The 70,949-nt window shown below is 37.3% G+C and overlaps 7 protein-coding genes across 11 annotated transcripts in view; 3 read left to right on the forward strand and 4 right to left on the reverse strand.

Annotated features, from left to right (window-relative positions):
* The first annotated feature begins 636 nt into the window (after positions 1-636).
* On the forward strand, positions 637-2,681 carry LOC117792647 (esterase-5B-like). Its single transcript, XM_034632862.1, has 2 exons — positions 637-2,017; positions 2,075-2,681. Exons 1-2 carry the CDS (start codon positions 637-639, stop codon positions 2,317-2,319), a joined length of 1,626 nt encoding a protein of 541 aa, XP_034488753.1. The 3' UTR covers positions 2,320-2,681.
* An 11,352-nt stretch (positions 2,682-14,033) lies between these two features.
* On the reverse strand, positions 14,034-29,697 carry LOC117791811 (proteoglycan 4). Of its 2 annotated transcripts, XM_034631700.1 has the most exons (8): positions 29,191-29,697; positions 23,950-23,986; positions 19,319-19,407; positions 18,660-18,868; positions 17,524-17,950; positions 16,360-17,465; positions 15,179-15,874; positions 14,034-15,112 (listed from the first exon to the last, which is right to left on the reverse strand). In XM_034631700.1, exons 1-8 carry the CDS (start codon positions 29,315-29,317, stop codon positions 14,426-14,428), a joined length of 3,378 nt encoding a protein of 1,125 aa, XP_034487591.1. In that variant the 5' UTR covers positions 29,318-29,697; the 3' UTR covers positions 14,034-14,425. The 2 variants fall into 2 exon arrangements, with proteins under 2 accessions (XP_034487591.1, XP_034487592.1); XM_034631701.1 differs by lacking the exon at positions 23,950-23,986 and having other exon boundaries at positions 14,036-15,112; positions 16,942-17,465; positions 29,191-29,290.
* A 9,722-nt stretch (positions 29,698-39,419) lies between these two features.
* LOC117791312 (neurochondrin homolog) lies at positions 39,420-42,146 on the reverse strand. Its single transcript, XM_034631027.1, has one exon. It carries the CDS (start codon positions 41,834-41,836, stop codon positions 39,665-39,667), a length of 2,172 nt encoding a protein of 723 aa, XP_034486918.1. The 5' UTR covers positions 41,837-42,146; the 3' UTR covers positions 39,420-39,664.
* A 15,974-nt stretch (positions 42,147-58,120) lies between these two features.
* On the reverse strand, positions 58,121-59,981 carry LOC117790948. The gene is made up of 2 exons (XM_034630567.1): positions 59,118-59,981; positions 58,121-59,059 (listed from the first exon to the last, which is right to left on the reverse strand). The coding sequence occupies exons 1-2, from the start codon at positions 59,967-59,969 to the stop codon at positions 59,036-59,038; spliced, it is 876 nt and encodes a 291-aa protein (XP_034486458.1). The 5' UTR covers positions 59,970-59,981; the 3' UTR covers positions 58,121-59,035.
* A 3,085-nt stretch (positions 59,982-63,066) lies between these two features.
* On the reverse strand, positions 63,067-66,528 carry LOC117792056 (dynein regulatory complex protein 10). Of its 3 annotated transcripts, none has more exons than XM_034632011.1 (4): positions 66,414-66,528; positions 65,753-66,350; positions 65,549-65,698; positions 63,067-63,622 (listed from the first exon to the last, which is right to left on the reverse strand). In XM_034632011.1, the coding sequence occupies exons 1-4, from the start codon at positions 66,469-66,471 to the stop codon at positions 63,289-63,291; spliced, it is 1,140 nt and encodes a 379-aa protein (XP_034487902.1). In that variant the 5' UTR covers positions 66,472-66,528; the 3' UTR covers positions 63,067-63,288. The 3 variants fall into 3 exon arrangements, with proteins under 3 accessions (XP_034487902.1, XP_034487901.1, XP_034487903.1); XM_034632010.1 differs by lacking the exons at positions 65,549-65,698; positions 65,753-66,350; positions 66,414-66,528 and adding exons at positions 63,955-64,104; positions 64,172-64,877; positions 64,993-65,122; XM_034632012.1 differs by lacking the exon at positions 63,067-63,622 and adding an exon at positions 65,024-65,481 and having other exon boundaries at positions 66,414-66,502.
* Positions 66,529-67,910: 1,382 nt separating this feature from the next.
* On the forward strand, positions 67,911-69,556 carry LOC117792291 (band 7 protein AGAP004871-like). Its single transcript, XM_034632356.1, has 5 exons — positions 67,911-68,143; positions 68,205-68,355; positions 68,413-68,775; positions 68,885-69,050; positions 69,123-69,556. Exons 1-5 carry the CDS (start codon positions 67,999-68,001, stop codon positions 69,363-69,365), a joined length of 1,068 nt encoding a protein of 355 aa, XP_034488247.1. The 5' UTR covers positions 67,911-67,998; the 3' UTR covers positions 69,366-69,556.
* Positions 69,557-69,620: 64 nt separating this feature from the next.
* Positions 69,621-70,949, forward strand: part of LOC117792290 (band 7 protein AGAP004871-like) — a 1,490-nt gene continuing 161 nt past the window's right edge. The window contains exons 1-5 of one of the 2 annotated variants that reach the window (XM_034632354.1): positions 69,621-69,735; positions 69,796-69,946; positions 70,012-70,374; positions 70,428-70,593; positions 70,660-70,930. In XM_034632354.1, coding sequence (XP_034488245.1) covers positions 69,648-69,735; positions 69,796-69,946; positions 70,012-70,374; positions 70,428-70,593; positions 70,660-70,930 — 1,039 coding nt within the window. In that variant the 5' untranslated portion in view covers positions 69,621-69,647. The remainder of the gene's footprint in view (positions 69,736-69,795; positions 69,947-70,011; positions 70,375-70,427; positions 70,594-70,659; positions 70,931-70,949) is intronic. The other variant, XM_034632355.1, reaches the window with a different exon arrangement.

Consider the following 70,949-nt stretch of genomic DNA (forward strand, 5'->3'; position numbering starts at 1 on the left):
ATGAAGCTGTTATTTAAATATACATTAGTAACAATGGTAATAGTATCTTTACAAGTACCGTACAGAATCCATATTTATATTTTCAAAGTTATATTTTACAAACGCCCTTTTGCTGCAGCAACTGCAGATCACGCAATCACGAAGCTGATATTATTTTAATTGGTAGTGATTCACCAACCTTTGATGCGACCTCTAATGCGAAAATGCTAGTAATTGACACATCATTATTGAGTTAAACAGACAAGCAATGTATTTATGTAGAGCAAGCTCGACTGTGAGCCACCCTAACTCACAGCTTAATAAACTATTTTTATACCCGTTACTAAATAATTATTTAAATCAGTACTAAAAAAGGAAATATATTTATACCCGTTACTTATAGGGTACATGGTAATAAAATTAAAATTCATGAATTTCTATTAAGTAACGGGTATCTTATAGTCGGCATCTTGACTGCTGTGCTCTAATTTGTTTATAATATCAACGTGATGACACGAGGTAGTCGACAATTACATGTTATTTTTAAAATTGTAATATTATTATAGGTGATATTTGTATAGTCACGATAGCTATAAAATGGGATTTATATATGATCACTTGGCATAGTTTAAATTTAGGCATCTTTGAGAGTGTATCATGAGACATTGTATAAAATTGTGGCTTAGTTTATTTGTCCTGAATGTTGCTGGGACAGAGTCAGATCCGCTGTTGGTTGAGATAGCTAATGGAAAAGTGCAGGGACGCGACAATGGAGGGTATTACAGCTATGAATCTATACCCTATGCGGAACCTCCTGTAGGAGAACTGCGATTTGAGGCACCTCGACCATATCTTCGTCAGTGGAGGGATATTTTTGATGCCACTCAACCGCCAAAGTACTGCTTGCAGTGGTCCATGGTAATATATGAGTCCAATAAACTGATGGGTCATGAGGATTGCCTCACCGTGAGTGTGTACAAGCCAAAAAATGACAGTCGCACCAGCTTCCCAGTCCTGGCAGTCATACATGGCGGGGCATTTATGTTCGGTGGACCAGTCGATGTCGGCCATGAATATATCCTTGCGAGCGGCAACATGATTGTGGTCAAGATGTCTTATCGACTAGGTCCCCTGGGATTTCTAAGCGCTGGCGATGTCGATTTGCCAGGAAATATGGGACTGAAAGATCAGCGTCTAGCGTTAAATTGGATTAAGAAGAACATTGCCAGCTTTGGCGGAGAGCCAGAGAATATACTGTTATTTGGGGCATCAGCTGGCGGTGCTTCGGTGCATTTGCAGCTTTTGCAAGAGGATATAGCGCAGTTGGTAAAGGGAGCTATCTCACTGAGTGGAAATGCGTTGGATCCCTGGGTTGTGCAGCAAGGTGGACGTGCAAAGGCTTTTGAGCTAGCCCGTCTTGTCGGCTGCAGAGACATGAGTAGCTCCGCAGAAGTCAAGAAGTGCTTGAAATCAAAGGATGCAAATGACATTGTCAGTGCTGTCCGTCACTTTTTTGTCATTGGCTATGTGCCCTTCGCTGTATTTGGTCCAGTGATAGAGCCCGACGATGCGACTGAATCTTTTCTCATCCAACATCCCGAGGACATCATCAGAAGTGGCAAACTTGCTGAGGTTCCCTGGTTGATTAGCTATGCGACTGAGGATGGAGGATTTAATGCCGCCGTGTTGCTGGAGAAACAATCCGATGGCAAGGAGTTAATTGAAGAACTTAACACCCGTTGGAACGAGCTGGCACCTGACTTTCTATATTATCGACAATCCATGAGCAGCATCGAGCAAATGGATAATTATTCGGATTATCTCAAACGAGAATATCTGGGAGATCGCAGTTTCAACTTAGACAGCTATTGGGATGTGCAGCGCATGTTTACTGACATTTTATTTAAGAACAGTGTCAAGAAAGTAATTGATTTGTACAAAGAGTATGGACAGAGTCCTATCTACGCTTACGTTTACGACAATCCACCAGAAGCAGGACTCGCCCAATGGCTCGCCAGGCGATCAGATATTCACTTTGGTAGTATAATTATTTTACGCTTTCTGTTAAAGTAACTGAAGTCTATTGCACTTGCAGGAACTGTACATGGCGACGATTTCTTTTTAATGTTTGGAAAGCAATTACAAGACACGTTGCCTTCTGACAAGAAAATCATATCACAGAACTTCATTCAAATGATGGAAGATTTTGCACAATGTCCTGATGGAGCTCTGAACTATGCCAACTGCAAGTTTAACGACAACAGGAAGCAGGAACAAATGCAACTACTTTCGATTACTCGGAGTGGCTGTGAGAATCTTGAGGTGAAGGCGCTTATCTGAGTTTCTTTTGGTTATGGTTCTGTATTAGGATTGGGTTTACTAGGCTGTTATTAATAAATTTATCAATCTTCTTAATCTAATCACTTATCACTGTTAACAACCTTTAACTAGAAAAATCCGAATTCCTTCTTTGAGTTTAAGTTTCCCTATCAGATAGCTATGAAATGAGGCTGAAAATGTGAAAGTTGCAGGTCTGATTTATTGCTTATAAGTTGTGTTGTTTTATCACTCTTAAGTGTAACGAAGAAATCTCCAAAGTGCAATTCCAGTTCTCGGAAAAAAAACCATCTTCATAAAAACTATGTATGTATCTACCCATACAATAAAAGCAATTACTCGGCGAGGCTTTTTACGATATCTTACTTATTTGCTGAAGCAAGCCAACATTGCGGCTACTCAATCAATATTGGACTTTACCGCAATCACATACACACAAACCAACACACACTCGAAGACACATTCATATGAAGAATTTATTGTAGTTGTTGGCGGTTTGTTTGCTGGCCAAACATACATAAGGCTAGGGACAGCAGCAGCAACAACAATAGAATCTCGAAAAAACAAATAGTCTGGTTGTACAAATAAATTAAATTAAAATGTATACAAACATAAATTATTTAGAGATAATGTACTGGACACAAACGAGAGAGAGCCACATCAGAGGCTACTAAACAATAAGCAGCCGGCCAGAACCCGCAATAAATGCAATAAAAGCAAATTCAATTGGCGGCCATAACGAGAACGGCAAACGAAAATAAAAGTAAAAGTAACCGAATGAAGGAAAGAAAAAGAGACCGAAACCAGAACCAGAACCAGAACCAAAAGTCAGCCACATACAAAGACAAATCAACGAGCAAAACGAGGCCCAGAACCGAATTCCGTATAAATCACCAAAAATGAGAACTCGACTCAAACCCCGAACTTGCCTCCAAATTGAGGCAAAACGAAAGAAATATGTTTTGTCCGTTATTTGTATGCCGTATTTTCATTTTGTTTATTTTCTGCTTTAGCGAATTCAATTCCCCAATTGGGCAACTGGGAACCACTTCGTCCAGGTAGAATGCGCCGAATTAACCTGAACAACTAATCCTGGCAACAGTCGACGTTCTCGCAACCAACAACAACAGTACAAATTGTCCGCAGGCGTTAACATAATTAAAAGCTCTGAATCCCATAAGGTTCCAGAATGAATTTAATGAATTTAAATTATAACGAAATACTAACTAATCAAACTCCCAAGTTTATTTTAAACTGGGTTATTGACCCAGAATCAACGTCAAATGGTCAGCAGGCTCTCCAAAATGCATCTCAGCTGCAACTTACCAACAACAGCAGAAAAGGCACATAAATCATATTTTCTTTTCAAATAAAAAGGAAACCATAAATATGTTTGTGCATATTTTATTGAAGGTAAAAACAAAATTGGCTTATTTCTTTACATACTTCACTCGGTGAAACTAACTTAAATGCAAAATACTGGAACTGAGTGCTTGCTCAATCAGTGTTATACGAATTTGCATATATTTGCCGGCTAACGAAATGCAGTTATATTATTGAATTATATATTTAACACAACTTTTTGAAGAAATTCGTTTGCAAGTGCAGAAATAGAGTGAGAATATATGAATTGAAAGTTCGGCCTGGGGTAAAATTCGTACTGAGTAGAATTGAAAACTAAGTCGGTTTTAAATAAGGCTGCGAACCGGCTCTGAGCCGAACCTCGCTGAACCGTTTCGGTTCGGGTTTTTAAGCAACCCGAACCGGATAAGAAAACGAACCTTTGATTTTATATACTCCGTGTACACGAACCCGAACCGAACCAATTTCTTATTATTACTTTTTATTAGTGATGTAAAAATATATCAAAATATCAAAAACTTGATTTTTGCGAAAGCGATTATCAAGTACTTCAACTTGACGATCTATCGAGTTGATTAAATCGATTTCTATGAAAACATTGACTACTCACTGTAGCTTGTTCATCGTAGTTCATTTGCAGAGCTAAATGATCTACAATCGGAACTTCTCTTGGAATTTAGTGCTTTTCGAAAAGTGAAGTGAGAATTAAAACAAAAACAAAACGCTCGAAAACAAAATAAGACCACTTGAACTATATTAGCTTAAATTAAATTGACTTCCTTATATCAATCAAGAAAAATGAACAATAAAAAAATGTTTTTTTCCATAAAATTGAACCAATTTGCGAAACGAACATGAGTCTTGCTCTATGGTTCTGGTTCTGGTTTTGGTGGCTTGCAGCCTTGGTTTTAATATATAAACACATTCGATAAATATAAAAAACTCTGCGCTAGCTACATGAAACAAATTTAGAGAATATCTAATAATATATAATGCTGTCAATTCTACTTTTCTATTGTATTCTAAATTGTTTGTTACTTATTTAAATAACATATAATTAATATAAATATGTTAACAAACTGTAATGAAATACAAAGCAAACTCCTAGTATTATTATTAAGTTTGACAAAAGTTTAACTTATTCCATAAATATTATAAGAGATCTGCTTGAGATGATGGCTAATAGTCTTGAATAACTGCAGGCCTTAAAGCAATTACGCTTTGGATGGTTAACTCGAATATAATTTTTATTTATTTAGTTGAAATAACATATGTATGTTATTTATAAATGCTTGACGACAACCTTCCGGCTCGTTCAGGCTGAAATTTGTTTCAGTTTTTTAGTTGTTTTCTACCATGTTAGTTAGTTTGACAGCCTTGTGCTGTGGTTTCCGGCATGTCCAAGTCTAAGACGAAGTACTTGCCAACTTCATAAAATATTCAGCTGCACTTAAGCCTGGCAAACTGGCGCTAAGAAGTTGCCTGCCGGCCTGCAATCATGTTGCGAGTGTTTTCCCGCCAGCACCTTGACTTCAAGTGGAGTCCATCGCAAAGTGAAGATGGTGTCCTGTCGTGGGCAGCAGGGAAGTTGAGTAGCTCACGAAGATTGCACACAGGAAGTGAAAATCGTTGCATTGCCAAATGGCAGATTAAAGCGGTGTTAAGTTGTGGCGGCCGCAAATGCCACTTGCGGCAAGCAGCGAACCTATCGACAAGTACTTAAGATTATGTCAAGTGAACGCATAAGCTGTTCACGCAGAATAAGCGAGGGGCCATCCAAAGGTTTCATTTGAGAGGTAAAAAACAAGTGACATTTCATTTATGTACTGCATATAACTCGAATATGACTTGGAATGCAGATTCCCAACGCTTTGAGTTGAATAGAACTGAGGCAGGATAGAAAGAGACGTTGAGGGGTAACGAGGAGGAATCCAGCAGGAATGTTGACATCAACACCTTCAGCAGCTGCAGCCTGCCATATGCAGTAAAATGTTGTTGAAGGACATGCACTGGATAACATGAAACAGCCACAACAACAACACCACCAGTAACAAGAACACCAACAACAAATGAATTCAAAACGTCGTCCGCATTCGAGCATTCGGTTGTGTAAACATTTTAATTTCTGCTGCAAGCAAATGCGCAGCAGCCACAGCCTCAACCTCAGTCTTAGTCGCAATCTCCTATCTCTCCTCCTCCTCCCCTCCTTCTCCAACATTTTGCTTTCTAATGCTAGCTAGTACAAGCAGGACTCAAAACAACATTCATTCCATGTGGACCATGGTCGTCCAATCCCACTGCAATGTCGGATGCCATTTCTGTGTAGGAGCAGGAGGAGGCATTCGGACCGGACGGCATTCAAGACGATGATTGTTGCTCTGTGGGTAACCGTGTTTGAGTTTCCAGATTCCATTTCAATGCTTTCGACAATCTAATGCAAACTGCAGCCCCAACCCTTGGGCAGAGATGTGTCCAAAGGCAGGGCAAGAGATCACAAGGAAAGGCATTCATTAAGAGTTATTTCAGCAAGAAACAAATACCTGTTAAATTGTTAGTAATAAAAGTGTTGCGATATTTATATATTTAGTTATTCAAAGTCGACTCACGATTTCATCGCTAGCAGGAGGTACAGTTTATCAAATCTTGGTTTTTGTACATTTTAGCTGCAGTCCCCAAATGCCGTTTGGTTTGGACTCACTCACAAACACAACACACACACACACACACACTCTGACAGAAGAATATGCTTTTTGTTCAGTTTATGGTCTTTTCTTCTGCCATAAACACCAACACGCCCGCCATCCCACTGCAAAAATGCTGCTCAGCTCAAGTTCCCATTCCAGCGGCATGTCCCATTACTGCATACAGCACTTGCAAAAAAAAATACAAAAAATAAAAGTAAGTATGCTCGAAGCAATAATGATCAACCACGAGGTACCCTATGTTCCGACAAACGGACTTGCATTGCTATAATTATTACACTATGCAATCAATACAAAATATGTTTCAAACAAAAAGGGTGAGTCCTTTTCCTTTAAGGAAGTTCGAGGGTAAAATTATTCATTTCATTGTTAATTTTGAGATCTTAACTGAATTTCTAAGCTAAAATTGAAGGACACTTGAACTTAAAGTTTCCGAGATCTCACAGCTTGTATGTTTATACGGAATTACAAAATACTTATACGCTTTATTTTATCCGAGATGTCTTCTTGTGCGATTTACTCAAAATTGACGATTCTTATACCCTATTTTACATATTTTAAGAATATATTATGTGCTATCTAAAGTTGAAAACTTGATCTGTTATAATCGACACACTGGCGATTGGACAAAGCCGTTACTGTTTTAAATACTGATCAATATATTTACTTTATAAAGTCGTTAATATCTGCATCTGTCACTTACTTACATTACATTTGCATAAAATTGGTATACACTTTTTTAATACCAAGGGTATATAGCATATAAAAAGAAAGCAAAAGGCAACTCAGAAACCACATTTAGCAGCACCACACACAATAATGTTTATTTGTATAAAATACACATATACATATAGTATTTCTGTATATATTCATATAACATAAGTATTCATAACATTGGGAGAAATGCAGCAATGCTTTTTGTGTGCAAAAATGGCAGATATGAGCTTGCATTTCAAGGATACGGTTACAAAGCGAAGCTTGGTTGCCTGGTGATTCAGCGAGAGGGAAAGAGATATATATAGACTCCGGTTTCAGCTGCTCAACAAAAAGATGAAAGTTTATTTTACATTTCCACATGCACTTCGCGCAATTAATTTTTGCAAAATTTCAAATTTAGTAAACCAACAAGAACACACAAAAATATGAAGGGGAATATGAAAAAAGAAAAACATTTTCATTTAGCCGACAGTTTATTATTTTTAATGAGGCATATTATAAGTGTAATCAACCACAGCATATGCACCCCTTTGTTGGCCAGCTGCAGAGTTGATTTTGATAGCCACAATAAAAACAATGACACTTTCATTAAAACATTTATACATTCACTCGTACATTATGCATCTCTATCCGTTATCTATCTCTTATTCGTTGTGTTCGGTTTTAATGTAGTTCATGGCTTTTAATTTTTGTGAAAAATATGTTAAGGTTGTGATTTGTTATGCTGTTTGATTACACAGCTGATTTGGCTTTAAATTCAATTGTTTCCCCAGTGAGAACATAAAATTTTTTAACTCTAGGCTTTATAAGGAAATAATTATCTATATCTTTCAGTTGTGCATTAATGGCTTATAATGTAATTTAAATGTTATTTTTACATAATAATTTTGCTTAAGTTCTAAGTAATATCTTTCTCTGTCTCCTGATTTTACTCGACGTTAAATATATACAAAATTAAATAATATATATTTATGTTTATATATTTTAAAATGTTGTCACACGTATACTTGATACAAATGGGGCTATAACACTTAATACTTTATTAATCGTTATCTGTATGGCTGGTCGTCCACGTTTATTAAGTCATATTTCTTAATGCTTCGACGCTAGCTGAAGAAGTGTTTTTGAAAAGTCGATAATTTATATGGCAAATACTCGTATACTCGTAGTGTGATATTAAAGATTATTTACCTTGGTTGTGCCTAGCTCTGTGGGGTTGCAAAATATACTTGTAAGCACGGAGAAAACTTTAACACCACAAATAAATGCTCAATGTGGCATTAGGTCTTTTTGGAAAAGTACAAAGACATTTATTATAATTTAGCATGTACGAAAAATGCGACAGAATAAAAGCACAAATAAAAATTACATATATATGCGCACATATTCATAATTTATTGGAATACCTATACTTCATACACGGTAAAAAATTTCAGCTAAGTTAAGAAAATGCAAAAGGAAATGCATAGATTAAAATCTACACACATTTTAGTAATATACTTTATTATCTTTTTCTTGTACACTGGAAAACATATTGGAATACATCTATGTTAAATAAAGAAAAAAATATCCCAGCTCCAAATCAATTTCGACTAATATAATTATAGTAATTTGTACACCGATATCTTGCAGTGTAGCTGCTGCTCTGCGTTGATAACTCATGTAGGTATATAAACGGAATATAATATGCCAGTTAACATGGCCAACGTAAGCACACACACTATAGAAGGGAGAGAGATTCAGAATTGGGCAAGTGCAATTTGATCTTGTGCAAACAATTTGAACGGGTCAAAGACAAAACCAACTCGAAAGCACGCCCAATCCTAGGGGCTATGTGGTCCTAATAGTCTCATAGTCTAGCGGTCGCATTGTCTCGAGTCGTGTGCAGGAACTGTTTGACTATTATCCTTTGACCGTTGCTGGACTGCTAACCTTAACCATAAATTGGCTAAATAGCCACGCAACATGCCAGGAGTTGACAGCGGGGTAAACTACGACTGACCGTCGATATGTATGTTGGCTCTGCCATACACATACATACAGACATCCATACACTCATATCCTCTGTGCATACACATATGTATGTGCGTGTGGTCCAATCAATTTATCACTTGAAAAGCGACAAGCTCGTCGCTTGCAGTGCGTCCACTGTCCCATGTCCTCTGTGGCTGTGGCTGTGGTTGTTTTGGCAGAAGTTCATAGAGCAGTGGGTGGGAAATGGGTTGAGTGGGTAGTAGAAAAAAAGGTATAATTTTGCCCTCCATTAGAACATTTATAAACAAAGGGATATTAGTGCCAAGCGCTTGTTTGCGCCACATGACGACAGCAGCCGCTGGTCGAGCGATTATTGCAGTGTGGCAACAAGACTTTGGAGTGTCAAGCGGGGGACGCAGAATTGGGAATACTGGTCAACTGGGGGCACAAACACACACACACACACACTGAAACTGAAAGGTATTAGGGCGCACGTTATGGGGCTCATTGAATGTGTCGCAAAAGATTTAATGGAGCATGATCCTAGCATAGGTGAAATATGCAATATAAACGTATTTAAGCAGGCAGGAAAAGAGCCAGGACATGGTCAGGACATCGACTCTCTGTATGACCGCTGACCAAATAACAATAAATCATCAATGTGCCAGCAGCGAGGCTGGCATTTGGTTTATTGATATTGTAGTCATAGTATTACATGGCATTGTTTATCCATGTCCTGTGTCCAATGTCCTCCCACATTAATATTAATCAAATTTATACTTTGACTCTCTCATATTTCGTGTATAAATTTCGTATGGGGGAAATTGATCATGTTGGCAGAAAGTTTTCTACAGCTTATTGACTTGCAGCTGCGCTACATGCAAAAGTTTAACAATTTCCTTTGGATCAAGTCCTGCTTTTGGGCTAAATTATGTTAATTTGTTTATGAGATGAGACCGAGAGATGAAGATGAAGATGAAGATGTTCACGGAGTTTGTTCAATAAACTTCCAAGTTTCTGCGCATACTTAACTCATAACTAATGCAAAGAAAGTTATTAGAGCTAAGGCATTAGGTCGGTAGGGCGAGATTACGTATACGTCATGGCAACCAAGCGGAAATGGACGCTTTTAGGCGCTGCATACCACATGGGCCACATATCAAATCGCATTTGAGGCATTTAGCCAGACGAAAAACGACTGCAACAAATCAACTAAGTGAAAGCCGAGTGGTTGGCCATGCCAGTTAGCAGTTTGACAAATTGCCACTCAGCTTTATGGCCAGCAGGGGAACGGCGGCAGTAATGGAAAGGCTGACAGAAAGGAGAGCCAAGGCAAGACGTTGTTTATTTGCTTTTCATGTCGCGCATGTTAAATGCAAATTATTCAAAATACCCTTACTCACACTCGTACCTTTTTCCTCACCTGCTGAGGCACAACACACATTCGCACCTTTGCACATACTCACATCCTGCACATTGACCTTTTCGCAATCCGCAATGCCGCCTCGTCATTCGACCGTGTAATTTGTGACATTTTGTTTTGCTCAGCTTCGTTTTAACAAATAAGCTTTACGCGATTATGCAAATTTTTAGTGTAGTGCTCACTCGGTTTTGCTTTTATGTTAACTACAATGCAGCAAAGGCTCTTTGGCCCAGATCCTCCTTCGGCTGGGCCTGCTGCCGCCACGAAAGGTCACCAAACCGAAGCACTTTCCTCATTTTTTAAGGGCCAGCACTGCCGTCACAGAGATTTGCATGAATAAATTAGATTTCGTTTATTGTATGAGTAGAGCATGGAATAAAACTTTAGTTTATTTATGTTAACTTTGAGTTGATAAATGCAATTGAAGAGCGTGAAATTCGCCGACAGAGGAATTTAAATTTTAGCATTAACTTATTCAGTGAAATAAAAAGAATGGTGCTGACTATTATGATCATCAACTTAACACAGAAAAATTCACACCTTGATAGAATATGCAATGTTTTAGGAACATATTATGCCTGAAGTTAAATTGAAAGAATTTGGACCCTTTTCACTCAAGTTAATGAGAATAAAATACTTATAATATAAAATTTGGCAAATTCATTCCAACGCGTTGAGAGCAGGAGTATGTATTCTTTTTTTCTGGGGAACGTCGGTTAAGTACATCAGTTTACATATATTTGCACAAATTAAATTACACGCCATTTATTGTAAGTTATGATAATACAAGCATATCATTTAGTCATCATCCTCTCCGAGCCGTATACGTGTCTATGTTCATATGATGTGTATTATGTGCATTTGATATATTTCTTAATAAAAATATCACGCAAGTCCAACAATGCCACATGGTAGCAGCTGCTGCCGAGCAGCTAAGAGAGCAGGGCGCCACAAGAGATGGAAGACAAAGAGGAAGCTCATGTGTCACTGGGAAAATGAGAAATGATCAAAGTGAGTGTTTGGCTCTGGAAAACTGCAGATGCAGCAGCTGCTGCCCACACATCTACTGAACGACTGAGTGTGTGTGTGTGTGTGTGATGTGTGTGATGTGTGTGTGTGTGTATGCCAACTGGGACATCATCAGCTGCTACTTGCAATATTCAGCAGATCCAAGCAGATGTGTGTCCTGTCCACTGAGTTAATACGGACCAAAAATGCAACTGCAGCAGCAACTGCTAAGTGCAGAGAGAGAGAGAGAGAGTTCATCTGTTGTTGCAAAGTAATCAGCAAGTCAGTCAAGCTGCTTGAGGCAAAAACGACAACAAGGGAATGAGTAGAAAAGGGGCGTGGCAGCATTAAGCGCCTGTGTGTCTGCCATGTGCTTAGACCAAGTAATTAGTTGCTCTGCATTGATTTTTACGCCACAACGCCGGCTGCTGTCTAATTTGGCATGACAAATTATTAATTCGTCAAAGCACTGACACTCCACAGTCAGCCAGAGCAGAAACAAACAACAACAACTTCAATTGTTATAACAACAAAAATAAACTGCAAAAAAAATAAAGCTATACATATAAGTAATTGATGGCAACGTTGTTGATGTCGCCGCCGACTGCCTAAAGTCGACAGAATTTATGGTAATAAAAGCCGCAGACATGGCTTAGGGTGTATTTGAATATGTGTGTGTCGTAATGATTAAGATGGTGGGTGGGCAGACACAGCACGCTGACATGAGGCGCCATGGCATGCCTCATCACATTTGGTGAATTCATAAAAAAAGTATACGCCGTGTGTGCGTTGGGCATAAATCATTTTAACGCAAAAGCCACAACCCAAGACGCACAAATGATACTGTGTAACATTCCATAGTAGCCACCAGCAAGAGTATTTACATTTAATGGAGACCCCTGCTTCTTTTCTGCTGCATCCTCTCATTCAAACCATGTGTGCAAGAGCAATTACTTAAACGCGAGTGATATGAGCACTCGAATTGGACTATTAAATGACGCCAGTTGATTCAAAAAATATATATTTAGTTTCTTTTACTTGCCCATATTCGAGCTGAGAATTTAAGAACTGGTGAGATCGCTGCAGTTGAAACACGCTTGATACATACCTGCAGTTCATATTTTTATATTTCTATGTAAATAGGATTCAATTCAGAATTTATAATTGAATAGAATGATTATAAATAATTTAATAATTTCAAAGATATTTTCATTATAATTTATGGACCAAATGTAATCTTATCCGTATTTGCTTTTATTCGCTACCAGACAGAAAACATTTGGCAGCAAATTGAAATTAAGAATGAATGAAGAATTGATGGGGTCATGAATTGAATTTCATTGCCAAATGACAATGCTCGGCTTGATGCTCCCTTGCTTGATGTAAACAATAGATAATGATTACAAATTTATTACTGTCTCTTCTTGTTTAGCGCTAACATTGATGGGTTTTGTGCATCTGGAATCGTTCAAGAGCAGAACAAAAGAAGTGCTCAAAATAAAATAGGGAATAAAATCTAGCTCATGGCAATCTGCTAACATGGGAAGCCATTCATTAAATGCAGATGCCACAAATTAAACTCATTAATATTTTACTAATCAATTGTTCAAGACTGCGAATGTCTACTGTAGTTCACTATACTCTAACAAAAATTAATGCTTAAATATCGTAGCCAATATCGTAGGGTATTATTACCCTTAACCCGCAAACAGTTTCCATGCTGACCTCTGTCTCTTGGGCACCATTTTTGAGACTTTTCGCCATTTTCTCGCTTGCATTTTATAAATGAATTTTAATTTTTTTACAGTCTGTTTTATGCAACGGCAATTTGCGCACTTCCGCGGCGAAATTTAATTTGTTTTGTGCATTTGCCAGAGGCGTTTGTGTGTCATGCATTTTTGCACCTTAATTTGCGGCTAATTTGCATATTGTATACGATTTTGTACGCTTGTTGCCCAATTTCAGTTGCGTATCCAATTTCCAACAGTCTTTTTTATTCCTCTCAGTATTGCATGCGCTCTTTTGTGCATTTCTTTGTTGTTGTTTTTTAAATATATTTCAAGTGTAGAAGTTGCTTATCCATTATTTGTAGTAATTTTGGGAAAAGAAAATCATTGTTATAAATTAACAAAGTTTTGGATCTGCCCTATTAATGTGATATATATCTAATATCTTCTTCATTTCGACCTATATTTATTAGAGTTCGTTAGAAAAGTTTTATATTTGTCTGACCTTAAGAACAGTCTTATTATATGAAAATAAATCGATGCAAGGATATATATTAAATTATAAAATATATAATGTTAGTGATGAAAGTCATAGTTATTTAAGGAAACCTAAAGTTAGAAACTCATAAATAGAATTAATACATAGACTATAGCTTTAGACTTGTCCTAAGATTATCCTTGTTTTGATGTCGAACAAATAAATTCGACATTTATGATATTTAGAATTATCCAAGTTGAACAATAATTGTTTATTTCTCTTTTTACAATTAAATATATATTTCTTTTTATGTACTACATATAATTGAAATACTCATATGTCAGTATATGTACAATCAAATAAACGTATAGGTGATAAATTGCAAACAATTTCGTACGGAATTTATAAATTAAACTAAATTACGCAATAAACAATAAAGTTAATTAAAAATTAAACCGCATCAAATTGTGAACTTTGGTTTGTACTAGGCGATTTCTGAAAATGCGTTTTCAAAATGAGTTAATCAATTGATTTCATTAAAATCAACACTAGCTAATTCATAAGGAGTATCTAAAAATATGTATCTATATTGTTGCAGGACGGCAGCCAAGCTTCCATTCCACTCCATCTCCATTCGACAAAACATAATCTAGGTTACTTTTAATAATCGGATTATGGTGAGTCCATCAGACACCACCTCACTGTAGGTACACACGCCTCAGAGACAACCATTGCCCCAGCAACCGCACCAGGGTATCTTGCCGCCAGTGTGGGAACTGATCGAGATCTTGCGTCGATTGGACCGCATGCTGAAGCTCGTCGAGGATTCGCGGGATGAGCCAAAGCTATTGGAATTGCGATCGGATAGGGAAGTGACCGTCTCGTGGTTGCTGTCCTGGTGGGAATGGTGGCTGTGGTGCGGGTTGCTGCTGATCAAACTGTTGTGCGGATGGTGGTGCGCATGGTGATGGTGATGCCCACCACCTGCCCCACCACTCGAATTGCTGATCCGATGCACATTGTGTACGGTGCCCTCCGAGTGACGTCGAGAACATTTTGTCCGACTCACGGTCGCTGTCATCGGTGCCGGATCGCTGCTCTCCTTTCGATGGTGATGGTGGTGCGTGGTGCTGGGCGGCGCCGAGTTCGTGGCTGCCACCTCGGCATGAGCCGCTGTCATTGTGTTGCTGTTGGTGCGACGGCGCGAGGAATGTGGGGAACTTGGCGTGCTGTGGCTCATCTGCTTGAAGGCCTTAATGCTCGGATGAGTCAATACGCTCGCCGCTGCGATGGTCAAGTCACCACAGCTGGATGTTGTTGTGGGGGCAGTGGTCACTGCCACCGGCTGCTCCTCTCCGCAGACAATAGAGACCCGTCGGGCCTTTCGCTTCGCCGCCTCGTCATCCTGGCAAAAGGGAACAACACGTATGATTCCGGAATACAATAACCAACGGTTAGGGATAAGTCCTACCTCATTTGTTGCCGTGGAATCGCTGGCTTCCAGGACAGCGTCATTTGCCGTGCACTCCACGTCCAGTGAGCGGGTCAACTGCGATGGGGAGGAACGAAAGATGGCTCTTTGGGCCGCAGCCGAGGCCAGAGATTTGTACAGATGACTCTTGTTCGGCGACAGTCCGACTGGCGGCGAGGGCGGTGGCTCTGTGGGCATGGTCGGACGGCGGGCAGGTGGTAGCGGTGGTGGTGGCTTTGCTGGTACATTGGGCTTGACAGGCAGTGGTGGTTTCTGCCCAGTTGGTGACTGCCCCGACACTCCAGCCGCCTGATTAAGCTGCTCGAATCCCAGATAGCTGCACTTCTCGGGAAATGGCGCCATCGGATCGGGCATATGAGGTGCCGGACTGTCTGTGTGCTCTCTCTCAAGGGAACGCGTGCGACTGGACAGCTTACGCCCACTGCTCGTGTCAGAGGCGTGGCTAGCCGTTGTTGTTCCAGTCGTGCACGTTCCATTCGAAATTGTCGGATTTGTGCCATCATATTGTAGATACAAGTTCATCTCGGAGCGGTAGGGTTTCTTAGTGTTGTCCTTGTCGTTGTTAGTGGACATTAGATTGTCCCGCGATTTACTCTTTTCCAACTGAATGGCCAATATATCCTCGGAAATTGTCTCAATGTCGTTGAGTATCGATTCCAGATTCACCGAGTCCGTCTGAGAAGAGATTGCATTCGATTAAGTAACAAGAAATGAAAAGACTAACATGACATTTAGTTATATGGCAATTAAAAGCAGGTATATGGTATTCCAATAGGAGAGATTTAAGATCATTGAAATGAGAGGAGGAAAAAAGGAGAATATAGGACTTACAGTAAGTGAAATAACATGAATTTTGACAATTTTGTAATCCATTTACAAACAAGACGCTACAAATTATGGGCACATATAGTACTATGAAATAAAGGTCCTAAGTAATCGAAAAACATTTTGGATTGTTTTTGGGTGGAATGTTAAAGGATTTAAATAAACGAAATAAGACGAGTTGTTTCCATATTTTACCATTTACAAATAATTCTTACAACTTATACACACGCATAGTATTATTATCCATTAAATTAAATTCTAAAAATAATGAAGAATTTTTGTGGGAATTGAAAGCCGATGATGGCTGCTGATGATCTGCTGAGGATCACCCTCACCTGACTGCCAATGTCAACGATACTGCTAGATGTGGTCGCTGTAGAGATTGGCTTGCATTGGAGTGCACACGTCATGGTGGTATTGGTGGTGCTGTTCTTGGTGTTGTTGTTGTTGCTTGTCTGCCTCAGTGGCAATGCTGTTGTTGGCTTGGTGGTGCTTGTGGTGACTGTCATCAGGGGCTTTGTCAAGACAGTGGCCGACTTGCAAGTGCTGTGGCAACTCTTTTGTGCGGTTGCGTAGACAGGCTCAACGGAGTGGGACAGGGACAGCAAGGATAAGGACGGAGACGGGGGAGCTGACGCTGACGCTGAAGCAGCAGCAGCAATTGCAGCGGTGTAAGTGTCAACCACACTGCTGGGACAGGGGCTACCCTCAGCACCGCCAATACCTAACCCAACAGCAGCTGCCACATTGACCACCGCCCGATGTAGGGAACAATGTTGCTGGGGCTGTTGTTGCAGCTGCTGGCATTGATGTTGGCGGTGCTGCGGGGGCGTGTGGGAGCCGCGGGCGTGGACGTGAGCCTGGCAGGGCTGCTGGTGGAGCTGGCAATGCGTTCGCGCGCGGTGTCGTGGACTTACTTGGGGTGAATGCCGCTGGAGCGGACGCTGATAAGGCGATGCGAGTGCATTGTTCACAAATATATCTGGTGGCTCACGCAGTGGCGCTGACGTTTCCAGCGGCGGTGGCGGTGGCGGTGATCCCGGCGGCAGTGCGTCTGAACTCTGGTTGGCCAGCTTGGTGTTGAGCTTGAGGCGCGGCTTAATGGGGGCAAAGAAGTGCTTGGGGCTGTTGAGCGCTTGTTGCGTTGCGTTTGTGGTTATGGCCACAGTCTCGACGCCGGCCGTTGGCGCTGCCGCTGGCAGATTTAGGGTTACCTTGGGCAAAGCCTGAAGCGTCGACGTGGGCACAAATGTCGTCAATGTGGGCTGATATTGTGACAAAGGCGGCGGAGGCGGCGGTGAGCGTGATGGTGACGAAGTGTTGGAGTACTTGCGCTGAGAGAACGGCGACTGCAGATTGTAATCCCAGCCGTTCGTATGCTTCATGGTCTTGCCCGTTGTGGTGCTAGAGCTGGTGTCCAGCTCGGGCGTGGGAGTAAACACTGCAAGTTGTTCAAGTTGTAATCAACAGCTCTCTAAATAGTTACTAGTCTGCCTCACCCGTATTGGCGCCCATGTGCTGCTGCAGGATGTTCTCAAAATAGGACAGCGGCGGCACCGTTGCCTGCAGGTCGTTTAGCTGGTTGGCCACCAGCTCAATGGGCGTGAGGGGCGTTAGTGGACCCACCAGACTGGGCAATGTGCTTTGCGAGCCATTGAGATCGGGTGTGCAGATCATCAGATGTTCCTGCTGGTGGGACAACATCATCTCCGGATTGCTAAGCGTTTCCTCCGACACCACCGACAGATGGTCGAAGTGCATCGGCTGATTATTCGGCTTGGGCGGGGAATGGCACTCATCGGCTTTGTTGCCCTCCTCTGGTGGCAACGGAGGCTTAATAGAGACACACGATCCACCCTCCTGGCAGCACTCGTCACTGCATTGTCCATCGTCCTCGCAGCGACACGTATCACATGAGTCCGAGTCCTGCCAATGGAGTTAAATGAATACAAAAGGAGAATTATTTATAATATAATATTAAAGTTTTTAAAATGTAATTAAGTACGTATGAGTATGTTTATACCCGTTACTTAAAAAATAAGTAAAAGGGTATATTGTGTTCGTTGGAATGTATGTAACAGGGAGAAAGAGGCATCTCTGACCCTATAAAGTATATATATTCTTGATCAGTATCAATAGCCGAGTCGATATAGCCATGTCTGTTTGTCCGTCCGTCTGTCCGTCTGTCTGTATGAACCAAATGATCTCAGAGACTATAAGAGGTAGAGCAACCAAATTTGGCACACAGATTTCTATATACTCCACGCAGATCAAGTTTGTTTCAAATCTAAGCCACACCCCCCTCCGCCCCGGGAAATCGCGATAAACCACCACACCCACAGTTTTTAAGATTATACAGTTTTTATAGTAAATAACGTTATCTATTAATATTATCTATATTCTCACTTCACCGCAGCAAGATCGAACAAATAGAACGGGAGTATTAGCTAACCAAAGTTAATAATAAAGTTATTATTTCAATACAATCACCTAAAAGTATGCAGTAGTTTTTTTTTGGGTAGTAATTTCATTAAAGTACTTTGATATATGTATAAAAATAAGTAACGGTCGGCATCTCGACTATAGCCTTTCCGACACTTTTCTTTTTGGGACTATTTTATAGTGAATTACTCACATCACTGTTTCCATCACAACCTGCGCTTCCTCTGCCGCCGCCGCTACAACGACGTCCGCTGCCTCCGCTGCCGCGACATCCACCGAACTCATGCTCGTTCAGCTTCGCCTTAAAGCGCTTGTTAAGCCGATCACATTCGTCTCGCAGTGTCCAGATCTCCCGACGCAGCTGCTCATTCTCACGCCTTAAACGCTTGATATCCGATTGACCTGTGGATGCAATTACCAACGACTTTAATTGGGAAATATACTTCTCAAGCATTAACTGAACTATTTTGAAAAATACCTGTATTCTCAAACATATTTCTGTTTTTTCAGAGCTAATCTGTTTTAAATGGTCACCTTTAATCTCATTGTTTATGTTTGCCAATGAAATGTTTTGGCAATGAAAGGAATATATGTATAAGAAACAACATTCATTTATATATATACACATTTTTGTACATCTATATGTATACATTTTATGTCTGTCATTTTTTGTTTTAAAGATTTACGTTTTAGTAATAATTTTAACGCTCAAATGTCTCTTTAATTGGATTTTTAATGTGTTTTGCGTTTGACACATTTAGTTTATGATTATTATTGCTTCCTGTTTTAAACATATTTATCTGTCTACGACTAATATCAAATAATATTCTTGAAGGGTTCTTTGATAATTACCTCGTTCTACTTCTGCATTTATATTGATTGTGCGCAATCTAAGTTCTTCATTTTCGTATATCATGCCACGAGACGACTTCCTGTCCAATCTATAAAGAGAACAAGTTTTAGGATTACACATATAATCATAATTTAACAATATCAGATATTATAGTATATATATATAGACTATATTGCCTTCGATTTGTCAAGGGTTGCCATTGCGAACGGGTGCCGATCAGCATTCCGTAAATATCTTTCGACTAGATATGTATATCTTATCAATAACTAGATGGGGATATGAAGTGTGAGATTGTGCCTCATCGAATGCTGTAAGTCAACTGAATGGGTTAGTTCCAGTTTTGTTATGTTCTTAGCCCAATTATTGGATCTGTATTTGTGATCTTTCAACACTTGCTAAACATAAATAAATAATATAAACGCGACGTAGACAAATAAATACATAGTCACCGATTTCCTTAACTTGGAGCGCGCCAGAAATTCGAACAAAATGTTAAAAAATTTGAAGAAGGCGTAACCTAGCAATAAACTGGAGGTGATATGCCTCATCTGTCTCGAAAAAGAAAAAAACACAAATAAACCATAAATTACAGAGACTTCAAAAACATAAATGAGTTTTCTGTACCATGCCATACGAGCATCATATCCTATATGTACATACCATAAGTGTGTGTATTTGAATCCAGAATAATTTAAGAGTACACTACGATTCGGTTTTTAAAGATTATTTTCGCGAATCAAATTAATCTAATTAAAAGACATGCACAAATCCCAAATGATCAATAAAAAGCGCAAATTTTCCATAACTTACGATGCGAGCTTTTTTTATGTTAAATTAAAAATATGCGCGTGAATTTTTCTTTGACACTGTCGTCTGAAAAATGTTGAAAAACTGGCGAGCTGTTGAACCAACTGCCACCAAACTAAGCATGCTAATACCCTATATCAACGAGGTACATTCCTATGATAATGTCTTATGTTTTGTTTTGCTCAAAAAAATATTTACTTGGCAAAAAAAATATTTGTTGGAGCTGTCAATTAAATACAGAAAATAATAATGGCTTCTATATTGAGTTTTCCTTTTCTCATTAGTCGCTTTATTAAAACAAAATATGTTAGACTCAACAATTATTATGCCCACACCAAAAAATATGAAATTTATTATTACTGTAATTGGTTAAAATAATTGTAATGTGACATTTAAGAAGTATTTTTAAATTTATATATTTAAAATAAAAATTTGAAAGAAAATATATTTAAAAGATACTAATTATAATTTATGTTAGACATTGCAAAATAAGATATGTTTTTTATTCCAGTTAATAATAATTGAACTAACTGATTTCACGTCGGAACCAATAAGCGCCAGCCCTGAATTTAAATTATAAAAGCAAGAGAGCAAATGCTTGAGCTTTTCGTATGAATACATACATATTTATTCGATAAAATTGTATGATCGATAGAATCAGAAACTATTTGGCAGTTTTATTCATACAATGTGATGTTGATTTGGGGAACGAAAGAGCTTACCGTATAAAAATAAACTTGTAGAATGCCGAGTAAACATTTAGTAGAACGTGTAAAATTAACTTGGACAATGTACATGACTCGATCATAAACATTAAACTTTATTTATATTTTGTTTGGTTCTGCTTGAGGCGAAAAATGTTTATTTTACGATCACTAAAGTGTATGGATATTAGAAATTTTAATGACTTTTAATATTAATCGATAACAGGCCATCGAGAGCCAGATGTTCGTGACTAAAATTGTGAGCGTGAAAATGGGAAAATGAAAATATGAGAAACCAAAGCCAACTACATACTTAGCTGACTTCTCCGAGCGTTTGTTGCTCTTGCGGGTTCGATCATATTGAGTCCGAGTACTTTTTGCGCCTTTCATTTAAAACAGCAAAACTTTGACAATATTAATGTAATTGTCACACAACACACATAGTCCACTACTATATTCGAACTACAGTCCCAATTAATTTATTGATCTATACGACAATATTTAAAAAGTTCTTTTAATTTGTTAAAATCTTTTATTTTACAGAAATATCTTTAAATATGTGTAAAATTAGGTAACAAAAGAAATTTCACCGCAACGCTACGAAAAATTAGTTCGTATTGGAATACCGCACGAGTCGACCATAAGCAGAAAACTGACAGTTGGGCGAGATCAGTTTTGGCCAAAAACAAACGACTACAACAACAGAACAGAACAAAAGCAACAAACGAACAACGCCAACGACTGGCATTGAATGCCGCCAAGAGCAACAAGCTCTGTCTATGACGGCCCCTGGTTCAATTTTTAATAAAACTAAATAAAAAAAAGTAGAAATAGAAGAAACCTATGAAAAATTTCATAAAGCAAATGCGGCGAGTAAATCTAAAAGCACTACCAATATCAACAAATCATCGTTCTCAATGAAATGTGCGCAAGCTGCTCAGAGATTAAATATAAAAAAAAACCTATATAAAACATAGACTTGACATCGACGCACGAGTTCCCTATGCTCTTGGTACCCAAAAAAATTTGGTAGGACACAGGTTCTATAAAGTTAAGCGGTTGATAAGATGATTAATGTACCAGTTTCTCAAAATATTACAAGTTTGTAAAAAAATAATATAATATTTAATTCATGCAAACGTTGAAATTCAATTGTGAACTATGTATAAATACTATACTATGTTAATGCTTAAAATGAAAATAAAAAATATTTCAAGGATCTTATAATCTACATTTATTAACAATAACGCAGTCAATTAGTTTGTGTAAGAGCAAAATCATTTTCAGTGGCAGATAGAGTATCCGATCCGATTAGAGAAAAAATCTGAAAATAAGATATAACGTCAAAAATGGAACTCTTGACGTAGAGGTAGAGTCAGCGAGTATTCAACCGAAAAAAGCTTTTACGGGCAGTACATTTACATATATAAATATATGTTAAAATATACAAAATCTGTACACAATGTAAACGTAACAGCTGATAAAAATTATTAAAACATTTTTACAATTTTAATTTGGAATTGTTACAACAAAGCTAATTTCTAATAATATATTAACCCAGATATTAATCGTTTTATGATTTATTTAAACAATATATTATACATATAATAATGTAAGAAGGTAGCAGAATTCTCGTAATTACTTAAAAAAAAAACCAACTCAACTTATTTATGAATGTTGGTTAAATGTCATTTACAATTCGAATTTTTTTGTAATGTGCTTTGATTACATAGAAAATAAATTAAATTTAATCAACCCATTAATCGGATTGAGTACACGGTTTGGTTTATAGCTGGAAGTGCTTTTTTTGCTCATTTACAATTCGATTACAATTGCCAAAGGACAACAAACATTAATTTATTTTAACAATAAGTAGCGGATAAAATAAATTTGAGCTGCACCGCATTTTCAATTAATTTTACAGCTGAGCTACCGAGATCAAATTTAATTAGTTCGTAAATTATTTAACAATATATGCCCCATATTATTATATATATTTAATTTCCATAGACCAATAATTAGCCGAGTCGATTACGCCAACAAAAAATTTTTAGAATAAGTATTTGAAATGTGTCAGTGTCATGATTGGCAAACTATAAGTATTTATAAGTAATGCAAATTAAAAGTATCGCAGACGCCTACACAACTGAGTCTCATGAATACACAGACGTAAATAAAACAATAGTCTGTCAGCTAGGATCAAATAAAGAAACTATATCGTCGACTATGATCACATTTATCATATTTAGTATATATTATCACGCGAGGGAAGTCTAATTGTTAGTTCGCTTTAATGAGTTTTACATTTTTCTGCACTCAGCCATTACGATTTTTGCCTATCGATTATTTATCTAGCTCCCCTCGTTAAAATAGGCACCAAATAGTTATAATTTTAGTATTTGTTTTTATATAGAGAAGTTCGCTGGGTAACCTCGGCTGACATAAATAATATTTTTCATTTATATTTGCTTATGCAAATGTGTGAATTTAAATTATTTATCAGCTATTAAAAAATTAGCTGAGGCTATGAGGCCAATTAATAACAGACAGAAAATTATGATTTTTTTTAAATTTTATATTTAATTTTTTGCTAAAGTGGTCATTTATTTTTGAACTAATCGGATCTGTCATTCCATTTGCTTGTATCCATTGTTTATTTTGACATAAATTTGGCGGAGACAGTTTAATCTTGCCTGATAGTACTTTAATATTTTTAAAATTTTGTTAAAATGCCATTTAGATGTATGCACAACTGTCAGTTTTCAATGGACTATTAAAATAATAAATAAAATCAGAGCATATAAAAAAGCTTTTAATTCATTATTATGCTTCCTACGAATAAATAAATTATATAAAATTTGAGCAAACAATACAAGAATTCAACCTTATACGAATATAAGGTTATAATATAAGAGAGTGGTTCGCATTGAACTGAACGCGATGCTTAAGAAGAAAAGCTCTTTCTTCAAGTTATTTCTTTCGATTTGCAGAGCTTTGCACTGCTTGGAAGCTTTCACTGATCTCACAACCGTTCTATTTCAAAATATGATTCTTATCAGAAAATATATTTAGTCTACGTGTAGGGAGAATTATAGATATTTTTAGATTGGTTAAGTTACCTGCTATTTAGCTTATAGTGTGCATGACGTCTTCGTTCTCGGAGCATAGTCGTGCGTTAGTTTTCCCGCATATGAAAAAAACCAACAAAACAAGAGAAAAACAAAAGGCACGTAAAGTAAAAACGAAAGAAGAAACAAAACACAAAACACAAAACATAACCAAAATAGTAAAAAAAAAACACAACCAGAAAATTACAAAAATTATTTTTGTTTGTTGTAAACATGTGTGTGAAAAATGTAAATATTATGATTTTAAATTTTAATTCTTTGTTTTTTTTTTTTTGTTTATCCTTCAATTCTCGGTTTATCCAATTTGCTTTTCTTCACTGATTTTATAAATACTTAAGAGCGTGTTTATTAAGACAAAAACCAAGTTTGTAAGCGCATGTCTTCAATATTGTTGTTTATAATCAATGAATATTACTATACTATAGATATAAAAATTTAACAGTTACGGTAGACACACAGAAACTTTGTAGACAAGCAAGAGCTCACGTGTGGAATATTAAAGGCTACTTTAATATCTTGATGTTCAATGACATTCTACTAGTACGAGTATATATACATGCTATAGTGCCCGAGTGTCTGCCTCAGACACAATGCCCATATCAAAGCATACAATTATGTATGCGCTTGTAAAGGAGTCTGAAAATATGTTTGTGTGTTAACCACACGCAGCAGGCTTCAAGCGGCAGAAGCAGACTTCACACAATGACATTTTCCAGCAAGTTCCCGCCTCTTCGCTCTTTGCCTTTCCGCGCCATGGATAATAAAATTTGTAGGGTGCGAGGAGTGATGACAGTATGTGAGGTCGTAAGGCATTTTATTCAAAAGGGTCAAAAGAGAAAACAGCATAATCTGGCAAAGCAATTGATTTATCGATTAAGTTGTCAAGTGCTCATTGTCATCATTCATCAGTATTTACATGTGTTACCATCAAGAAACACTAACAGCGAGTTACAAACAAATTCAAAAGTCGCAAATGCCAAGAGATTTGCATTGAAAATGCTCTGATTGAGTAATATACACTATACACGTACGTGTATGTATACGACATCGAATTGTCAGAATAATAAAATGTAATAAATTTATATATTTAGCATTCCTTCAGATTTAAGCACCTGTCAGCAAGATTTTTATAATAGTATTAAACAAATTATATTGTAAAAGTATGCATTTCAAAGAATACTTTAGAATGTGAGTTTTAACTCTTTAAAGATTTGGCAGGATCAGAAAAATAGAAATGTTATGAAGCCCACGGACAACAGCGCTTTCAAAAATTCGGAACATTTCTTTTGCAAAAACCACGAAACCAATAGCTGTCAGCAGTCTCTTAAGAACTATCAAATATCCAAAACATTATCTGCTTAAATTTCGTTATTAAATTTCGAATTCCTTGCAGTAATATACCTCATTCAAAAGCCAATCAATCAAGATCAAAACATTTCTCAAAATTTAATATTTTCTACAAAAACGAATTTTATTGCCGAAAAATTATGCTGAGAACGCAATCCAATTAAATGGCCCCACACAATTTTATGGAATTATTTTATAGTCGAACACGTTGTTCAGATTTATGTTTATTTATCAACTTACTCAGTATCGTAATAAGAACTCATAAATAAGTGTAAACACGCGTATTTAATAAAATTTTCGTGAATTTTTTGATGAAAACAACAATAATTAGCGGATCATCGATGAAAAGATGTTCGATTGAGAATACAAAGAATTTGGCTTATTATTCGGGCACTTGCGCATGCCCGGCATATTTAAAATAAGTAGATCACAACAAAATGTATAAATAAATAAATGCCCAGACGAAAATAAGTCTGGAAGACGGCGACGACCGGTTAATACACCTCCACGACGAATATGTTGACAATGCAGAGATGCAGATACAGATGTATTTACAGATACACCACTTTGTAGCTTAAGTTTCTAGATACGAATACAAAGAAGAAGAAGGCGGCACGGGTATGGGGCACAGGTCGAACGCGGCACGGACGGATACGCGGATACGCGGATACACGGATACACGGATACGTTGTGGCCTGGCGGGCACGCGACTGCTAACTGCACTACTGCGTCCGGGGCAACCACTTCGCGACGACGCAACGCATGCCGCTTCAAGTTGTGAGTGTGTGCGTATATGTGCCGTTGTTTCTCATGTTAAATAATTGCGTATACATTTTTTCGTTGTTATTTTTTTCTTCTTGTTGTTATGCTCAAAACACAAACATGCTGACGGTGTGAGGGGGTGGGGAAGAGATAAACGCTGCACGCCAATTCGGTGACGGAATGTGCGTGCGTTTCTAAGTCAAATTTACATCCATCCGCTAGTTAAACTACAGCGAATTGAGAGCAAGAACGAACACACACAAAAATTCAGAAAGTATGAGTGCGTGGCCAAAACCAAATGCACAAAAAAACAAAAACAAAAAAAAAAAAAAAATAAAAACAATTTCCCAGTTGCTTATTTTCCATTGGCTTGTTGCCTGTTGCAGCTGAATTTCATGCCTTCTTTCTGACGGTCAGTCCACCCATATCTTTGTCTGGCACATCATATTTTATGTGTATTTGCTATACCCTTGCAGAGAATATCATGATTTAGTCAGGAAGTGTGTAACGTATTGCGATTCAGAGCTAAATTAATGTCATGAGAGAACAATAAAAAGCGTATTTCAGTTTCGTCATCAAAATTCTTCTTTTATTTCTTCTGTCTTTTTAATGATGAGGAATCTTCCGAAAACGAAAAAACTCACAAGTTCTCATCATCGTGATGAGAACCCCTTTGAGTGTTGGCCATCGACTAGGCTTTTGATCTGTCTGCAGTGACTCTGTTGCTGTTAAAGTTTTTAATAGACAACATATGACTGTTATAATTCATGGACTTAAAGAGGTGTGAACGAAGAGTTGGCATTATTGCCCCTGGAATTGGATATTATATATGACTATATCATTAATTTTATACGAATTTCCAACAACTTCTGTCTGCAGTCATTGACTGGATTACATATACTACAAATAAATAAACAAACTAATGCTGATCGTTTTCAGAGCAGATATTAATGTCGCCTATGTAATAGTTTGTCATTTCCGAAAAGACTCAGAAAGATTATTGACATCTTATTATAGAATAAAAAACTCTGATCAAATTTTAATAGTTTTCTGAAAGTATAAAAAAATTGTTTTTCAATTTAAAAAGGAATTTTAATTCTCCTGTAAAAGTTCTTTAAATCTATTTTAATTAGTTGTTGATTGGCGCAACACTTTTATTTATTTGAAATGTGTCAGAATTTCTACTAAATTAGATTCTTGCCAAACAAATTGTCTGTTTATAATGTGCGGCCTGACATTCTTCGGCCTGTCAATGTGAATGTGGACTCACGTCTGTCCAAAGGTGAGTGCGAAGATCAAATAGGATCTATTTTAATACTCTCTCTTTTTCCCCTCTTTTTCTTTGTTCTGACTCACGCCTCAAGAATCAGCTGTAAGTTTGGTTAAGATTCCAGTTGGCCAGATAAATGTGCATCAAAATTTGTAAACAAGCTGAAATTTTGTATGCCAGATGCCGACGATTTGGCCAAATGATATGTATTTATTTACATCCGAGTACAAGTAACACTCACTTTGGCCTTTGCTTTTGGCCATTTCCATTTCCAACCCTTTGCTATTGGCCCATTCTCCAAGCTGTTTCGTAAATAATTTCGAAAATTAAAACAATGCGTCACACGGTTGTTGGCAGTGCTAATTGAAGCGACCCAACCGAAAGACATTAAATACCCCGAAGAATTTGTATTATTTCAAATGCTGAAATTGGAATACCCTTTCCAAGCTATAACCGCACTTAAATGATTTTCGAAAAGTATATCTAGACGCAAACTTTTTACGGCAGCTTGCTTGGACTTTTGAAGTAGAAGGTTGTATTATTTTATGTTACATTTGCCATTAACGAATAAACATACAGTTTGTAAGGGTATCGAGACACAGTTGGATTTCGCTCATTCAATTGATTTTTGGCTCCGATTTCCTTGTGGAGGAGGCTGCGATCAAGGTGGCGGAAGCGAAAACAATTTAATTATCGAAAATTAGCAGAGCACAGTTTTCCAGTCATAAAACAATATACGAAATTGTTGTTGTTATTATAGATGAAAATCAACAGGGGAAAATAACGCATTGCCAGCATTTTGGGGTTCAATGTTCCGATGGCGCTTTTTATGAGCGCAAATGAAATTCAAATAAGATTTTCAGGCATTTACCATTGTTGTTTTGGTTCGATTATAATTGTGCAAACCAAATTGGGATAATCATATGGATATTCGAATATTGGAGTATATGAATATGCGTATTCATTAATTGAACTTGCGAACAAGTTTGCATAAACAAATCGGTCAAAAAAACATCAATTTCAGTAATTGACAATTTGGTTGGTGGTCGGAAAGCTAGAATAATGTGTTGTCCAATTAAAATGAAATTCAATAAATTTTCTTTTGATGCCAAAGACAAATTGGTTCGGCTGAAAGCCGGAAAATTTAACATTGACCGCCGCATGCCGTCGTTTAATTAGCCGTATAAAAAATTAATTGGGAAAATGTACTCGTGGTAAAATAAATCAAACAAAAAAATTAATATTTAAGCGATTTCAAGTACATTTTACGGCCTAATTTAAATAAATCTCATAATGCAATTAAATATTTTTTTAATCCAGCAACAATTGATTGAAATCAATGGCATTGGCATTGCCAACAGCAACTCAATTCATTTACAGGTGATCAAATTAATATCCTACAACGAAAGACACACAAATAATTACTTTTGAATGAAAAATTCAGAAATCGATTGTTGTATTGACATGTTGTAATCAAGCAATCTTATTTATCTTTTTGCAATGTATTTTCCTATACAGTCATGAGTTAATGTGAGCATTGGACATATGCCATTAACTCATAGGAAAGTCTTAAAATTAGCTAATTGTCATGAAATTTAATAAATAAGTGTCAATCATCAATAACTGAAAGTAATAGAGTTAATCCTTAACACCTTCCGAAACTAAAAGATTGTGAAATGTACACTTAAAAAAAAATGGAATCTTGAAAATTGTAAATCCAAGATTAAAGAGAGAATTAATTTCATTAAATGCGCTTACATACTTGGAATTTCATGTATCACTGTTTAATAAAGACGCTCTAAAATGTGTGTGTGTATGTGTGTATATCTGTGTGTAACTGTGGTGTAACCTACTTGCTTTGGATGGCGATGAGCTTTGCGTGGATTTGCGCTGATTGCTATCGCTGTGCTCGCCGTTGCTTTCGCTGGCGCGTCCGCTAATTAAATTGTCATCTAAGGAAATGCCGTCGAGCCAATGCATGACATTATTTCGATTAACTAAACTGAATATATGCAAACAAGTGGAATGTTGTTGACTCTTAAATCACACAGAAACATTTTAGTTTAAACACAATTTGTTGACACCTTTTCAACATTTCCAATCACATTTTTCACATTTTACACGTTGACTTTTCCGTTTTCTTACACCAATGACACTTTAACCGTAGAAGACAGTAAGAATATATTTCTACCAGCAACAAGTCGTCTATGGTTTAGCTTTTCTACCTGCTTTGACAGCGTTTGTCGTCAGTATGTAAGTATCGTATCGAATATCGTATCACTTGATGCGCTTTTAACACGCATACGCCCAGTGGGCCCGCATAATTAGCACATTGCACTTTCGACAACTCTTTTTGCGGCGCAGAACACACGCAATTTATAACTTATTTCCAGTTGCACTTTTGCTGTGATTACTGCCACTGCAATTCAAATTGCATTTCAATTAAAACAAAATATATTTTCAGAGCAACAACAACAAGAACGACGCGATTTTTCGATAATTCCATCGATTTTGTTGTTGTCTTTACTTGTATTTGTATTTGTCGACGCCTGCGACTTGTTGTTGGCCCGCTGGCTAACCGGCTGGTTCTGCTGCTGCTTCTGCTTCTACTTGTGCTTCAGCCTCTGACTCTGACTGACAATTCGGACGCTGACCGGGCAGCGGCTGCGGCTGCGGCTGTGGCTGTGGCTGCTACTGCGGCAATGTCTGTGGCGCGTTTCCAATCGCTTCGCACGTTATTGTTTCCATTGTGTTCGATATTTGTATTTTCTTCTACTTTTGTTATTCGTACATAGTACACATACGTGTCGGAATATGTAAATGTATTTGTATATAAGTTCGCCTCAATTTATTGTACTTTTTTTTTTTGTTTTGTGTTTATTTTATACACGCTCGAAATGTTTTCTAGTATTACGCTTGTCCTTCCTGCTCCCCTTTGAGAGACGGAAAGGCCGACAAAACCCACATCAGACAGTCTGATTGGGTCGTCGTCGTAGTTCTGGCCAATTTCCTTTTAGACAAGTCGGGACATAAACAGTCGAATTAGCATTTGCCTTTCACATACCTGGCTGCTCATTCAATGAGAATTCATTGCTAGCAACTTTTCGGACAAAATCTATATGAGATTGCAGCCCACATCACCACGAATCTATACAAATGAGTATGTGGGACTTTAGTATGTGCAGTTTATTATAATGTGTTTTAAAATAACAAAATACTCGTATCATTCTCTTAGATATCCCACTTATGTTTGCTCATCTTAACCATTCGCTCAGCACGATTATTTGTTTAACAGTCAGTTTAAATAAATAAAAAGACGCAGTTGATCAAACATTCGACCAAATGATCGATGGATATTGAATTTGATTGTATATTTCATGATAGGTATAGAAAAAAAAACAACTGGATATGCCCACATTCTAATAATTACACTTAAATAATTACACTTAATTAACTAAATTATAAGTAAACTGATGAAAATTAATTAAAATTATATTTGAGCACCTTAGAACCATGTTAACTATTGCAAATATTAGTTTTGATTTTTAATTTAAAATTTAAATTTTTGTTTAAAAAAATTGTGTAATCAATAAATTTTAATAAAAGTAGAGAAGTGAAATTTTAGATGAAATGAGCAAGAGCTCTTGACACGAGATTGCTTGCCCAACAAATAGACAACCAGAAAATGCATGTTTTATGCGGACAATAGATGGCGCTAGTTGCATTTACTATGCAAATATTTTTTTCCGCAAGTCTGACTGTATGCACATTGCACTTGTATTTGGAAATGTCATTTCTCTTTTCATTACGATATTTTAATATATTTTCATAATTATTCCATTGCCGGACTCAGAGAACACTGCACCAGCAGCAAGCCACCAAATGAAAGCACTTCAACAATTAAGGCTAACTGTCAGTTTTTGTAACTTTAAACCAATTGTTAATAAATATAATAAGTTAAAATAGATAAATGGCTTTCAGTTATTATTTAAAAATGATTTTCTGACACACAACAGACACATACGCAGAGGTACACTTGGGAAATTCTGTATGGCCTTCAGCTGTGCTCGCCTAAGCATTTAAAAATGTTGGCAAAATGATTTGAAACATTAAAGTCGCAAATTGATTTATTACACAACAGAAACAGAGACGTTACCCGGACGGCCTGCACTACTTTCGACGTTCGACGTCAATTGGCCTGCACTTGGTCAAAAATTTTTGTATTTGAAATTATGAACGTCTCACAATATTTTTTTTGGCGCCCGTTTGTTTGATTATTTATATTTCAATCAAAATTACAAAAAACAACACCAACATCAACAACATATAATCAAACATTCGCTCGCAATCGATCGCGCCACGCGGCGTATGAGCGATTTTGCCAGTGGCAATCCAAAAGGGGCATTAATGCGTCCGCCGCGTTTGAAAGACCGACTTACTCTGCAGCAGACTGCAGTTGCCACAGCACAGTGCTCTATAACAGCTGTCTTCCAGGCAGCCTCAAGTGTTACCCCCATATGTGTGTGTGTGTGTGTGTGTATTCGAGTGTGTATATACGAGTGTGCGTAGGCTGTAAATGAGGCGAGACAACGCAGACAGCAAGAGGTGGTTCCCTTTCGTTCTATTCAATTGCATTCTATTTTATTTTATTATGTTCTGTTCCATTCCCTTCTGTAATAGTCTGGCCCTTTTGACCCCTGTTTTTCTCATTTCCTCGTTGCAACCGCCTTCTCTGCCTTGCTGTTGGAAAATTAAAAGAATCAAAGACAACAGCAAACAACGAAATTAAGTATTTAGTTGTAGTACTCGTATCTATCGTAACTTGACATGCATTCTACCGTCTTGCATCTGGTTAAGGTCTAAAGAGAGGGATGTAAAGGGAAGTGCAAAAGTATGCACTGTTCATTGGGAATACACAAATGCTGTTGTAGAGTGAACCGAAACTATGGTTACTGCTGGAAGAAAAAAAATATACGATCTAAGCCTCGTTCAAAATCGAAAAAAAATAATTTTATACTATGTGGGAATTTAGAAAATTTAAATTTATTATATTAAGTAAAGAGAAGAAAAGACATTAAATCAAAATCAGACAATGAAATCAAAACGGAATGATCATATAGGAAGATTCAAAATAATAATTCGATCGGTTTTCATATATGAAACATATAAAAAATATATATTATTTCCTTTTTACATACATCAGTGATTAAAAACTATTATGTGAATATTTATATAAATATATCTTTAAAGTATAAAAAAATACGTATAATTATTTAAATCATAGTGATTGGAATACAGTTGGCTGGGCCACTCTAAATGTCAGTCTGTTGGCGTTAAAGTGTCTTATTGTCTGCGTGTGGGTTTATGGCAAGGCTAAATGGAAGAAGCAGCCGAAGAGGAAGAGTACGAAATAAAATGTGTAAGACTCTCATTGCCGTGCCGAGATAAAATGCATTGTTTTGTGCGAACAAAAAAAAAGTTGAATAATTAATAAAAATCTTAAAGGATGGTGAATGATGTAACGGAAATTGGCCAGAACGGGTTGTCAGCTAATTTCGATTGTGAAAATATGTAAAGCAAAGAAAAGTAAAATGAAAGAAAAATAAGTAAGTAATTATAATGAAAAGCAATGTTGAAGCAAAAACAAGATTTCAATCGATACGAAAACTCAAGAAAAAAAATGGTGAAATATTTGAATTAAATTAAAGAGCTGGTTTGTTAATGAGAGGACTGAAATTTGATAATGCTGACAACTCTGCTTGACAATGAGTCAAATCACGTACACACATACTTGTGCATGTGCTGGTGCATATTTTATTTATTCTTTTATAATATTACACATGCAGGCTGGCACTTTCGCACGGGCGTAGCCCATTCCCTTACCCCCTTGCCGTTTTAAAGCAACAAAGTAACAAGTCAGCATGCGATACTTCCAAAGGAAGCGTGCTCCATTAACACGTCATCGATGGAAGCGTAATCTCAAATCAGGCCTTGTCTTGTGTCGATTATCTTACTGGAAACTCAATATTCTCGCACATTCACATTATTTATATATGTATTTATATATCTATTGGAAGGCCGAGTAAATGGGGCCATTGCGAGCGGGATAAATTATTTTATTCGATTCGCTTTAAACGGAGAGGGGAACTGTAAGCGTTTAAATGCTTTTATATCTATCCAATTGAGCGAACAAACAGACAAACACACAACTAGATAGATGGTGAGAAGGGGGACTGACAGAGGGAAAATAGGGGGTGGTCTATATGTGACGCCCACTTGCAATATTTATTGTGTTTTGGTGGAATACACTGTAAGCATTATCTAACCTATGACACAGTGCCTGAGGAGGCAGTGGCAGACTCTGTTTGACAGTCTTGGCCAGAGTTTCGAGCATGAATTTCATTTGTATGTGAATTCTGATAATTTATGTCGTTACGTATACGCAGCGTATACTGCAAATGCAAACTAAATTAATTTCTTGTTTTGGTTTTTATAAACCAATTTTTGCTGTTGGCAAAGATTCAATGGCTGTAAAAGGGACTCTACAGTAAAAGGACCTTAGCCAGAAGCACACAGTCCTTTGCCTCTTTGAGTGTGTTGGCAGTTGCCAGTTTGTTGCATTGTTTTTGCGAGTCGATTTTGAAATTGTAATCCAAAACCGTAAACTCAAAATAAATTTGTTTCTCTGAATTATTAGTTTTTCTTACCTGTTGGTAGTCGACAACTTGTTCAGCCAAACTTTTCGTAAAAATGAAAGCAATTTTGTAAATGGCAACAAGTGCACTCATTGAACGACCCGCCCTTCGTGTTTCGACTGCATTCAACTTGTAGCCTCTCCCCTCATTTCCTTGCTCCCTTTCATTCAGTGCAAATTTTCCTTTTGATTTTCATTTTATTGGAGTGAATTACGAATGGTTATTGAGAATGGTGCTCGGCACAGTTTCCATTATGTTCGATTGCAAAGGTCATGATGGAAGCAAGTGCAGTTTTGCATTGCAAAGTGCAACTCCAAAATAATTCAATTTATTTAATCAGATAAATAAATAAAAAGTGGTAAACTTTTTAAATGGAGAGTACACGGACGGACAGGGCTTGTGGGTACTCTTAGCTCAAGGGTACATTGAACGACATATCAAAATAATAACTTACAGCCGAAATCTTTTAAATATGATTGTGAAAAAAAAGTACCCTTTGATTAATACGCAGACTCAACCTTTGGAACTAAAAAAATTTTAAACCTCAAATTTTTACTTTTAAAATCCATTTATATCATAATTAGCAAAAAACAACACTTTACATTTTATTCTGAGACTCTTGGTTTTTTGTGGCAAATTGGATATTAATTTTGACTTATAAAGTAACTAAGTCTAAAGTTTGACCAATTTCAAACTTTCAAAACTTGACGAACTTTCAACTAATAATTATTTTGATCAGGGCTAGGCCTCAAAAATAATTCTGCATTAAAATGTATGCAGAGGGTCTCCCCTTGTGTTGTTCAAGTTTCTATATATTTTAATCAACTATTTATGTAATAATTAGAATAAAACATAGATTTACCACTTATACATTTTTCAAAATTTTACACCACGTAGGCTTCAAATCATAGAAATTTTTGCATCTGTCAAAAAAAATTCTAAAGCGTGCGCATGCAAACTGCCGTCAGCATTCAATCAATTTTTATTTTGATTCCCTTCAGATTTTAGTAGTCAAATAGTTTCATAAAAAAACTGATTGAACCTAAACCTAAAAAAAGTCAAATTCATGCCGATAAATGCAGACAAATAAATATTAAAATTCTTTCTAAAGCTCAAAAAATTATTAACAATAACTTTAAGGGCAATTATCATTAATTGTTATAGCCATTTAAATTTAACGCATCATTAACGACGACCAGCAAGAGGCCGAGGCAAATATTGTTGAAAGCTTCGAAGAAACGTTTAAAGCAAATCCAACAACAAGCTTTTTACAAGAGCTTTTACTTTCGAAAGAGAAAACGCAATTTAAGAGAGCGTTCGCCATACGTTGGTGAACACTTTTATAGCACATTTTTCGCTCGTACTTCTCGAAAATTGTTGCCTATTTTTAGGCGTCAGTTCTAAAAGGCGCCTGTTTTCTTCCCATCTTTTTCCTATCACCACAACAACAACTTATCGGCATCTGGACGTTATGACAAATTTAATTACCAAAAACAAAACTGCTGCTTGAAATTGATAACCCAAGTTCAATGAATCGCTCAAAATTGATAGCCATTAAAATTTCTGGCATGCCTGCTCATTGATCACACAAAATATTACCCAAGGTTGCTTTCAGGTACAACAACTTCAAAAGTTGCCAGACAAAGAGTACATCATCAGCATGACTCACTTATCAAAGGCTGCCTAATTAACGGGTTCACTCAATGGCCCAAAACGCCTTTGGCATTTAAATAGGAATGGGCTACTTTTGTCAATGATTTCAAATAATGAATTTGACTTCAATTACACTTCAGAATGGTTGAAAAAAAACTAATCAAGATTTTCAAAATGTCCGGCTAACAGTTACGTCTAAAATAACTTTAACATTACTATTGTCATGGTTATACGTTGGCTTAAGCTGCTTTGCATAAAAGCAAGTTAAATTTAACCACCTTTATTATTTATGTTATTTATTATGAGCACATTTTTAATGCGCTTTGACGCGAAATGATTTAGCGCAGGTTGTTTTTTAAACACTTCGCTAATATTTTAAGTCACTTAAAACAAATATTATACATCGCATTGAATTTTATGAAAAACTCAGATATTTAAATAAATAGATATCTAAGTTAATAGACAAATAAAAAGATGGACTTTTTTGAAACAAGAGAAGACAAATCAGGAACACCCTTTAAACTATAGGACAGGAACATTTGCTAGTAGCAGCTGTCAAGTGTCAAGATTAATTTATGGAATTCTCTCATCTCTGTTTCGTGTTACGAATCCTTCTGCAATTAATAATTTAATTAACTTCATATTATTAAGATGAAAGATCTTTATTAAGAACTAAATTATTCTCTTTGTTTATGCTATATCAATACCAATTTAAATACAATTTGCGATGTTGTCCAGAAGTCAAGCAACACTCTATATAAATTTTGCGCACAGGATATTCTTGATTTCATCTTATTTAATGACATGGATCCACATTTCTACTATGAAATCGAAGGAAGTCAACTCGTGCGTGCATTTTTTGTTTGTATTCACCCTTTTTTACTTAGTGCGATTGCTTTTTGCAGCTACTGATAGGAGGTTGTCTCAACTTCAGCTGGGGAACCAACAAGTGGCAATGACAATTGAATATCCTAGCAATCAAAATCAAATGAAATCCCTTTCTATTGACTCTGCTACTGAACTTGAGGGTGTATTTCCCTTTGGAAAGAAGTGTTGAATACACTTCGAAACAGTTGATTATGCATTATAGGATTTTATTTGTGTGCTGGAGAGTCATAAGAATAAATGTAAGTGCAGCTTTGTTGATTTGATAGTCATATTTAATTATTATTTATTGGTATATAATCTTTTACAGTTGAAAATTGATGGGATGTGTGTAATTTTCTCCAAATTAAATAGAATTATACAAACGATTCACTACTATAGTTAAGCAACAGAATAACAGATATTCAAAACGAAGCTTCATTGACTCTTATTATGCACAAACTGCTTTATTAAATGTTGAGCGTACACGTAAAATTGCTTAAGCTAAATTGCTTTTGCTATGAATAAGCGTGAGTTAAGCATACAGCTTAGCTAAGTTGAATCGAGTTAAGTTGAGTTTTCTGTTATAAAATGATTACCGCCATTGAAAGAACTTATCAAGAAATTTACAACACAGTCAACGAGTTGTATGAAGTGCCATCAACTACAACAACAGTATACATTATATGAGAAGAAGCAGCAGTGGCAGCTTTACTTGCCACGCACAAAAACAACGTTAAATGTTGCCATGGCTTCAAAGAAGACGGAGGGATATTCTTTTGTTTGTCTTTCATTAATGCAGCAACAATGTATGAGGAGGCTACTAATTGCAATCAAGATAGCTTCAACTTGTTGCACTGCAGTGCTTGCTTTTTAAGTCTGTGAAGCACCGACGTTGCGACGTTGCAAGCAACGTTGTATGCTATTTTCTGTCTTTTTATTTCTCATTCCTTTCCTTTTTTTTTTTTGGCTTATTGACGCTTTTCTGTCTTGATTATTTGCTGCATTGAACACACGTTTTGCCTCAGGTAAAGCAAAAAGTTACACGTTAAACCTTTAATTAACAAATTTAAAAATACTTTGCTAACTGTAAGCGATAATTATTGTTGTAAATAATTCCAGAAGTCTCAGCTAAGGAGTAACATTCTTCTACACTTTAGCCTAATCATTGAATCAATACATCCATAAATAATACCTTTTTTAACTTAAAAAGTTATACGCTGCAAACAAATTGTCAGAATCTTATGCAACTCGACAAGTTCTACCAACTGTCAAAGTGACTGTCATTGATCTGAGTCATCATATTCGGGACTGACGAGGACATATGTGTCTATGACAGAACTTTTACTTTGCCTGTCCAGATATTGGGCAGGCAGCATGCAACTTGAAGTCGACTAATGGACATGGAAACATAATCGCCAATCGACCTCTATTGTGTGTGTGCACCCAAAATGTTAGGAAGCAAACTGCAGCTTTGCGTCCGTTTTCCTTTTATTTCTGTGTCTGGTAAAGCTGAGCGTTGACTTCTCTTAAGAGGTATAGACTATCATCTATTAGCTTGGCGTACTAGAAGAGACGTATGTACACGTAATTCTTTTGTGTGCTGTGAAATTTTAATTTTTTTTTTTTTTCTTTAACAATGCTAAATTAAGTTCAGTTTAGTGCTATTTATTTATTTCAAAAAATGATATAAAGAAAATCAAATCTCTCTTATTATTGAATAATAGAAACTTAGGTGTGGCATTCAACTAAATCTCTTAGTAGAGATTATTTTATTAAAGATAATTTAATTTAAATAAAACTGCTTTCGAATTGAAATTTGAGTTTTATTTCAAATTTAAGCAAACAAAGAAAATGGAAAATGTTGAAAAATATTTTGTAGCCAGAAGCTGTGTTAAGCATCAACAAGCAGTCAGCGCCAAAAGCCAAATGTCCTTTTTATTACCTTTGTCAAATGCACAAATAGCAGAAATCCACAACGCTTAGAGCACCTTCTTCACCCCACCTGCCCCTGTACCCATTCAGCTCTCTAATACAGCTATCCGTGACAAAACAGCAGAGGCCCAAAACAAATTTACACATTTCGGTAGACAAAAAAAGGGTGAATCGAAAGGTAGCTCAATGGCTTGGGTCGCTCGTGGTCGTCGCTTGGTCGGGGCTCGGTTGAACTCGGCCAAATATTCAAACGTCTAAAAGTATGTAATAAAATATTATATCGTAATAAAAAGCAAACACGCAGCACATAGCAAAGGGAATCCTATTGATGTTGGGGATGGGGAAAATGGTTCGTTATCTTACGATTGAGCAATACTTTTTGTGCAATATTTCCTGAGCCTGCCGACAGGACTAGAGGATAAGAATTTGCCTGGCGATGGCCATGCATTCGAGAATTGTCGCAATTCTACAAGATTTATAGCTGATTTATTGACGGCTTTAGCAGGTTGTGCAGCTGCTGCTGCCGCTACCGGTTTCCATTGTTTTAACAAGCTTTTTGATATGTGCATATTACGCATACGCACGGTATGTCTAGGACTGTTGTAAAGCCGAAAAAAAGTCACTCGTTAGATCCCCCAGAGTATGTTCTAGTCGAAAAACTGAGAATGCTTTTGATATTTTTGTTATTATGGCTTTTTGTGTACACAAAAGAAAATCGTGACGTGTTGTTCTTTGTTGAAAAACAGAACTAATCCAACGTATCATAAGTATAAATAAATATTTATACTCACATATAACAAACATGTATATATAAAATATATATGCATCATTATCCGGATGTTGTCTGTATCTAAATTTTAATGAATGACAACCAACTGGCGACTGTGGTTGAAAGTGAAATTTATTTAGGTTTATATATTTTTTTTTCTTTTTTCAATTTGTATTTATTTTTCGTCTATAAAATGTTTAAATTGTTAAATTAGTAAATTAGCATAAAAGTGCATATAAAATATTTCCATTTCGGTTAGCAAAAGAAATTTCTCTAACTCGTTTCTGTTGTTGACGTCATCACGTCACGCATACACACACAAAATGCCCACAGAGGGAATACACCGAATAAAAAGAAAGCTCATACAAAAATAGTTAAGAGGATTCTTGATCCTAGCGTCTATTGAAGATCTTAATCGCCAAAGAGTTTCTTGCCCAGATCCATCATCCGGTGATTGCGACAGACACGCAGAGCATCAGCCTTCTTGAGCACAGCGACCACATCGGGATTGACATCGACGAGCTGGGAGAGAAAGTCCTCGTAGGCGGACTTCACATTGGCGGGAAGTGTGCCAATCTTAACCTTCTTCAGCGTCTTCACAATGCCCTCAGCCCAGCCGGATTCGAGGGCAAACTCCGAGAGCCATGGCACCAGCGGCAGGACACCGCACATAGTTTGCATGCCCAGGAACCAGAGCTCGGAGAGGTCTGACCAGAAGCCCTTGTAGGCAATGGATACCACAAGGGCCGTGGGATCGTTGCTCTCGTCGATGTTGTAGGCATCCCACAGGAAGCGTATGGTTGCCTGTATGTAACGGCATATGGAGAAGTCGTTCTGTTTGACCTTCTTGGACTGTTGCTTCAGCAGCAGCAGGCCCAGCACAGACAGATTGCCATGAATAACTAGATTGTCGGGAGTATCCTTCAGCTCGGGTAGATTCTCGACCACAAACTTCAGCAGATTGGCAAAGGTGGGTGCATCCTCGGCACGCTTGGGCTCCAGAACGGTGAAGTTCATAAGAGTGTTGCAGAGGGCAACAATAGCACCGCGTGCCTCCTTCATCTCTGCCTGTTGCTCCGGCGTGGGCACCGGATCGGGTTCATTCATGCGCTTCAGACGCTCCGCCCGGGGAATTGGCGGACGCTTCCAGTGGGCGATGCTGAAGTACAGCTCGATGGCCTCCAGCAGCACCTCGTCCTGCTTGTGTGTGAAGAGCACACGACGAGCCTCATCCTCGACGGCAAAGTGGCACAACGCTGGCATCATCACACGCAGAATATCCACAGGCGGAGTGCCCTCACGTGGACCGGCACGCCAGGTCTTCAGCTCATGGAAGCTCTCATTGGCAATCTTGAGCATGAAGGGCAACAGCTTATAGATGGCCGGCCGCATGGCGGTTGTCTCCTGGGCCAACCAGGCGGACAGTATGCGCACTGTGGCCACAATGAAGGCCTTGTCGCGTGGGTTTCCATTCTCCCGTATCTTGTCCTGACTGACGCGATTCAGCACGGCCAGCACCTGGTTGAAGGCACCCTTGAGGGCCGTATAGGTGGTTTGCTTCTCCTTGGGCTCGAGGTCCAGCTGATCGGTGGCCATATACTCGATGCACTGCTCCAGTATGACAAAGCAGCAGGTGAGCAACTCGGCCTGCTTAAACGTTGTCTCCAGCTTCTTCTCGTCCATCTGCATGCGCACCTCGATGGCCGCCAGCTGCAGCAGCATGAGGAAGAACTGCTTCTGTTCGTCCATGAAGGCCCACTGCATGCCCAGCACCTGCAGCGTGGTGGCAATCAAATGCAATGCCGGATCCCGCTGCTTGGGACCAATCTTGGCCTTCAGTATATCTCCGCAGCCCTTGAACAAGCTCTCCGGCCAGATCTGACCTTCTAGCGAGTTGAGCACAATCTCGCGACGACAGGTGATCAGGATATCTGCGAGTATGCGGCACAGTTCGTACTTGCGTTCCGTGTGATCCGTCTCCATGTCCAGGGCAATGCGCTGGATCAAAGCATGGAAGGCTGTGGGATCCTCCGGCCACGAGATCACACCGAACTTCTTTACCAGCAGCACAATCAAGTGCAGAGCCTCATCCGTTTGGAAACTCTGGGCCGAATAGATCTGCGACATTTTGGGTATGGCTCCCGTGGCCAGAAGAGCCTGTTGTCCGGGCTCATAGCTGGCAATGCTCTTGAGGCAACTGTACGCTTCGCTGACCACAATCAAGTTATCCTCGTAATCCTCATCGTCCGCCTGCTCGACAATCTCCAGCAGCGTGGGTATCGCATCGATGATGTCCTTATGCGTAGCCAGCTCCTCCTCCTGACAGAACCCTGTGAGTATCGACAATGCGACGCTTTTGTACACCAACGGTGGGCAATCGCTGGGCAACTCCTTGGAGACAAGCAGCTTGCGCAGAAATGCAAATCCAATTGCCTCGAAAAGCAGCTTCTTTCCCGCCGTATTACAGTCCTTGCCCTTCATCAGCTTCGTGACCATGAACAGGGCCGCAAACTTTTCAGTATCGCTGCGTGTGCCCTTCAACAGATTGGCGCACTTGCGCACGGGCTCCGGCACGTCCGTCATTTTCTCTTTTCTCTTTTCTTATTTCTTTTTTTTTTGTTCTTTTGCTATGCAACTGCTATGTACAAGTGTATCTATATCAATGTGGATCTGTGGATTCAATCTATATGTGTATGCTTTATATAGGTGTCTATATATGCACGCTCTATAAATAAATCGCACACTTTCACTTGGCTACACACAGTTCCCGTTGGCTTTCTACCCGGCCTGTTCGCTTTCCGTCTGTTTTCTTGGTTGCTTCTTCGCTCGACGACGCACTCTCGCGCACTGAACTGATCGCTGGTCCCGTCCCGAGTTGTCGGAAAAGCTATGCGACTTGCCGCTTTTCAATTTTCCAAAGTGGCCGCAGCTGTTGGCGTTCAAATCTCATTTGGACATGCCTGAAAAACCTACACAAATTTCTATTTTACCAAACGAGACACTTGCAGAAGAAGCAAGAACACTTTATGAATCGACTTGTTACCATATATTATATGTATACAATTTTCTTTACTAAGAAAATATTGTATGCTTTATTGCACTGAATTAATCGGTCATAAAACTCGATCATTTTTAGGAAACATAAAATAATGTTTTGCACAAAAAATAAAAGAATTTTAAAATGAGTTTCGAGTGTATCAAAGAGTTTTCTTCAGTCAAACTAAAAATTGTCATTAGTTTTTAGATTTTTGTATGATTATAATTTTGATAATTACTATAATTTTCCGCATTTTTTTTTAATTTATATAATAGTGTGTTATTTGTTTCGGCATAAAATAAATTGTTTTCATATTTTATTTCATTTGACTTGCATACAATATGAAAATCAATTTAAATCGAGCGAATGATGATTCAATTTGGTTAACCAAATGCATTTCTCTCTCTCTCTTTCTCCCATTTTCACTCTCTTTATTGCTCTCTGTATTTCTTGGGTCAGCTCTCTCTCCGTCTCTCCGTTGCTCTTTCTCTGTCTCTCATGAGCAATGTTGTTTATATTTAGAACATGATTTTTCATTTTTTCGAATTTTCATGTTTACGTATCAGACAAACTGTGAAAAGTCAGCCGCCGGCTGCATTTGTTCCAGAATTTGTTCACTGTTTCGAGTATGTACTTGTGTAGTTGTATGTGTGTGGAAACTATTCATTTTGTTTCATTGCAGCCAAGTATATAGATAACAGATATACATACTCATACACACATTCCTTATGTACTTTTACGTTCAAAAGTAAATCTGCATTTAAATAGAATCCGTGTATTTCCACAAAAAAGCAAACCGAATACAAATTATGTGCTCAATACATGCTTATTAACAGATGTATGTATGTGTGTTTGTATCTATGCACTAGGTCATCATTTGCATATATTATTTAAATATGCTTCTCGTTTATTCAGTTGGGGTCAATGAATTTCATTTTGCATTGCATTTCTCTCATTATGTTTATAATAAAGATGGAATTTTAATTCTTCTGTCATTTACTTATTTAAATGTGTATTCAAACAAATAAAATGCTTAATGGGTTTAATTTAATATTGGCTTTATCAAATTGAAAATATTATAGGGCAAATATCGTAGTGCATAATTTAATCGAATATTATGTTAAGAACTTTTTTAATTATATGTCGCCATTGAAATCAAGAGATGTACCAACTCTGACATGATTCTCTGATACATTCCCAACCCTTTCCCTCTTATTTCTCGCAAAACGCAGGACGAGCACATTTTTGAAAACACAGACATGTCACATACTCTGCCTCGTCCTTAACTAACCTAGAAATATCATTTCGATCAATTATAATACACAGATGTTTTTCAAAAAATGTGTTTTCCAAAATTTGATACATGTTGTTTGTGTGTTTATGTATAAAACTTTTCTAGTATATCAAAATTGTGTACAGGGTTTGTAATCAGAAACTTTGGACTGCAGCGTTCTTTCTAGTTAATTTTTGCAAATAATGTGTTTTACAAAACTGTTCAATACAATGGTAAATAAACTAAGTATACGAGCAGAATAACTTTTAAATTAATTAAGAAGATTATAATATTTTCGTAACCAATTAGGCCAGACATCGATTTGCATCTCTCTGTTTGATAAGTTGACCAATATTGGTTTTTTTTTTGTATTATTTATGTAGGTGAAGCGATAAACCGGACACATGTCCACATACTGACATGTGTGGGCAAAAATTCTGATTGCAAATTTAATTTGCATTGACGGTCGATCGTTCAGTTTGGCCAGTCACACCATTAACATAATATAATATAAATGAAATGCTTAACAGTAGAAATTCATTTGAATTGTTTGCTGACAAACCATATGCTAACGTAGCGTTTGCAATTTGCATTCAGAAATAATACTCGCAGTCGTAATCACCAAACGCCATGGCCAGAATTTGACCCTGTGACATTTCCACAGAGCTGCAGGGCCAAAAATATTGAAGGACTCGACCTGCTATTGATAGACAGCGAAATGCCCTAGACTTAAGTTTGAAAGCATTGCAATAGAGTAAATACTGTTCTTAAAATTAATAATTAATTTTATTTGGTATACTTTCTTCACATTGAGCCTGCCTCTGAAATAAATATAAAATTGTAGTAACAAAAGCTATTCAATCAAGAGATCTGACAGCACCCACTTCAAAAGATTCTGAGATTGACAAGGATAAAGGCGCAATTCAAATTGTCATACCCTTTTGATGATATTTGTATGTCAGGGTAGATTCCCGACTCTCCAATGCTCACCCGCATTTAAGCTTATTTGTATCTCATAATTTGCGTATGTTTGCTTTTGTTATAATTATTTTAAATTGATAATATTGGCGCCGGTTTCAGTGATGCCGCAAACCATCGGTAATTTGAGCACAGTTGTCTGTGGAAAATGCACTTTTCTGACATTTTTACTAATTGGGTTATAGCGAAAAGAGTTAATGTGTTGTGGATCTAACGTTTAACTAATTATGCAAATACTAATAATATAAATAATAAATCATAATCAAATAGAAAATAAATATAGCATAGCGCATTGTAAGTATTAAATTCAATATATTTAACTAGGCATTTTCATAGGCCAAATAGAACAAACTTTATAGTGTCAATGTTAAGCTGAAATCCTCATTGCCTGATGACTGCATATAAATTGAACTGAAACACTTGATAAATGTGTCTCCTCCCCAACTGGAAAGTTGTCAACAACAACTTGAAAGTCGTAATGACATACAATTTATTTAAGTTGTAGGAATTGGAACAGTCAGCGGCCAGAAGCTCACCAAACGACAAACGCAATGCCATTGAGGACAATTTTTGGGCCAGTTTGACAGTTATCAAGATGAGAAAGTTGCTGATGGAACGGCTTCAAGTTGAAATCAATGTTGATGATCTGCTCACAACATTTTGGGGTCAGTCAAATGTTGCCAAGCGTCTGACTTTCTCGGTTATCTAACTACTTAATTCCCTTCTTCTTTCTGTCCCACCAAAGTTCCTCCTGCACGTGGCCTGTTTATGTGTTGGCCCCGTTGGCTGATGGCCGTTGGCCGCAATTGGTGGCCATTGGCAAATTCGATGAAATGAAAAATACAAACAAAATCATTTGTCAAAACATTTCGAAAGAGCTTTATAAACTCTTAGCTTCAATATCAGGCGGCAGTTTACCACCAACCCCCCTCCCCTCCCCTCCCCTAAAATCGATGATGTCCAGTGACGCAACGCCAAAGTTAACAACAAGCTGAAGCAATCGGCAACACAATAAAGGCCGCAGTGCGAAGACGGAAGTCAAATCGGAAGAGGAGTAGAAATCGGAATAGGAATAGGAAGTGAGAGTGCGAATGTCAATACGAGTGAGTGTGAGTTTGAGTGTGTGTGTGTGTGTGTGTGAGTCAGTTGTCCATTGACTGTTCTGGAGCTGTTTTAAGCCTCTGAGGCGGAGGTCAGTGTATAGTTGAGTTGAGTGTTGCACACTCGTCCCTTTTAGAAATCTCACTTCTCTCGTCTGCTCTTTCGTTCCATTCTCATGATTAGTGTTAAGAGGTTTTTTTGATACATTTTTATTTTCCTGGTTTTATGGTGGCTATTTTGCCTTTCTTTCTTTTGGACTTGGCTTTGAGGCCAACATCGTTTGTCAGGCGATTTATTTCAATTATGTAGAGCGATTCATGTATTGTAATATGTTTCTGCTCTCCGCTTAAAGCTGATGTGGCTTAAATTTGCGACAAATGTGAACAGTGGCAAATTGGTGTCGAAAAGCATTTAGAGCGTAGATTGTAGGCATTCAAGTAGCACAAAAAGAAACAGTATTTACTGGGATTTTTATATAGTAAAAAAGAATGCAGTTTAAATTATTGTAAGATGTTCTTCCAAATTCCGAATTCAGAACATAAAATAATAAACATTTGACAACGCATATTAAACATTTATACCTTTAGTGTATTGTACGATATGCATGTGTTTCAGTCATCGATAAATGTTTTCATCCCTCATAATAATTTGAATCGATTAGCAGTTGTCTTCGATTGTTGGTTTGTTATTACTCAATGTTATCACAGCTTTGACATTCAAGCTGTTGTGCTAAGCAAAGTTTAGCCCAAATACAGGCTACTATTCTCAGTTGGGTCTCATATAGTCCCTGCACTGGGTATACTGTGCTACAAGCTGCCCAAAATGTCATCGAATAACTGCCAAATAACCGAATACAATGTGCGCTTTTTAAAAGCCTTTAGGCGACAGTCAGTTGTTCTTTCATTTTGCAGCAACAACAGGAGCTGAACTCAAGTTCCGTTGAGGGTTACCCAGCCGTTTGCCAGTGAGGCACGTGCCAATTTAAATGCAAAATCAAAAGCCGCTCGGTAGGAGAAAATTTAATTTCACAAGGCAGCAGCAGCAAACAATCATATTTTCCTTTCCATTTTCCTTAGCATCGCATATACACATAAGCCCCATAGGCAACTGGAGACAGGTTGACGGCAAAAGGGGAACTGCTCCTCCTGCTGCCTGTTAACATTCTTTTGTGATCCCAGATATCAATGGCTGATTAATGTGAAGGCTCCGAGGCTGACTAGTTGCCATGTTATATAAAGCAGGCATCCTTCCCCTGTCTTTCTCCCCTACAAACAATTTCCAATTTCAATGGCGCGTGCCCCTATGTTGGGCATGTTTAACGACACACCTCTAGTGGGAATGCCTCCCTCCATTTTTCAAATTGTTTGTGCCAAACACAAGCTGATTCAAGGCTGAATAGCATATGCTTATGTGTATACATATATGATTCTGACTGTAAAATAATTGCATTTGATTAAATAATGGCTGATAAATCTGTTCCCAGGAAGGTGAAGTCTGGAATCTCACGAATTCTACCTTAACATTATAAAACACAATTAGTTTATTGTCGTTGAAGGTTCAGGACTTCTTATACTTGATGTGAATTGTGCTCTATCAGCATTGTTTTTTGACTTGGAATATACATGTATAAGGTATTATCTCAATGGTTTTCTGTCCTCTGTCCGAGTGAATGTAATGCGTCTGAGATAGAAAACACAACAAATTATGCAAATCCCATTGAATGGCTTATGCTTCATGAATTTATATCGAATAACGTAAACTCGTTGCGGATGCGGCTTTAAGAGTTTGCCCATCTTAACAATAAAAGCTCATTTGTTGCTATTATCGTTTCACTAACAAATAACAAATCATCGAGCAACAAAAGCCCATAACAACAACAACAACAGCAAATACCCACCCACCTGTTCTATGATGGTGTACGGACGAGGGTAGCAGGAATCTTATAGCCGAATCGTGCTCACCTCGGACAGGAACTGAGCGGTGATGCCGCACAAACTGCTGCCAATAAATTGTGTTAATAAAGCAAAAGTTGTTAATTTAAATGATTTATATCTGAAGACGGCGGGCGGTTTCCTCGTTTCATCCACACCAGCCCCTCCTCATCCAGTTGTTATTGCTGAGCCCCAAAAATTTACGTAATTTGGCATAACCTTTGAGTAACAGCTCTGGTCTTTAGTCGGGTTTTCGGGCCAGTTTGTTGGCTTAGTTCCTGTTCCCATACTTCTTCCTCAGAGCCATTGGGTCAAACATTCAGTGGTGCGGGTGGTGGTACGAGTGGTGCGAGTGGTGCTGCCGCTTGCCCGACGTCAGCTTAAACCAATTTACGTTGCCGATGTCTTCATTTTGGCAGCGGCTCAGTGCCGTGTGTCGTGAATTATGGCGCCCCTAAAATGGAGGCAACTGTGCGTATACGTAATGTGGATAGCCTGTCTGACAGCCTGCTGTTGTCTATGGGCATTTCACGCTCCTCGCATCCTTCTGTTTAGTTATTATACAAGTATATACTATATACATATATATATATATAAATTTATGTCTTATTGTTTGCAGTCGAAATTATTTCATTTGTTTGTCTTTATTACAAGCAAATCCCGTTCAATGCCGCGTAAGTTTGTGGGAAATGTGGCAAGGGGAGCAAGAGGAGCAAAAGGAGCAAGGGGCATGAGGCGTGAGGCGTGAGCGTGTGGCGTGTAACCATTTCAGTTGAGCAGAATCGGCAGCAGCTTCCATTTTACACAGCGTTTGCTTTTAATGGTCGGCGGCTGTTTCAGGGATTTTCCACATCTTAACTCCGGCAGAGACCAACAAATATTTGATGCTCACATTTTTCGCTGTTGTTTTCATTTTATTGATTGGCGCCGTGCCTGGTTTATGAGTTACATTGTTGTTGTTACTGTTACTGTGTTTCTTGCCCTTTTTGCGTTGTTGTTATTTTTTTATTTATTTTTTTTTTTTTGTTTGGCTTTGCCGCTTCTATCGAGCGAATCGCTGCGCTACATTGAAAGGGATTTCGCGTGACTTTAAATTGTAGTCCTTACAACTTGACAGGAAGCTGTCTGTTTGCCTTCACTTAATCATCTTTCACTCTTCAGTTGTTAAACTTTGTTTTAGTTACAACAATTAGCAAATGATTATAAAGCAACAATGTTCGCCTTTGTCTTTCAATAGAAGACCTGTACAAATATTCGTCTCTGAAACTGTCCCAGAACTTTTTGTAGATAATTAAAAATTTAATTTACTTCATCTCAAATAAATCCTTCAATTGAAAGGCTCTGAAAAACATTTATTAGCTTGATAATTGTTCTTTCAATGCTATACATGATTCTTGTCATAGGTTCTTTCCCTTTTGCTAGGTAAGTGCTTCAAAGAGTCAATTCTTGATGCATGAACTGTTGCGTTGCATTCAACTTCTTCTCACTATATTCATGAATTGTATACATTCACTTAGTTCGAGTGCCTGTTTTGAGTCGCAACGGCATAAATGAATACAAAGCATCTAGTTGACAACAGTCATTTGACAGTCAAGGAAGATTTCGAAGGATGTGCAGGATAATGCGTTGATTCTTTGTGTACTAGCTGCTGTTGTTGCTACTTATGAATTTTTAATAAAATCATGAATTATGCAAAATTACTGATAGCAGCAGAGAGCTGATGGAACCATTACTAACGCGTTGAATGCAGCTTTATGGATCTGCTTGACCTTCAGATTTTGCGACAGTGAAAATTTCGATTTAAACTCATAAGAATTCAGAGAAAAGTTTCATGTTTGTGGAAATTCGAATCGTGTTTAAGTAAATTTGCAAGTCAACTCGTAAATTTTGTGCTTTTTTGGGGGCTTAGACATAAAAAATGTGTCTATACTCGTTGTCAGTGGAGTCTTAAAAATGAAAAGTTATTGCTGGGTCAAGGCTGTGCGAAAAGCACATTCATACACAAATTTACATAAGGCACATACATCCTGAAATCTAAAGGTGTGAGTGTGCGTATGTCTAGAATGAAGTGCCACGAATAAATTTACTATTGATAGTACGGACCGCCTTATAATCAGTTGAAAGGACTGAGAGCTCAATTCCCCAGTGGTCGGACTCCCCCACACCAAATTCCAATCGTTTGAAGCACTTTTATGGATTCCACATGGCAAATCGCGTGTGAATTTGAATTTGTTTTTTTTTTATGCCGCCACGTGAATGCAATCCTTGTCAGTACTCATTCCATCAGCCAACAGTAGAATACCCAGGGATAGGCTTTGCGTAGACACACCGTGTGTCCATGTCCCTTTTTATGGCGACAAATGGCAGATGCGAGTGCGACGGAAAAAAACTTATTCCCATCATGTGATTTGAATCATTCTTTTGATAGCTGGTTCATATTTTGTATTCGTCGTGTTTGAATTGCTTCTTGCTTGTTTACCATTTGCCATTTACCAAGTACCATTTGCTCTTTGTTTCTCTTTTTTTGTTTTATTTACTCACACCGTATGTGAACACGCAATATTTATTGCATCATATTCAACCCAGCAAAAAAAGGAAAATGTACCTTCACGTATATGTTAACAACCGAAAATTGCCGACAACTCTTTAGGGTTCGCTTCTCTTGTCGTATTTACGTAGTCTAATTGGATATTAAGAGCATTTGATTAAAAATTTGGAGGCTTTAATCGAAACTGTTTAAGATCCTTAAATGTTATAAAGGAATTTGTTTAAATGAATAGTAGCACCTATTGCTGAACCTTATGTTATTTTTAGAAGGGATTGAATATGTGTATATTAATTTTTTGGCAGATCTTAATATTTCATTTTTTTAGCCAGCATATAAAACAAAATTGTTGTGCTTCAGAGAGAAATTTCTGCCATTGTCTTGTGCTCAGTTTCACACCAAATTCTGGTCCAAAATATAAAAGCTTTTTAGACTTCAAGCTTTTAGTATTGAAGCTTTAGCACATTTAAGCTTTTCCCAGTCTAACAACCTTTTCATATGAAAGCGTTAGGCTATAAAGAAAGCTTTTAAGAGCTTTAAGTTTTTAGCCTTAATTTGATAGCTTCCTTCAATTGCAGAGCAAAATCAATTTAACGTAGAAAATTTGACTTAAAGCCCTTTGGAAAGTAACGACGTCTTAGACCTATAACTTGCATAACTTTGTGAAACTGAAAGCAATATACTAAAGTTTTGTTTTATTATTTAAGCTAATTATTTAAATTGAATAGTTTAATAAATAAAAAGGTGTTTTTCATTTCAATTCAATAATCATATTATGTTCAATTATAGGAATAAAATGCTGATAGGAGAAGTCCATTCCTTTATCCCTTTGAGTATTAAAGAATTGAATACTTAAATGACATAAGAAAGGGAATTTTTTCGAATTAAAGTGAATTAATTGAAACAGTAAACGAGGCTTAATCGAACGTCGACTGCTAAATAAAAGCGCAATAAAAATATTTGCGAAATGCAGACACAGTTCTCGGCAGACATAAACAACAACAATGCGAGTGAGTTGAGGCAACAGAGGCAAGGATAACTGGAAGAAATATGCAGCTGGCGCATTAAGAGGCAGCAAAAATATATTCCAACTTCCCCAAAGGCCGCAACTCAATAATCAACTGCATATGGGGCAGATAAGAGTACGAAGACTCACAGTTGCAGATGCTTGGAGTGTTTCTCCGGGCTTTTGACTGCAGACTTTGTGAATCGTCGAGTGCGGGATCGATGCAAAGGGATAGAGGGCTGTATTCGGAGAATGTCTGGTAAAAATATGCTGCGTTGTTAATTTTGCCATCAGACGCCCTGACAGCCGTGATTGAAGGCCGAGCAGCTAAACGCTTAACGTTGATTGCTCAGCAGCAGTTTACAGCAACACTGCAGCCTGTAAATTGAATGTTGCTGCTGCTTGTGTGCCATGGAAACGCATTATTCTTAATCGATTGCTCATACGCTGCGTTGGACTAACGAGCGGTCGTGCTCGCATTATGGAACATGGATGCTGCTCCTCAACGGCCAGTTAATGAAAACAAGCTGCCTGTGACGAAATTAAGCCAAAAGTTGTCTCCCTCTTAATTCCCCGACTCCTCAAGCAGCTGTCGCTCCTGTTAATGTTGCCAAATTTGCATTTCATGCGGCTCCTTTGCTTTTTGTTGCCGCCGTGTCGGTCGTGTGTCCTCCAACGAATTGTCAAGTCACGTACCCAATTTCGAGCAAAAGAAAAGTCAATACACTCGACTGACGACGGCCCCGTTGCCTGTAGGTCTGTAGACTGGCAAAAACAAAATATTATACACGTATATCGGGCCCTGAGGAAGCCTTCTTTTTAAAACAACTTGTCATTAACTCTGTACAGTGGATAGCCTTGAAATCCGAAAGTCTCGCTTTTGGGCTTAAGAAAGTTCACTTTACGAATCAAACATTTTGTAACACTTAAAATTCGTTTAATTGGCCGTCAGTTTGATTTCAAAAAGGTCAGCCGATAATCATTAATAATTTTATTGATTTATTTATTTTTATTTTTATATATTTTTTTTTTTTATATAATTATTAATTTTGGAAGAAACAAGTCAAAGAAATTAACTAATGCTACAGAGGTTTCTAATGTTATTTGATTTTTTAAAAGCAACTACACAATTATTAAATGATTTAGTAATCTTATATGTTTATTAAAAAATTAAATATTTATACAAATATTTATATATATTATTTAATTTATTTGTTTAATAAATTGTCAATTTAAAACAACTCTCAAGACCAATATGGCTTTTTGTTATTTAATGCAAACAGTTTCTTGCCTTTACGGTTAACGATAATGATAGGAAAAATATTTTATAATGTGTTTTTTAACACCACTGGTGTACGGGGATTTATTGACTATTTTCGTAGAGTAAGATATTCGTAAAAAAATTTTTAATTACGTTTTTTGCACAAGCCTTTGGTCTCCATTGTCAGTTTTCAAGGTAACATACGTTGACGTACTGTTTATTGTAAACTTACATCGCTGGCGTTGACAGAACAGTGAGTGTTTGAATAGTCAAAATTAATGCGATTCTCACATTGGGATTTCTAGACAGAGTTGAGCACAAATCGTAGCCAAAGTGGCCCGCGATAGGCCTTGTAGAGCTTTGTACCAGTGGGAGTCTCGTAAATACTTGTCTCTCGTTTAATTAGTAAAGTGGCGAAAACAATCTGTTATTGTATTCGCCTTTGACCTTTTGACCGATTTAAATAAGATAATAATTAGCTTTCCTTAAGCGAGACACTCTTAATATGATCTAAATTATGTATGAGTGGAACCATTTGAAGCCAACCAATCCCTAATAAGTCTATGATTATTAATTTTAAATTGTTTGTTATAATATAAGGAAAATAATTGATGAAAAGGTTATGAAATACATTTAATTTATATAAATCGACAATAAATAATTTTAAATAGTTCCAGTTGAATACTTTCTATTAGAATTATATTTATATTCCAGTCCAGACAGTCTAGATATTAGAAACAATGTCGTTAAATCACATTTAAAAATTACGCTTCACTCACACTGTCAGAAATGCTTCAAATCTCTTCTTCCCTTCAAATATTTGGTATTTACTTGCAAAACAAATTTCTTTATAGCTCCTAAAATTTAACCACCTTTCCATGATGTTGTCAGAATACATCAAAGATTGGACATAGGAAAATTGGCCATCAAAGCGTTTCAAATATTTCAAAAACTGGGAACAGTTCGTTGTGCTGAATCGGTTAACAGTGTACGGAAAAGGGGAACAGTCATGCGCAGTGGAAAAGCGGGCAGCAAATGCAACAGTTTGTCATTTAAGAAGTAAACTTAAATGCAGAAACTGTGCGGAATGAAAACAGAAACGGAGATTACCCCCAATATCAAAAGTAACGTCAACTACGATATGAGAGTTCACTACGCGAAACAAATCCAAGCCGAATTAAAATTTAGGATACTATTTTTTTGGCTGCAGTTACATCATGCGGGCGATGACTGTGCAAAAAATGTGACTGAGAAGGAGGTCCGCATTAAGAAAAGGGGATCGCGTGAGGATAAGGAATTCCTTGGCGAAAAAAGAAATGCATGTACTGAGTGAGGTTTCATTTGTGGCTCGAACACAATCGAAATTTCCTATGTCATAGCGATTTTCTGTGGTCTGAGTACAGCAAATGGCGCCAAGGGCGTCGCCTGGTTGCGGATTAAGAAGTTGCCGTCAACTTGGCCTGAAAAGCAGGCACCAAAATTTGCACAAAGTGCGAGTAATCCTCCCAAACGACCATTTGTATATGGCTTATAACTGACTGACTGACTGACTGACTGACTGACATACATTTATTTGTAACAAAATCCTAAAACCCTTTCACCACAATCCCATTGAATGCAAATCAGCTTAAATGCTTTTAAATTACCATCATTTGAATTAATCGCTCAACCAATTAAACTGTTGCCCAATAAAGCGCATTAAAAAAGGGTTAAATAATATGTGCATTTTTTTCATTCAATTTTTTTTGAATTAAGGATTTATATCTTTTGTTTGTAGCGGCTATAACCAGCATATGTAGTCGTGTGCCTGTCTAATGAATGACAAAGAAAAATTCTTGAAAGCGAAACTTTGGATAATCGCAGAGAACACGCATAGAAAAATTAGTTGAAGGGTGGATGAAAATCATATGGCAACACTGTTGTGCTCAAAAGTTTCTGCACTTTTGTTTGAATTTTCTTGGCTTTTTCATGCTTCTGTGACCGCCACAAAAGTTTTTTAGCCTCTCTGTGACATTTTCAGAGCGTTTGCTTTTCCTTTCACCCGTCCTGCAAGGATCTCACTTTATAACTTTTATAGAGTCCACACGTATACGTGCATACATATCTCTTTATGTACATGTGTAAGTATGTACTTAGAAAACCGCAGGGCAAACTTATGTCTGCGCCTGGTCTGTCTGTCAAAGTTTCCCTGTTTAGCTGGCTAATTTGCTGTGAAAGCTGATTTGCACATAATGAAAATGATTCTGAACTTTAGCATTTGCCACTTTTAAGGTTAAAGTTAAAACAAGTGATTTTTAATTGTCGAACATTGCTCTCTGTCTCTCTTTCTTTCTCTTTGCATTTCTTTTATTAATCGACTCGGTAAATTTAAATCAATAACTTTTAAATTACACGAAATGGGGTTTTAATTATTATATAATAATATAGTATATTAAACGTGAGATAATAAGTCAATATATAAAATACATTTGTTTAGTTAGTATTACTATATATATAGCTAGGTTAGAGAAACAAGTGATAATTTTAGCTTTCCAGCTATGGACTTAAAATTTATACATTTCAGAAACTCTGTTATTAAAGTATATTATAAAATAGAATAAACTGAGCATATGATATTTAAGCATCATCAAAAAATGACCTGTAGGTCGTGTTCAAAATACAAAGGGAGCTATTACATAATTTTTACATAACTTTAACATCCTTAAACATATTCATATATGTGTCTTGGGTATCTAATAAAGTACTTATACTTGAACTTTCAACTGAATGTAAAAGTGCATGAAATTCAAATTCAAATGCGAATGCGAATTCAATAAAATCAACATCCATCAGGTAGTTTAGCTTTGTGTGGATGATGCTCTCAATGCTAGGAATGAGCAATGATGCCCACACTTTCGATATATTTGCATGACTCTGACATATTCAAGTACGAGCGGAATGTTAAAGGAAACACGCACATCGCGTATTGAATTATTTATGATGCCATTTTTTTCAATTGGAGAAAAAGCAAAATATTAGTGTTTACCGTAATCATTGCATTGACAGATTGTTAATGTGAAGCAGTACTGAGTACTTTAATGCTTACGCAGGCGATCTCAGGCAACGATTGACATGCACATAAATAAAGGGCGGTCCGTAATAAATTGAATGAACCAAACTGGAGACCTACAAAAGGCATCCTTGAGAGGGGATTATTAATATTTTCCATACTGCTTTTGTTGCTTTGTTTGAGTTCCTGAAATGTAAGCCACATCTATAGCAGTTGGCCCAAGGCGGAAACATGGATATAAATCAGCCCAAGTATAAAAATGCACGTCAACATGCTGCACGCATGCCCTCCTCACTGCCGGGTCACTCTCGGCACAATGAAGCAACCAATTGTCCAATGTCCAATGTCCAATGGTGAGGAGGTGAGGAGCTGGGAAATGAGCAGCCATGCTGTGGAGGTTGTGTGTGTTGCTTAGAAACCGGCACAAACAATGCCCTGCCATGTTGGCCTAATGACTGCAAGCCACAAAATCAACGAGTTAAATCATGTAAAGAATAAAGCTGCATGCAATTGCAGCAAGATGAACGCCAACCACTCCATCTCCATACCCAGCTTCAGCTGCAGATTTAGCAATAGCTACGGAAACAGCATCGCCACAGCAACCGACATGCTCCTCTCCCCCTCTGCCCTCTCGTTTATCAAATTCATATATGTGCTGGCCACAAGCCGCAAGCTGTCGACATCCATAATAATAACAAGTCTTCCCAAACTGAGCAATGTAATCCTCAGAACCATAAATTTAATTGCACATTCCTCAATTGCTGCCTCATTTGGTGCTTTTGTGTTCAATTGCTTATTAGAATATTTTCTTGCACATAACTGGAATTATCATTTAAGAGATGCCAATGCCAATTTGTATTCATTACCTAATTGAAAATCCCAATGATATCAAATTAAAATTTCCTTTTTTAAATGTTTAAGCTAATTGAATGTATATTAATATATTTCTGACACTATTGGCAGTTTTATTGTTGATCGTTTCTGACATACAAATATGTATAATAACGAATAATAACGTTTTAAAAGTATGTTTAAGTATCGAAGTGTATTTATGGACAAATTAGATCCACAGAAATTGAGTTGAAAGAACAAGTAAACCGCTTGAATTCGATAGCGGTTGGACAGCGCAATTTATGATGGCGATCTGTCAAAACATGAATGGCAATTGTTAATAAAGCTTCACTTAAATGCAATATTGGTATTGACATTAAAGCAAAATCAATTTGTCAATTATATAAAATATTTTTTGTTGAAGAACAGACACAGTAAATGTTAAACTTTTAATTCCATTTGTGCATGAAAACCCACAAATAAATCAAAGTCACGCTGAGAGTGGGCAGTGATGTTGGGATTCGTTATGTGCACTGGGAATTGGAATGGTGGTGGTAGTGGAGTAGCGGGTATAGGTCTAGTTGGCTGGGGCAACTGCGGCAGCTGCAGTGTCCAATGAATTAAAAGCATAACAACACACGATACAAACAGATATATATATAGTATTTACAAATATAGCAAAAGTTTTCAATTTCGCTGCAGTTGTGCTTGTGATTTAAGTGCCAGGGCTGCTGGGTCGCCTCAGCCACTAAAATAAATTCGTAAAATAAGAAATAACAAAAAAAAAAAAAAACCAACAGAGTGAAAAGCTCATCAACTTAGTTTATCTGCCAGGCTTTATAGGGCAAGCAATCCTTAAATTATAACATACTATACATTAATACAAATACATTTTGTTAAATTGTTTTTTTTTGATTTCATTCATATGCACATTCAATTCACATTCAATTCACATTCAATTTAATTTCAATTCAGTTGATTTTTATTGCCACTTTTGTACACTTTGATAAAACGAGCTATTTTTGCGATGAACATTTTTATTTGCCGCTTTCACTGCATTTATCGGAGATTTGCTTGTATGGCAGATTAGAACCAATCGAATAGTTTGTACCACTAAAAACAGCTAACACTTTTTCGTTCAACGTATTTACAGAGCGATGGCTGCCAAATTTTGATATGCTGCCAGCGACACAACACTTGACTTGCCGTATTTTTCATTTTGCCAGGAAACGGCAATTTATTTATCTACGAGGTACACTCATAATGGGGCAAATCAGAGAATATTGAACTCAATTTTATAAAATGTGAAGCTAAGTTACAAAAAATAGTGGCACCTAACAGACGACTGAATGTTTATTTTAATTTTTAATGTTTGCTTTTGTAAATTGCTTATTAAAGTAAATAAACTTGATTTTTTTAAAAATAACAGTTGCCCATTATCTCACGCATGCTTACATAAATATATAAAAACATATATTTATACATGCATATTGCCTACTTCAGCATGCAGTTAGTACTCAAAATAAAGGGAGATACATGAAGGCATATTAATTTTAAATTTAACTATTATTTTTCCTTTGAATTTTTAAAAATGTACTGTGGCAAATCTCTTCTAAACTTAAATTTAATTCTTTTTAAGGCATCATATATATAATAAATAATATACCTAATACCTGAGGTATGGTGTCAATGTATTAATCAAGTAATAGATAGACTATTTCTTAATATTATTAAAAAAAACATTTACTAGCATTTTTTTCTTTTTAATATAAGCGGTGCCCTTAAATGTATAAATGCAGTTTTCTTAGAATTATTAACAGCCCAAATATATATTATTTAAGGCGATTTAAAAATATTTTGAATTTTTCGCAAACTTTATTAAAAAATATATGAAAGGAAAACTCGAAACTCAATGCCATCGTACTTGTCAGGGGATGATATTTATGTGTTTGTGTGTGTTGGCCCCCAGAAATAAAGAAAAATCGGGGCGGAACACATTTCATAAATCTTCTCTACGATTGAGCACAACCGCGACAGGGTCCTTTTTTTTGTTATTTTTTGCTATTTTTTGTTATTTTTGGCAGTTGTTTCTGAATTGAGTTTGGATTCTGGTTTGTGTTTCCATTTTCAGCATACACTTTAACTTTATTTTAGTCGCACGTTTGGTTTGCGCTTCTGTGATGTGTGCACCGGTCAATGGTCAAGGGAGCACTGGAGATTGTTGAAGGATGAGTCGAGTTATCGCTTAAATGCGCTGCAGGTGTCACGCGGCACCACGATACTTCTACTTCTGTAGGGGCCATAACGTGTCAGGGGACGGAATGGCTTGCCAAATGAAATGAATGATCTGGGCGAGGCACCATGGCACTTTTTTCTACAGGATCCTTGGTACTCGTAGTCCTTGAAACGGGGCACTGCAATGCGTCTCAGTGTACTATTCAACAGCCATACCATAGACACAATTATAATGAGGGCCAGGCACGCCACTATCAGTATCAATGCCGTTTGCCATGCTGGCTCGAGTCGGTCCTCCTCCATTTGGGTAGCTCCCGTGTTTAAGGATGCAGCAGATAGCTGGTGTGTAATATCTTTTTTAAGTTTTTGGCAATCGTATGTGGACATCAAGTGTGGTAGATGGTAATATGCCACGGGAAGCTTGTTTAGCCACCAGGCGTCCCAGAACTCGAGTTGTTTATCTGCCAAGAGGCGATTACAATGCGCTAACACCTCACTCATCCACTTTTGGCACTCGGTGCTTGCGATGTCTTGCTCACAACTTGGATGCATTGTAAGTCTAAATCAAATGTGTTTTTATATTTCTATAACAGTTATTACTTAGCCTACTTTCAGACCTGGAAATCGACTGGCTTACTGCGTTTTAGCCAATTCGCCCAGCGTATTTTACGACGACTTTGGTCGGGCGTTGGATTTGCCGTCGTGTGATTATAATATGTCGGCATCTGGCCAAGAGAATCGTGGATATTCTGTTGATTATCTATGACCATAGAGGTTGAGTCCTCACCGTCTGTAGATTGTTCAGATTCCCCGCCGCTAGAACGAGTTGTTTCCTCCGATGTGGATGAGACCTCACTCATATCTTGACTTTCATTTAGTACTTCTGTAAACGAGGTTTCGGTTGACTCAACATCACTTGTTTCATTCGATGTCTCAGAATCTACTTCCATATTCTGAGCTGCTTTTGAATCTTCCTCAGTCTCAACTTCTTCTTCTTTCTTTGACTTTTGCTTAGTTCTATTTGGTTTCTGTAAGAACTCATTCATCGGAAATCTATCCCAAAATTTTGGCGGCACATAAAGATCATCAATGTCAATGGCCTTATTTTCTACGTTCTGTGTGGACGCCGTGCACTTCTCTCGCAATTGTTGCATTATTTCATCTACTGAAGATCGTCCGCCCAATTGTCTATCTTGACTATTGTTTTCTTCGGTATCATCTCGCTGTGGCTGTGAAAAGACAAATGCCTTTGTTAATAGCCAAAATGTCAGTGCCATGCAGATTAAAATAAAGAAGACGAGCATTATGAATGTCCAGATATTGGATCCGCCATTATGGGTGAAAAAGGAAACCCGTAGATCTCTTTTCAACCGCATACATTCCGCCGTTGTCATCAGTTTATGTGCGGGATTGCGGATAATAGGATCATGATCCTGATCCAACTTCCAGTCGGGACATTGCCCACACATCTTTTGGTTCCAATGATTGAAAGCGTTTAAATTTGAGCCCATTATAAAATAAATAGAGAATAATCTTATTCTGACATATACTTCGATTCCATATAAGGAATTCGTGAATATGTTTAAATGTGTTTAAGTTTGTGTTTGTATTGTGAGTTAATATTTTACTTGCTTCTAAATGAAAAATTCTCAGCGGAAAATGTAAAAACACGCAAGTGCTCATAAATTTTCTATTTCCGCTTCATGCAACTAACAGAATACACATATAGACACACACTCTCTTACATATACATGTAAGTGCTACAATGTATGTACATTGTACATAATATACCCACAAACACAAATACTTTAGCTCGTAGGCAAGCATTGCCAAAGGCAATGCCCAAAAGGGGTATGACAAGTTTTCGAACAAAATTTATAAATTTATCAGGTGTGCTCTACAAATATTTAAAGATATTTATAACAATTTCTTTTAAAACAAACAAATTGAATGTTCGAGTTCGAAATGTCACAGATTTAATTTTTCGCACACATTTTTGGAGTTACAGAAATAAATAATAAAAATTTGCGCTTCTTGAGACTTGTAGAACTTGCCTGTATAGCTTCATGATTTGTCCAAATACTGTTCTTAACTCCTTCTATTTAGCTCTGTTAAAGAAGATAAAGTAAGTAGTATTTACTTGTCGATCATTCCAATATTGTTATTTGTTCGCTGCTGCTTGCAAGTGCAAAACTACTTCAACAAAATGTGAAACCAAATTTGTGGCAAGCGGCGAGGGTTAATGTATAGTAGGAGCACGGCACAGGGGTAGGAGCCGGGACTTATGTAAGCATTTTTCTTCATGGTGTGAGTCGACGCTTCGGCGTGTCAAAAACTGACATGGAAAAATGAATTTGCGCGCTCTTAAAAGATCCTAATTTCGGAAAAAACGTTGGCCAGTACATGGAAAGAGTCTGTGTCCCTCGAATGACTGCTCGTCAGAACTGTCGACGGTATTCCGATGATGATAATACCTGTAAACGTGACGATGACTTGCCCTGATAGTATTGAAAAATTGTAATGTGCTGACCCAGGGCAGGGCTCGAGGACACGCTGTGACACAAGGACATACAGGCAATTATAATTAGATGTGCAGGATGACGCCGAACGTGGCCCAAAAAATTGGGTTAAAACGTGCCTAGGTCGAGGCGAATTCGTATTCATTGTATGCAAACCGGTTTCAAATTGTTTCTGTTTCAATTTGTGCTGCAATTTTTGGTCAACCAGGCGGATGCGTGACATTTTGGCTATATTGAAATTTATGCTTCCGCCTCGAATCCGAAAATTTGCACAACTTTTAGGAGCAAAGTTTTCATTTTCATGCCAACAATTTTCGGCTTAACTTCCACTTCCGCGCCTGCGGTCGCCCTGCTCGGTTCACTCCGACATTCATACAACCGTCGGCTATGTGGCGGGAAATTGGTTTATTTTATATCCATTGACTGTTTTTCGGCGGTTTTCGACGGCCGTCCGTTGTTGGTTGTCGGTTGTCGGTTGTCGACAGCATTTGGCAATTTGATATTAACATGCAATGCGATTTGTTACGAATTCCAATTAAAACATTTTTATTGCTCATTTTGGTCGACTGCTGCGCATATTGAGTCAAATTATTTTGAATTTGCAACCGTTAAGCCAAACAGCTTATGCTCCCAACTAAAATCGGTTGTAGAAAAAGAGTGAAGACAAATGTTAATAAAACTGCCATGTGATTTTAAGTAATTCAATATACCTTCACAAAGATAATATTAAGTGTATAGACAAGAAGAGTTACAAATTTAAGTTTGTTCAAAATAATTGTACAACTTTTTGAATGGTTGTTTGTGTCTACATTAGCGTTTAAAAAAACTTAAAAAAAACTGTTGTTTATCAATAAATGATTAGGCCATATCAATCCTTGCTTAAATGTAAAGTAAAAATTTTTTTCTAACTAACTAACTAACACAAAAGGAGATTTTCACTACTCGTTCGAAAATGTGAGAGCAGTACATAAGTGCATTGAGGTGTTTTCTGACCTGGTCAACATTAAGCAAGGTTGTTCTTGCGTATTTTGCCGGATTGGCAAATTTGCGCATCATTTTGGAATCCTGTTCCGACCTGTCCTAGGACAGATCGTCCTCTGCATCCACGTCGACGACCATGTCCAGTCGGGGTATTTGCCAGCTCTCTCGCCATTTGGCAAGCGCGTAAATCCGTTTGAAGCGAGGGATTTTATCTTTCAGGTTGCGCACTCTGGCGTTGATGTGCTTGTTGCTCCATGGCGCTGCGAGCATTGCCTAAGCGATTGTCCGAGCGCTTCCGGCTGAGAGGAATTATCGGAGTTGCCTGGATTTATGTTGAAAGCACAATGTGCTGATTACAATGCCGTCTACTTCATGCTCGGTTCTCCGTTTGACTTAGAAGATTAAAAGCGTCGCTTATTCAACATTAATTTATGGCGACACGGAATTTCCAAGGAAACAGCATATCTGCACTTAAGCATTTCAATTGTAAATGTGCTGAGAAGTTTATACCAACTGACGGTCATTGTTTAATTTAATGCTAACTTTTATTTGGTCTCAGAGATACTCGTATTGTACCCTGGGCATTTTTCATGAAATTTCATACGTCTAAGCACAGATATTTCGAAAAGTAAAAGTCAATATAGAGCTGCGAAGGATTTGCATGAAGTCAACGGTTGCTAAAATGGGAAACTTAATGAAATTTCAAATTTGCCACTCGCTTTCTCTCTTGAGCTGTCAGCTTCTGTCTGCGTGTCAATGTATGCATGTCTCTTTGTCTGTCCATGTCCTTTTCATCTGTGAGATTTCGTGTATCTGTGTGTGTGTGTGTGTTTGTGTGCGTGATTGCGTGCTCCCTGGTCGTGTCTGCTCGATGTCCTTTGTGCTTCAGTGACAGCTGCTCATTTCACGCTTGGTAATTTCAATGAATTTTTGCTAGCGCTTCTTGAGCCATAGCTTCCACTTATTTATATGTCGCTTCATTAATTAAATTTTTCCGTTTTATTCAGTTAATATACATAAATGAATAGTTTATGCAAATAATATCAAAGGAAACAATCTGAAGGAATACTCTGATTGAATTTCATATTATTTATTATGCATTTTAACATTTCTCAACCATCAATGAGCTTAGGATTAACATTTCAATATATTTTACTTGAATTGATATTCATAAGATCATCGACTGTCACTTTATACGCAAATACCCTTTTAATACATCTATTTAACTGGAAATTTTCCCGGTTTCCGAATGATTTTCCCAAAATCATAAGTATGTCGTTCTTATTCATTAATTTTGCTTCTTGAAATTCTTTTGTTGAAGGCGTTTTTTTTTCAGTTGATGTCTTCGCCAATTTCTCCAATATCTTTGTATTTTGCGAGCAGCTCGATTCATCATATATGCCAAAATACGACGCTTTTTGCGAAATTCTTCTTCTTCCTCACGTTTTATAACAATGTCATTGTAAATTGTCTCACTTTTACGATATTTCATCATCAATTTATCCATTTCTTTTGCCGTCTCTTTCAACTGTAATTGAAGATCCATATCTTTGAGGATTTGTTGGCCAATTGTCTCATCGTATTTCTTAATGACAGACTGTAGCTTTATTTCCAACTTGTTTCTGCTGGTCAGATTTTAAAGTAATTAGCATAATATAAATTCATAGACACAAACAAATTTATAAACCACTTTCAGCTTAGATTTTTAAAATAAAAATGTATAAACCACTTTCAGTTTAGATAGAGTTATACTATGGTTTAAGCTGAAATTTATATATTATTTAATTTTCTTTACTGCTTATCGAAAGTTAAGAACTAGAATCAATTTTTAGAACAAAGATTACTCTTATTTGCGATCCCTGACTATAACATAACCTAACTTTAAAACAGTAAAAAACTTCTCTGCCCGAAAACTCGAACCCTAAACATTTTAAATTATTTATAGAATACTTGCTTTTCGTCCCGCCATTTCTTTTCATCGCGCTGATTCTGTTTTACTTGTTTTTCAAATTCCAAACGCAGTTGCTTTAGTTCTATCTCTAGAACACTTTGTTCTTCTGCGACAGTTTTTTGATTTACTTGTATTATACGCTGGCATTTTTCACTATAATGCATGTTAATATTCTTTAAAATATTGGATAAGAAGAAAAATAAGGATTTATCAAACTTACCTTGCATCTCTCATTCGCATATCATTCTGTTGTTTCTTACGGTTTAGTTTCTCCTCACACTTTTGCAGATACGCCATTTTGGCAGCCATTTGCCATCGTTCCTTGACTATCTGAAATGCTAGATCAGCTTTGAGTTTTATAATGCTGTTCTTAACGGCTTCATTCTCCTGGTAGATCTTATTTAGCTGACGTTCATTAGAGATTTCCTTTTTAGCATTTCGTAGCAGATTTTGTTCACATATTTTGTAGAGCCTCTCAAAAGTGACTAATAAACTGCGATCATCCACTGTCAATTTCTTAAACAGATTCGGAAACAGGTGATGCATCTTATGGTTGCGCAGAAAGAAATCAAATATTTTGATCATACCATGATCACTCAAAGGCGGTAGCTTATATTTCATAATTATATCACGTCGCAATATATAATCGTCCAGTAGGCGTAGAGCTGGTTCGAATTGCGTACCAGCTAGAACACTCTTGACTTTAATAGGATTTTCCAAAATTTGTGGCAAAATCAACGATATCTTCACAAACTCAATAGACTCCTGGAGAACTCGTATTACACAATTAATTTGAGTCGTAATCGGATTTATTCCGAATTGAACGTTTCTCATATTGTTAGGTATTTCACTAATATTATGATAAATCTGAGAGGATTTCATCTTGGTAAACACAACAACTAAATAGATATATATGTAAACTGACTCTGTGAACAAGGAATTAATATGAATGGGTTACTTGATTTTATAAAAGTTCATAAAATTTCAATTTTTAAGGAAAGTTCATTATTATTTTTCTGGTTGAGGCAACATAAAACTTACTTTAATTGGCAAGAGTGTTATCCATATTCCTTTAGGTATTTTAAACTAAAGTTGAATGGCTTTCAGCTTTGATTTTACATTTAATATAGTTCCAAGAATATACTTAACATATTACTACGATTTTGTTTCATTTCATTTGGAAAATGGGTTTTTTGTTGGTATTATTTTCTCTTTTTACCACGTTTTCCTTTTGCTTTCACTTTATGCTCCTTGCGCCATTTTCGCCAATATTTTTGTATTTTGCGAGCAGCCCGATTCATCATATATCTCAATATTCTTTCTTTCCTTTCACGTTCTTCACGTTCTTCGCGCTTAACAACAATTTCATGGTAAATTTTCTCTTCCTTTTGATAGACTATCATAAATTCGGACAGCTCTAAATTTACATCTTTCAACTTATCCTCAAGCTCAAGATTTTCGGTAATTTTTTCACTCATCGCAGTATCGTATTTTTTAATAACTCCCTCGAGCTGAAGTAACAACTTGTTTCTGTAGGGGAGAGGAAAAGTTGTTTATTTTTTGAGAAAGAAAGCAAATTGTATTCAAAACTGCCTACTTTTCATCCCGATTGCGTTTCTCGAAACCTTTATGTTCCTTGGTTAGCTTGTTGTAGTCGGTTCGGGCTCGATCAAGCTCTTGCTCAAGCTGATTTTGTTTTTCCAAGCTTATCTTCTTATAATTGCGAGTTATTCGTTGGGTTTTGTCTCTGTAACAATGATATTTATATAGTTTAAGTATATATTCGAATTTTAACAATTACGTTTCATTCTCAATTCGCTGCTCGACTTTAAGTTGATTTTCATCCATATCCCTCTGAATTTTCTCTATGTATACCGCCTTGGCTGCCAATTTCCACCGTAACGTCGTTTGATATGATGCTATCTTAATCCTGAATCTATCAATGCTTTTCTTTAGACTCTTGCTCTCTTTGTATAACTTAAAGAGACGACGCTCCTCAATTATCTGAGCTTTTGCGTCTCGATCCAGGTGACGCTTTGCCGTTTCCAGCAACATCTCGAAGGCGTTCAAAAGTTTCTGATCTTGGTCCGTCATATGATGCGTATATCCTTGTAACAGTTTATACATCTCTGTGTTGCTTTGAAAGTAGTCAATAATTCGAATCATTCCGTGATCCATTAATGGACGACGTTGATCCTTCAAAATAATCTCACGTCTGCGCTGAAAGTCTGTAACTAGATGTATCGCGGGCTCGAATTGTGTACCAGTCAGAACCCTAATCAATGTGTGTGGATTTTCCAACATTTTTGGCAATATTAGCGATGTTTTCAGATGTTCGACTGCCTCCGAAATAACTCGGACCACTCCGCTTATTAGCGATTGACGTCTGGAGCTAAAATCTAGATACATACGAATGCCAAGTTTAAATTCAATCAGAGTTTTAAACATAATCTTCTACCTACCAATAAGCGTTATTCGTAGATCCTCTTCGGAATTATTTTCTCTACTGTTTCTAGACATTTTTATATATATTTTTTTTTTATTGTGGCTTATGTGAGTGTTGTTGGGTATCCAATTATAGTGATACAATTTCTAATATGTGATTGGGCTACTTGGGTTAAATATCTTGATCTTGAAAATTTTAAATAGGTTTTACAAATTATTTATTATTATTGTATCGATCTCACCGAACAGTCAAGGACAATTTTCCATACTTCCACCCATCGAACCCTTCATGACACCTTTTGTACTTATTTTTGGAGATTTTCTGTTTCAATAACTCGATCTACAGTTTGGATTTACATCACTAGTTTTTACACAATAAACAGAAATCTCTAGAGTAGAATCTACTTATGTTCTTTAGCTCTCGTCTAATTTAATGTGCATCATTCTTAATTTAATGATAATAAAATATCCCTCCAGTGTGGGTTTGTTTTCCCTGCAGTTGTTGGTAAATTTCGATGCTGTGATGTACGTAGCTAAGGAGTATTCATGTCATTACGAATACTGACATTGACGGATTAGTTTTGTCTGAGTTAACTTTCATTTACTCAGCTGATGGAAGAACTTCATATGCTGTCCAAGAATTCATGTGACCTGGGGAATAATAACTTTATCTCCACCATCAACATCAACAGAGTATGTTTCTCATTTGAGTCCAAAGGACAATAGAGTAATTTTCTATTTGCTCTCTCGTCGTCTCCAACTGACTCGTCGACACAATTGGTTGTCTGCTGCTCTCGCTGAACACCAGACACTTGACCATATGTCGCTGGATTTGCAATTGGATGAAGTGCAAATCACATAAATTACTTTATGATGGGATCGCCTGAATCGAGCTACGAAAAAAAAAAACAAAAGAGAAAAATAACTTTCGGACAGCACATGTGGCTGTGGAGTAAAAAAGTTGAATGCCGACACTGCCCCACAATACATTACACGGAAGCAACAAAAGTCATTCTGAAGTTATTACTCCCCTTCCCTTGCCATGCAGGACACTGTCTACTCTGTCAGTTGACAGTTGCCATTTGGTTGTCGCTCTATAAAAAAGAGGCGAGAAAACAAAAGTTTTTAGTTTTTGGCCAGCCAACTTTTGGCAACTTGCTGTGACAAAGTTTTTTTCTCTGACCCATTCTGTTCTGACCATTCCGCATTTCTTTACTTTGTTTTATACCCTATATATTAAAAAGATGAACTGTGGCATACCAGTTCAGTGCAGCATAAACTGATTTATTTTATTTAATCTACATAAAGTTCTATATGTCTTCTTGGTACACAGTATCTAATAGTCATGCCCTCTGCATTCTAGTGTTCTTATTTGTTTTTCTAAAGTTTGTTTTCTCTAAAATTGAGTAAAATGCAGTTGCATATAAATCTAAAAGTTTTTAGCTACTTCTCCATAGAATATTATGTAAATGTGTTAGCGTAGGCTGCATTTTAAATACGAAAACTTTTATCAAGAAGAAAATGCTCAAATGTAGTCAAGACCTCATCGAGATTAAAGTACATCCAATGTAGATGACATATTGAAAATAAAAATTTTTTGTAATGGATACTGAGCAATCTTCAAGTAAAGCTGAAAAAATTAGAAAGGATCTTTACGCAGAGTATAATCAGGATGTTCCAAATCCACCCGATGAAGAATCACAGGTTTCCCGCAGACGCAAAGAAGGAAAAAGATATATTCAAACATGTAATTGCACTACAAATACTCTAACACTGCCGGCTAATTCCATCTACTCTTATTCTTGTAGCTGAGAACCAATCAAAAGCATCCTTCGAAACTATTGGAACAGCATTGTCCTGGATTATTGTTATAATCACATTCCCTATTTCCATATTTATCTGCTTTTTTAAAGTCAACGAATTTGACCGCGCAATAATCTTTCGACTTGGTCGTGTTAGGTAATACTGAAAAGTGGGTTTATTTCGATGCTTTCTACATATATTTCTTGCAAACAGAAAGGACGCTCGTGGTCCAGGACTAGTTTGGCATTTACCTTGCATTGACAGCTATCGTTTGGTGGATCTTCGCACTAGAGTAGAGTTGATTCCGTCACAGGATGTGATTACGAAGGACTCTGTCACGATAAGCGTTGATGCGGTGCTCTTCTATTGCATTCAAGACTCGATGCATGCGACTATACAGATCTCTAATGTACACGAATCCACTATTTTCATAGCACAGACAACTCTTCGCAATATGGTGGGCTCATTGACGCTCCACGATCTACTTATCTCCAGACAACTTTTGTCCGAGAAGATAACAATCGCAGTGGATCATGCTACCGAAAAATGGGGGGTCAAGATTGAAAGAGTTGAACTGTAAGTTATCATTTAAAAGACAGCTAAAAATGTGTCACTGTGGCTGGCTTCTTTATATTGTGTTGGATGACTCTTCAGACTGTATTCCTTCTTCATTGTATTTTTTCAGGAAGGACATAAGCTTGCCGGATAGTCTTGAAAGGTCCTTGGCTAGTGAGGCTGAAGCACTAAGGGAGGCTCGTGCTAAGATCATATCCGCGGAGGGTGAACTTAATGCTTCGAAAGCCTTAAGGGAAGCATCTGATGTAATGGCGGAAAATAAAATAACCCTTCAGGTAATTTCAACCTAAATTTATTAATATTCTATGTGAATAAGAAACAATATTACTTTTTTTTTAATTATGCAGTTGAGGCATCTGCAGATCCTAACATCGATTGCGCAAGAACGCAATGTAAAGATCTTATATCCATTCCCTCTGGAAATGATGAAACCGTTTGAAAACAGTGATCGGAAAAAAGGGGGTGCAGTTGTAGGCTTTGGATCAATTGTTCCTATTATAAGACCCAACATAGAGAATATACGCCAAACCTCATCTATATCCGAACCTAATGAAAATGAAAAGAGCTTTCATAAGGAACAGCCAATGTAAAGCCTATCTTTATCTGTTTTTCCGAATCTTAGAAGGGGCTCACAAGAATCTCTAAGATTACATGAAGAATTTGTCGCACCAAAAACATCAAACGAACTCTCCAGAAGTATTCGAATAGATGCATACTCACAATAACTTCACATTCACATTTACTTGAAAAATATTGAAATTGAGCTTTCAGAATAATAAAACAGCATTGCATTGCTTTTTATGTATTAACCAAAAATAATTTTATATTTCTACTTGAAATCTTTTCAAAATCTAGAGAAAGCGAAGAAGTAAATGGACGAGAATTCCAAAAATACTAAAGACATTGGACTAGACGATGAAGTGTCATGGGGCAGTAAAGGAAAACGCTACATTAAAACATGTAAGTATACAAAAGAAATGATCTTGGAATAAGTTAAAATACACTAAAATCCTGCGGTAGCTGAGAACCAATCAAAATCTTCATTTGAAATAATTGGAACCGCACTGTCCTGGATTATCGTTGTGATCACTTTTCCCATCTCCATATTTATCTGCTTTTTTAAAGTCAACGAATTTGACCGAGCTATAATCTTTCGGCTTGGACGTGTTAGGTACATAAATAGTACTCCAAAGTGGGTTAATTTCGATACTTACTAAGTCCATTCCCTGCAATCAGAAAGGACGCACGTGGACCAGGACTAGTTTGGCATTTACCTTGCATTGACAGCTATCGTTTGGTGGATCTTCGCACTAGAGTAGAGTTGATTCCATCACAAGATGCGATTACGAAGGACTCCGTCACGATTAGCGTTGATGCGGTGCTCTTCTATTGCATTCAAAACGCGATGCATTCGACTATACAGATCTCAAACGTGCATACATCTACGATATTCTTAGCACAGGCAACACTCCGAAATATGGTTGGCTCCATGACACTACACGACCTGCTTATCTCCAGACAACTTTTGTCTCGGAAGATAACAATCGCAGTGGATCATGCTACCGAAAAATGGGGGGTCAAGATTGAAAGAGTTGAACTGTAAGTTTCGATTTCAATACGATAGTTTTCTACTTAAGGAGGCATGTCTTCAGTAAGAACATTAGTTTGCCCGAAAGTCTTCAACGTTTGTTGGCAAGCGAGGCCGAGGCTCTGAGGGATGCTCGGGCTAAAATCATATCTGCGGAGGGTGAACTTAATGCTTCAAAAGCATTGCAGGAAGCATCCGAAGTGATGGCCCTAAACGAAATTACTCTGCAGGTAATCGCAAATAGACATCGTGAAAACTTACCGAATAACTAAGTAACTCCTCAAATTTATGTTTAGTTAAGACATCTGCAGACTTTAACATCATTGGCGCAGGAGCATCATCTAACTATTGTCTATCCCTTTCCTATGGAGATTATGGCACCGTTTACAGAAAGCGGAGATGGTGTTAGCAGGAAAGATACTGATGATAATGGAGATGTATCGTTACCAGGTTCTTCACTTCGTTTATTTAAATCTATTATATCGTCAGTGCTTGGAAGTACTCCTGAGCTTATAACCACGTCCCCCCACGCAGAAAATGAAATCAGCCCTAACCCAAACGATAGCAGTATGATATCTTATTTATT

Source organism: Drosophila innubila (genome assembly GCF_004354385.1).
Source record: "Drosophila innubila isolate TH190305 chromosome 3R unlocalized genomic scaffold, UK_Dinn_1.0 2_E_3R, whole genome shotgun sequence".
NCBI classification, from domain to species: domain Eukaryota; kingdom Metazoa; phylum Arthropoda; class Insecta; order Diptera; family Drosophilidae; genus Drosophila; species Drosophila innubila.

Coding starts and splice junctions, on each gene's coding strand:
- LOC117790948 (XM_034630567.1), bottom strand. CDS start 59,969: ATGTGTGGGCAATGTCCCGACTGGAAGTTGGATCAGGATCATGATCCT. Junction 59,060..59,117: donor GTAAGCCAGTCGATTTCCAG/GTCTGAAAGTAG, acceptor CATTTGATTTAG/ACTTACAATGCATCCAAGTT.
- LOC117791312 (XM_034631027.1), bottom strand. CDS start 41,836: ATGACGGACGTGCCGGAGCCCGTGCGCAAGTGCGCCAATCTGTTGAAG.
- LOC117792056 (XM_034632010.1), bottom strand. CDS start 64,833: ATGAAATCCTCTCAGATTTATCATAATATTAGTGAAATACCTAACAAT. Junction 64,105..64,171: donor ATGCGAATGAGAGATGCAAG/GTAAGTTTGATA, acceptor CATGCATTATAG/TGAAAAATGCCAGCGTATAA. Junction 63,623..63,954: donor AAGAAATGGCGGGACGAAAA/GCAAGTATTCTA, acceptor TCTGACCAGCAG/AAACAAGTTGGAAATAAAGC.
- LOC117792647 (XM_034632862.1), top strand. CDS start 637: ATGAGACATTGTATAAAATTGTGGCTTAGTTTATTTGTCCTGAATGTT. Junction 2,018..2,074: donor GCGATCAGATATTCACTTTG/GTAGTATAATTA, acceptor TTGCACTTGCAG/GAACTGTACATGGCGACGAT.
- LOC117791811 (XM_034631700.1), bottom strand. CDS start 29,317: ATGCATTGGCTCGACGGCATTTCCTTAGATGACAATTTAATTAGCGGA. Junction 19,408..23,949: donor CACTATAAGCTAAATAGCAG/GTAACTTAACCA, acceptor TTCTCTTTATAG/ATTGGACAGGAAGTCGTCTC. Junction 17,951..18,659: donor GTTGTGATGGAAACAGTGAT/GTGAGTAATTCA, acceptor CTCCATTGGCAG/GACTCGGACTCATGTGATAC.
- LOC117792291 (XM_034632356.1), top strand. CDS start 67,999: ATGGATACTGAGCAATCTTCAAGTAAAGCTGAAAAAATTAGAAAGGAT. Junction 68,144..68,204: donor AAAAAGATATATTCAAACAT/GTAATTGCACTA, acceptor TTATTCTTGTAG/CTGAGAACCAATCAAAAGCA. Junction 68,776..68,884: donor AAGATTGAAAGAGTTGAACT/GTAAGTTATCAT, acceptor GTATTTTTTCAG/GAAGGACATAAGCTTGCCGG.